Source organism: Epinephelus lanceolatus, chromosome 3 (assembly GCF_041903045.1).
Source record: "Epinephelus lanceolatus isolate andai-2023 chromosome 3, ASM4190304v1, whole genome shotgun sequence".
NCBI classification, from domain to species: Eukaryota; Metazoa; Chordata; class Actinopteri; order Perciformes; family Serranidae; genus Epinephelus; species Epinephelus lanceolatus.
In genome coordinates, this window is record NC_135736.1 from 17,276,782 (window position 1) to 17,348,483 (window position 71,702).

The following is a 71,702-nucleotide window of genomic DNA, read 5'->3' on the forward strand; positions in this document are numbered from 1 at the left end:
GAATGAGACCACAGAGTAGCCACACAAAGTTCCTCGTCCCCAGTCCTCAACCTAACTCGCCCACTCGCATTGTCTCTAGACTTTCCTCAAGAATGTGGATTTCTATGGCCGACGGCAAGCCAGACAAAATTGCCAATTGCATTGTCACCTCTTGTGGTTTTTCTCCTTAACAATCTCTATTGGCAGTAGAGTTCAGGAGGAACCCTCTCAACGAAAACATCTGTTTTTGAAGATGCTAGAGTGGAAAACGGTGTTCAAGATGTTTTTGTTTTTTTTAATTTAAAAATGAAGCCATCAGTGTATGAGAAACATTAATTTCAGCTTGAGTTCAAAATGTAAATTTCAACAGCTGAAAGAAATAAACCCTGTTGTGTTTAGGTTTGAGTTAAAAACAGCAGCTATAACACCGCAGGACACTCCATCCCCTGATTGCTTTTTTTACAGTCCAAAAAACGACGGCATGATGAAGGCAGCTTGCTTCCTTTGCTTCGGCACGGCAAGACTTATTTCCCTCATTACCCTGCATTCAAACACAGGGTGCTCTGATGCCACAAGAGGAAGTGGCTTTGGCAGAAAATGTCAAACCAGCGTTTAAGTGCAGGATTGAAGCGGGTCTGATGTGGACTGGATCAACTTGTTAAGTCAAATGAAAGGTCAAGATATTTTTCCACAGCGTCGAGCAACTCTAGGAACAGCTATTTAAACTGCCGTTAAATTGAGAGTGCTGTGCTGGTCACCTTATGTGAGGAAAGCACGAGTTGAGTTGTTGACAGAGGCAGGAAATTAAAACAATACACAGAAAGATAAATAGTTACCTCTTGCTTTCACGCGGAAATGAAGACTAAACGCCCTCACAGAAATGCCCCTCTCTTACAGGAAAGTGACAATGACGTGTTGGGATGATGCTGAGAGTAGCGTGCTCACTTGTCCTCGTCCACTCTGCGCTGTCATGTCAGCAAAGTGTCCATCTCGTTGAGGCCTGTAGCTACAGGTCTTTGTGCCACTGTCGACACATCTCACAGGGATTGGGTTCCACAGCTTGCTCGCTCCTCTAAATGATCTGTTTGTTTGTCAGAGGGCCTCGCTACAGCAGGGAATTCACACACTGTTGATGGAGGACAGACACCAGCTCACCCGGACTCCCACAAAGTGTGAGTTCATCAGCTGGTGCACCTGAAGAGCACAGTCCTGACTGGACCGTCTTTTCAAAGACAACTAATGTGCGTTAAGAGAATCGAGTTGTAAGCATATCAAATTGTTTTTCACTTGGCCCTTTGCTCTATTCGAACTGGCTAAGCAGTTTCATCGAGTATTGAAAACGGCCCCCTCACGTACACGAGAAGAAGTTTTCATTTCTGGTGCCAGCTGAGGGGAAAGTGCTTCCCATCGAGCTCGCACCGACCTTGAAGGACAGATCTGCTTTCAAACTCACTAACACCTTTTGACACAGCTCACTCGCCTGCATGCTGTTACAGAAATGTCTTTTGGGGTAGGGGTGAAGGGGCCCCGAAGCTAAATACACTGGGCCAAACACCAGGGGAGGAGAGGGAACTGTACTTATTGCATAGATTTATCTCTGGGTGTACCTGTATCGGATGAATCACCGTACGAGTCTGTGTGCTCCGCGGGGCCGAATCTCATCCCCTTTTTGCACGACACTGCCGAGATGAGATAGAGGGAAGGGTACATGGTCGCTGGGATTTAAACCCAAACCAGCTGGGTGACGAGAGGCCCCGGTGTGTGAGGAGAGGGCCGGCTTTGTCAGATAGAAAATGAAGGAGCGGACTCCACATCAGGATTTACTCAGGCTGAATCATCAACCAAAGTTGCGCCTCTTGCCTGATGAGAGGTTAACTGTTCTTTGCACCTGAGGGCTTTGATCATTAGGGATTTCAATAAAGTATTTTGTCAATCAATCTTTTGTTGTCAGTCATTTTTATGACAGCAGCTAATTTCAATAATTCCAGTTACACGACAGTCATTTCAGGCTGCAAAACACGACCAACTGCTTGTGTCAAACAGGCTAATTAATCATTGTTACATACAATTAAGCAGTTAAGCACACAAGAACTAATACAGTAATTTGATGGAGTGATAGAGAGTGGAAAAGTGAAGTTCTCAGATTAACCACTGGCACAGATCAATCCATCTTCTCACTTAACCACCTTTTAATCGTATATTTGATAGTGTTGATGAGTGTGGAGCTCTCAGTGGGGTGTTGTGTTGGGCTGATGATGTCCAGGAGGCCGCAGAGTGCCGCTGACACGTTTAATGTGATATCAGCTCAGTGAAAGGGAAGAATTTAGATGACAGACATTATGAAGTTTGAGAGAGTTTACGTCTCCTGTTGCAAAACAATTAGCTTCTTAAGAATTATTATGTGATAAAGAAGAACTAACTGGACTTACATGAACTTTATATGTCTACATCACTAAGCCTTACAGGCAAATATTGCACTTTCAGTCCACTGCATCTGACTTAGCAGTTGCTTTGCAGATTTTGTTTACAAAATATACAATCTGTTTCAGATACTCAACTTACAGCCCGTGGACCATATCTGGCCTGCCATAGGGTGCAGGGTGGCCCACTGACCATTTTGTATTTACAATTAAAATATATTTTCTCTACTTCGAATTAAAAAATGAGCCACAGTGCACTAAAAAGCATCAAAATGATTTGTTTATTCAAAAAAGACAAAAAAAAAAAAAAGTGTCAGGGGAGGATTCCCAGACCCCCTGACAGAGGTCTGGGCTGAGCCCCAAATGTCCTCAAATCCCAGAAACGCCCCTGAATACACGTGTGCACAGCTGCTGTGACTGGATTTGCCCAGTTTATTCATTTTATCGGATAATTATTATTAATATTTGTTTATTAATTGGCTCCTGTCCTGCTGTCATTTTGCAAAAGTGGCTCTCGGGCAAAGCAAGTTGAGTATCCCTGGTGTATAAAGTATTAGCTCCACATCAACCAACAAGTGAAATACTGTAAACATGTTCATGTAACTGTAATAATTATCATATAATGTCATAAATATGACACTGATGGGGCTATTCTGCCTGATGAGTACTTTTACTTTACAAGTACATTTTGCTGATTAGCTTTGGTAGCTTTTTACTCAAGAGAAATTTTGAGTGCAGGACTTTAATAACTTGTAATAAACTGATTTTACACTGTGGTGTAGAGACTTCAGCTAAAGCAAAATTATATAAAAACTGACTTAATGAACTTTTATTCATCAGTTATTGTCAGGAAAGTGACCTGTGGCCAATATAGCAGATTTAGCTTTGCAAAAACTGACAGCTGAGCACAATAATTGCACTTCTATAAAAATGTTTGTCAAATAAATTCACCTTAACTTGATTTAATCACCTTTCAGACTTAACAAAATGTATTTTTCTACCTGTTTCGAAGTCAGTGTGCTGATCCTGGTGATTTGCAGTAAACACCATAATTTAAATAAAATAAACTGAAAAAAAAAATGTCCATATGAATTAAATTCCGCCCTCGTCACTCTCAGCCTAGACGTGAAACAGTTAACTGTCAGCGCCTGTTTCCTCACAGCTCCATGCAGTGGACTATGAAATATTTGGAGGACAATTGGTTAAGTGGAGTTAACCGTTGCCTCTTTCTCCCCGAGGTATCTTCCTTTTTGATCCCGCCGAGCCTGGCGCCTCGCAAAACACAACTTGTCTGGCTTATTAAATAGTATGACCTGGAGAAAGAAAAACGCCTGTTGCTTCTCAACTGAGGCCATTGTGAAGCGAGAAGAGCTCATGACAGGCCTTAAATTGCTGTAACGCTGTGTGACCAACAGTCATACCTAATCAATTTCTGACGTGGCTGCGCACCTTTTCTTATTTGATTTGACTCTCAGCTGAATTGTTTCACTCTTTGTTTTTATTTTCACTCATCTGATTACTTTATGAAGCATGCTTGTTCGTTTAATTTAATTGCTGAATATAATTTACGCGTATTGAGATTGTTTAATCTGTTGATTTGAGAGAGTTTGTTTTTTTCTGCGTCTTCTGCTTCGATTACTTTGATATTGGCATGTGACTCCTTCCTACCTACAGAGGGGGAATAATTCATGGGATAGCACCGATGAAGTGCCCGGTTAATGGATGTAAATGGTCAGGAGAGTCCACCCCACTGGTTAATTGCGCTAAAATTGGTCTAAGCTACTTTGTGAGGGCCATCAATGGCCCCGCACCGCATGGGGTCTGTATGATTAACTTCTCCTTCCTTTCAAAGGCCTCTTGATGTTCCCTTGGAAGGCGACGGGCCAATCAAACCCGCACTCGCTGACGTCACGAAGCCAACGTGCCGAGCTGATTGGTGGGAGCGGGGAGGGGGGAACAGCCCTTGTCCTTTTATAGACGACCCCGTACAGCGCGTAAAAGCTACTGGGCACCGCTGACAGCGCCGGAGACGCACATTGGACACAGTACACATCAGCGACTCCATTCCTCTGAACGGGCCACACGGAGGTGCATGGCCCCATCCCCTTGTGTCATGATGAATCCTGTGCAGGGGTCGCCGTCCCAGGACGCCAAACAGCTTCATCAAAAAGAGGAGACGGACACGGAGGGCGAGGAGCTCCAGCCTAAAGACATGACCACAGAGAAAGGATACAAACTGCAGCGGAGCAGCCTCCCGTTTAGCGTCGAGTCGTTGATTTCAAAGAAGACCACCTGTCGGACTTCTTATTCCCCCACAGATTTAGCTCTGGCCCTGCCGAAGCCCGTGGCCGGACAGGGCGTGCAATTCTCTCCAAGGACTCTTTACGCAGAGAGCAAGGTTTCCTCCGCGGAGAGCTCGCAGGGTGTTTCCAGCAGCTCCAGCGAGGACAGTCCGCAGTTTTGTGAGAAGGATCAGAGCACTTGGTTCCAGACGTCCTCCTTTTCTACTCCGCCTCGTAAGTCCGTCCCTCTGCTGCTCTCAGAGTTTTGCACGGATACTTTTTCCATCTTAATTCATCTTTTACTGTCGATCAAAGCTGCAAGAAAAGCGTAATTACGCAGCAGATGCACAAAATAACAATGTCCTTGTTGTGTCACAGTCATGTTAATAATGCCCCGAGCTGCAAAGACTGTGCGTAAAGTTCTTTCTTGCATTTTCCTTTTTGTTATGTACAAACTGGAGATGTATGATGATCTCACTGAGCATGTGAAGCACATATCTGGCTGCTGAATTTGGTCTTTATACATTTCTTAACATATTTGATATTTACCTAAAGATGCAAGTGTTCTATGAAAGAAAATATGCAGCACCTGAGGATGATTGAACCAGACAATGCATGTGCGCACGACTAAATGTGATCAGTTTGTGATGCATATACAGGCTTTATTTATCATCTTAAAATATAGTTTTTAGTTTAGTTTTTGTTGATATCAGTATCAGAAATACTTTATTGATCCCCGGAGGATGTGTGTTTACTTGCAGTCTTTGCATTAATATTGGTGCCTCACACGTTCACCTGCTGTGATGATCAACAGTTAAGCATAAACAGAATCTAACCTCAGGTATTTCTCTGTGTAATTTCTCTCTAACAGGGAGCTCAAGTCCAACTCAGTGTACTTTAAGGAAACACAAAAACAACAGGAAACCTCGCACGCCCTTCACTACCTCGCAGCTGCTGGCGCTGGAGCGCAAGTTTCGCCAGAAGCAGTACCTCTCCATCGCCGAGAGAGCCGAGTTCTCCAACTCTCTCAACCTGACGGAGACTCAGGTCAAAATTTGGTTTCAGAACAGGAGGGCCAAAGCCAAGAGACTGCAGGAGGCCGAGCTGGAAAAGTTTAAACTGGCCTCCAAGCCCATCCTGCCCGCCTTCGCGCTGCCGCTTCCCCTCGGTGCGCACATGGGGTCTCCGACATGGGGCCCGTCAAACGCCTTCCCGCGGCCCAGTCTGCCGGTCCCAGGAATCTTCAGCGGACCCGTCACTTATGGGATGTACTATTTGTCTTAGTATTACCGTGTGTGTGTGTGTGTGTGTGTGTGTGTGTGTGGTTTTAAGAGAAATTTGTCCTCTGTCATGCAATACACTTATAAAACAAGGACGGTGCGTTTTGTACACCTCGGAAACATTTTTTTTGTATTTTCAATTTGGAGTTTAGAGAAATTTTCTACCCTCCAGAAAAAAAAACAATTAATTCTGGGACACATTTTCATGTATAATTGTGTGCGTAATTGGACTGAGTGAGGTCACTTGCTCTCCTCATTTTCAGACAGCTCTGTGGATTGTGGATTCACAGGCCTAAATTACAGAGGCAATACTCCAAAAGTAAATGTCAGGTTTTTAAACGACATGCCTTAAATATGTGCTTCCAGTCCACGCACCGTGCTCCGCAGCAGTCTGTGAAAAGCGGACATCTAAAGTGTGTCCAGACATGAAGGCGATCATCTACTGAAGCGGAGGTTTTAAAAAAGCAACAGAAAAGTACTTAAACGGTGTCAGTGCCTTAAGACCAGTGTATCACTTGAAGTATATTTCTCCTCATTCAGCCTTGACTGTTTCTGGTTTAACTGCAGTTTTCCTCCGAGTTGCTGTTTGAATGTTTGTATTTCCTTACAGCAGCTCCACTCACGATTTCTACATTTTGTAAACATGGAGCAAAATTATATTTTAGGGAAAAAAACACATGTATTAGATATGTTTTTACTCTCACAACGTGGCTTGTATGGGAGTGATCATAGATTTTCTTTGAGGATTTTTTGCTGTACATGTAAATAAAATGTGTAGTGTTCATAAAGCCCTGCAGCCTCGCTCGAGGAGCAGCAGGGAATGTGGTATTTATTGAATATCTTTGTATCTGTACTGTGTACATACATCACTCTATCTAAATGTTCAGTTACTTGTAAAAACTGATTTTAGTAAATAAACATTATACAAGACCTGCAAGTGTTTTACAGCTTTTCTCACTGTTTTTTTATTATTATTTACATTAATTATTTGGCTTCTTATAGTAGAGTTTGATGAATCAGTGGAGCAGGAGTCTATACAGAGTGCTCCTTCAAGAAATATGACTTTATCAAAGGTAGTTGTTATCTAATTTGAAAATGCCCCAATAATTATGCGATTTTTCCAATTTTGTGCAATGTACCTTGCACAACTTAAATTAAAAATAGCATACAGACTTTAATGTACTCATTAAACACTTAGGACATAAATTGTCGAGGAGATTTTACTATGAACACAATGCAAAGACGATGCAACATCAGTTAAACCCCTGTTCTGATAAAATAAAAAGGATTTGTAATATTTTTGCAAAGCTTTTCTTTTCACATCACACAATTGTTTTACTGTTCAACACAGCCTTTATAAAAGTCAACAGGCCTGCATTTTAATCCAGCACATGCTGTCATTTCTAAAAGATACACAAACGTGTTTAACGGGCAATTGAAGGAGTATACACACATACCTCCTGTCCAGTACAAATATTTCCATCAAGACAGCTCCAGTGCAAATGTAGTAGTATGCTACATATCGGTGCTGCACACACCTGCGTACACTGCCCATAATCATTCACAGATAATACCAAATAAGCACAAATGATCAGCTCTATACAGTTGGTGGAAATCATTTTTAAAAAATGTCCCATCTGGTGTTTAATGTGGTGCGTTTTATTGATTCAAATTCGGGTGTTATTTGGTTCACTTGTAACACATTGATGTAGTATGTTGCACTGCAGCCCAGCTCTAGGCCTTTATAAACAAATTTATAACACAGATTATATTTAAAATAAAGAAAAAACTTTTCCCGTTTTGATTTTGACGCTCTTTTGCTCTCGTCACACCACGTCTCCAACAAAAAGCGATCCTGTGTCACGTTTATAAGCTAAATATAATCACAAAAAACGACGTGCAGTTTATTTTGATGTGTTTTTAGAATTTTCCCTATTAAAGCATTTAAGTGCAGATATTCAGTAAATCATAAAGTTGCAGATGCAACCTTGTATCGACGAGTAAACGAAGGCAGTACAACTCGCTGTGGGTCCTCGGCTCGTCCAGCAGAGGGCGGTGGCGGGACTCGCTGCTGCTCCTGGGGCAGATGAAGAAAAGGGACTTCCGGTGTTCCACTCTGTCACGGATTACACTTTGTACAGCGAGGTGAGTACGTTAGCGGGCCGGTTTGCTGAATGAAAAACATCTATTGAAAACCTGTTAGAATAATTATTTGTGCAGCTTATACATTTACAAGTGTGCACGATATTAAATAGCAAACTTAACGTTCATTCGGTGTTTTCGTGAACACCTTGGCGATACGGAGAGACTTCTCTGACCTTGGCTATCAAGCTAATACAGCTAGCTCCCGTTAGCTAGCTTTGCAGCGGTCTTGGACAAAATGTCAAGGGCCCGGTGTCATTGATTGCCTCTTGTCAAAAACGTATTATTGCCGTCTTACCTTCTCCTTTAGTTATTAAAAACATGCTTTTACCATGTAGCACCTGCAGTCATGCGTACGATATTTATTGGTGACGTTATTTACTATAGGCCGAGGGCACTGAAACTTAATGTCTTGCAGCGTCAATGCTAACATCACCTGTCTGTGCGATATAACACAAACTTAAGTGTTTCATCTTGAGACATAGCTAGAGTCTGCAGTCGGTCGTTAAACGTCAACTTGCCACACTAAATTGAGTGACTGCATTATGACATAATGTCGCAGTATGAACATTTAACTAAAGGTGAACATGTTTTTATCTGGCTAGGCTACAAATATGCTTTACGTGTTAATCCATTACATAACCTTTGTGTCAGCAGCATGGAAATCTTTTTCCACATATATCTCCACATAATATAGCATGCTATAATACCACTGTATACTTCTAGTATTACACTTGACACACGTGCATTACACGCACAGAAATAATGTAATTGTAATGCTTAAGAAAATTGTGCCACATAACCTGACCACACACACTCAGTATACAGTTAATTAGGGTCACCTTATTTAAACTAATGCAGTCAAATACACAACCATACAGTAAATCCCACCTTCATGAAGGTTAAACTGCTTAACCTTTGTTGAAAGGGACTTTAGAGAGGCGTTAGTTCACCTTGTGGTCCTATTGGAAGCTTTATTTGTACTTTTGTATTGCATTGAACTGAAATGTGTTTCTAATTTTTACTCTGTCCTCACTGATATAAATGGTACAACAAGATATTGGTATCTTGCAACTCAATTCAACAATACATCATCCAAAATCACTATCAACTTTAAAAAAAAACAAAAAAAAAAAACTTTCTAATACACGAGCAAAAGTTAAGCCTAGTTAACAAAACTCACGTTAACTCCAAAAACACGTAAGTGATCCTTGAGTTCAGTTTTATGTCAAACGCTCAAATAGCTTCAGCATAAACTGGACATTAACATTTTCTCTCAGCTGCATGTATCCTGGATTATTTTGATGTTTTTGTTGAGGTTTGGTTAGCCTAAACGAGATTCCTTTACCTTTCAGATCGGCAGAATGGCAGGCCGCCGTGTAGCCCTGAAGGCCATTGACTGGCTGGCGTTTGCCGAGCGGGTCCCACCCAACCAGAGGAGCATGTTCAATGCACTGAAGACTCGCAGTGATGCTATCGCTGCCAAGTTAGTTTTACACAGACAACAGGCTTTAGAAAGTCATGCTTCAGTCAGTCACATTATTTTTGGGTTATGCACTGTGAGAGATGTATTTTCTTGCTGATGAGCATGTAAATGCTGTAATCCTACCTTTCATGCAGTGAGAGAGTGACACATAAAGTAAAAGTGTCCACCTGGCCGAGAAGTTTTGCACGGTGCTGGAGGGACGTTCACGTGTTAATGAATAAAAGACCATCTGCACACTAGAATCTGTTTTTATACAGTTCCTCCCGTGTTGATGGTCTTTCTTTGTATTCACACACCAGGGCTTAATTCAGTATTTCATTTTTGGCAGTTTGCTTGAAAACTAAAAGAAATAGTTTGGTCAAACTAATGAAGTGCTCAACCTACAGAAGTACCTGTACCCATTATGAGATGTTTGAGAGGAAGAAATTGAAGCTGCACACAAAGCTGTTAAATTAGTGAACCTGTCATTTTATTCATGTTTTGCTTCTTTCGTACATCTTATCAGGTCCTCATCAGTAAGTTGGATTTGTGGTTATTAATTGGTCTCCTGGAAGAACTGCCATCTTCCCACAGTATTGGTTCTTCTCACTCTATTAAACGGAAACAGCACCTAAGTTCAGAATTCTAGTATGTTATTACCATGGCCTCGGAAGGTTCAATCAGTATTTGTGAGCATGACCTACTCTCTGTCAAAGCTAGAAACCAGAGAAGCAAGTTTTGAACTTGTGATGCCATTAGGTATAAAGTAGCCATATACTCTGGATATTTCCCTGGGTGCTCTCAGTGTCATATAGAGCATCTTTCACCATTCATTGTCTTTGGAGCAGCTCCACACTTTCTACTCTATGACATCACTAGTTTGAGTTTTGGCACCCAAGTTTTTGGATTTGAAAGAGAGTTGTTCATATTCACTAAAATTTTATTGTTTGACTGTTAGAGCATAAGAATAACATGTCAGAACTTTAGAAATGGGTATAATTTCCCTCTAAGTTGCTTTTTGTAGTCCACCAAATTATTTTTATCAACTCTTGCTCACTCATTAGTTTTTTGCACTGGTTTATTTTATTTGATTAGTTTGCTCCCTGTACTCACCTTCATTTTCATCTGTTTATTATTTTTCTTCCAGACTCTCTGCCCTGCCAGAGACTCCTGCAGCCATTGACTGGAGTTACTACAAGACCGCAGTGGCTAAAGCTGGGATGGTTGATGACTTTGAGAAGAAGGTGAGTTACTGTTTAAACAGCTCTGAGGGTTACAGTGCTGGTGAATAATAGTTGTAAGCATGCAACAGCTTAAATTCCCTTATGGTCCATCTCTGCAAAAATAATCACTTAAGCTGGTGGTTGTGCAGCTTAAAGGTCCAGTGTGAAGGATTTAGGGGGATAAATGAACAGAAATGGATATAATACAAAAGGAGTGTTTTCTTTAGTATATAATCACCCGAAATTAGTTAATCGCTGTGTTGTCATTACCTTATAATGAGACCTTTATAGCTACATCGGGAGTTGCTCCTCATCTATGGTGTGTGCCATGTTACACTGCCATGTTTCTACAGTAGCTCAGAATGGACAAACCAAACACTGGCTCTAGATAGGGCCATTTAGCCATCATAGTCAGCAGCCCCTTCAAAATGAGCCGAACAGCATTAGAAAAGGGATTTTGTTTATCACCTGAAACTGCTTTATTCAGTATTTCTACTGGTGTAACTCACCGAGTCTGTTAGTTTTGGAGTTTCGGAAATTTTTGAGAACCCAAGCCAATTCAAGCCCGGGGGCAGTAATGAGAAATTACAGCCTCACCCAGATGGGCCCATTCGGGCTCGGGCAGAGAATCAGAGCTCTACTTTGCAGATAATTTGGCTCCTGGTAAAAACCTGAACAGTGAACACTGAAGGCATCATAACCGGGAGTTCACACTTGGCACATGGCAGAAGTTTCAGCTGGTTGCAGTCTGCAGTCCTCGCCACTGGATGCCACTAAATCCTACACACTGCTGCATTTAGTCATAATTTCATTAGTTTGTTTAGCATTTGTTGGTTTGCATCACAGTGGTAAATGATAACTGTTCCTCTTCCAGTTCAAAGCCCTGCAGATCCCTGAGCCTATTGACACACAGACAAGCGCCATCAATGCCCAGGAAGCTGAAGCTGTGAGTGATTATACAAAACAGACCCATCTACTGCCTGAATTACACCTTTGCTATACTGTTTTAAAATTTCAATTTTAATTAGAAAACTGATACAGTTAAACCAAAATTGGCAGTTATATGTATATTTTTGTAACTATTGAGAGAAACTGAATATGCACAAATAGTTAAACATCAGTACAGCAATCATAAAAATCACCCAACACTAACACAGACTTTGCAAAGTGAAGCAAAGGGAGACAAACCACAACTGAAATTAATTGAAATTAATAAGAACTGTGATATGATTTGTGTTGTCATTTTGCATTGTCAATTGTAATTGTTTCACTTTTTCCCCAACAGAGTAAAAGTGCATTAGCCTACATTGAAGAATCTAAGGCCCGCGTCTCTGAGTATGAGCAAAGGGTGAGACAGTAGTTGCATTTGTTGCTAAAACACCTCATGGACTTCTGTAGCAAACCTGTATTTATAACCTTACTGTTTTTTTTCTGCTTCTCTTTCCCTTCTGTCTTATTTTTTCACAGCTGGAACAGCTGAAGAGCATGATCCCCTTCGACCAGATGACCATCGAAGATCTCAACCAAGCCTTCCCTGAGACCAAGTTGGACAAGGCTAAATATCCCTGGTGGCCCCACAAGCCCATTGCAGATTTGTAATCCTGTCACTGGACACTCACCTCACAATAAAGTTTATGTATGTCAAAGAGAACTATTTAATGACCTCATTATTTGGTACACGCTTTCTTTTCAAGTGTTTAACTGAGTTGTTTTCAAAAATGCACCAAATACGAAAAGGCAGCCTATGATATTGTAGGTAGAGCCCATGAGGGGGCGATGTTGCTTGAAGTATGCTTTGACAGGTAAACTAATGGGTTAAAAAAGCCATTTTCTATTATTCTGACATGCATTACATTGTTATCATTAATCTGTTCTCCTTTTTGATTGATATCTGTGACCACTGTGTGATAATAGGTATGTGTTAACGAGATGTATGTGCTTCTATGGGCATTAAATCAATCATAGTGATGTCAGAGATGTTTCCTGATTCAATTAGCAGTGTGTTTGAAGTACAGATATCTCGTCTAATGGCCTTAACCTAATCACTCTTTTCACTATAATCAGTAATAAAGCTGTAATTACATATTAACATACAATACATTCAGAATCAGAAATACTTAATTGATGTCCGGAGGTATTGTGATTCACTACAGTCGTTTTGATGTTAGGAATAGAGAATTACAGGAATAGAGGAAAAATAATAAGTGTAAAATAAGTAAAATATGTGCACTATGCTTCAGTTTTCATGCCAGTATTTAAATATTTAGAAATATATAATGTGAAATATGCTGACAGAGTAAAAGTGTGTAAAAGAAAATATGTGCCTTTTGCTGCATCACTATGTATAAGACTTGTATGTAAAATCTAGAAATATAAAAAATGTGTGCATTATGCTACAATGTACAACACAATATAAACATAATACAAAAATGAATAACAGATATATAAAAGATGTGCCCCAATGTTAGATATACATGTAAGAGCGGTTTTGGAAATTTTATTTTAAATCAAATACATGTCAGTGTCCCATTTTCAAGTCCTACAGAAATGCTCTACAGTTTATCTACAGTCACACGTCAATCATCCTGGTATTATCCAATCATGAACAGACTGGTTGTGTTCCTCAATAGTGATTGGGCACCGGTTATTTATTTACATATATATGGGCGGGATATGGGCTATTCGCACCAGCTTTGCATTTTCATTGGTCCGTCTTTACAGAGTCTCGGTTGTTGATTGGCTAAAGTTCCGGGGGACGTAAAAGAGGAGGGACAACTGGGAGGGGCTTCACCAGAGATGATTTCCGTTGTATGTTATTTGACAGTCAGTGACGATTGACGGGAGTCCATCAGCTCAGGTAAATGCCTTATTCATCCACATATGTCTAATTTACCGACACGGTTTCATGTGTCATAGGGTTCAGCTCTCGGTCTGTGATTTACCGAGAGTTTTCATTTAACGTTGGTTAGTAACCAGTGGGAAAAACAGAGGCCATCCATTCAACTGTGTCAATACCGGTGGAGCTCAGTTAGATATGTGCTGTGGAGGTCAAATAGGCAAAACACAAACGCATCAAAAAACATTTTCGTTTCAGCATCAATGATGGTTTGTTTTATTCCCACGTCAGCGATGATGAGCACAGCAAACCGCCCTCAGTAGCATAGGAAGCTAAATTAGCTACCGTTATCCAGCAGGGATTACGTTATGCATGTGATAGTCAGCCAGGTGCCCTCTGTCCTGGATGGTGGGAAGATGTATGATACTGCTATTTTCACCTCCACGAATATAACCCCAGACTGATAATAATATACACTAAATGTTAAATGTTTCACCAAGTGGAAATGACTTATTCCACTCACTCCTTATCGGCTTGTTGTGAGTGTTAGCTAGCTGAGCTAATGGTACACCACTGCGTCAAAACAGCCACTGTCTGTGCACTAGCTCCATTTCCTACGAGCCTGAGGAAGAAAACTTTTCAGTATTCTGTTAAGCAGACCCCCGTCTCCTCGACGTGTTTACAACACAGCCGGTCAATCATGCCAAGAGATCTACGAGGGTTCAGTAAGGCAACCCCTCTGTGGGTGCAAATTGTGCAAAACTATTTTGGCTGGAGGGAAATCTGAGCTGATGTCGACCTCTGTGTTCACTTTGGTCAGTGCTTTGCTGCCATTGGCATTAGGATTTATGTTGTGTTTACTTGTTAGCTCCCATTTGTTTAAACTTTTAGACATGTTTCTATAAAGGTATAGTGTGAAGTGGAATTTAGCAGTTTGGCTTGACTTCCAGGGTCAAAGGTGACAGAGCAGCAAGTTTGTGTTGACAGTGCAATATTAAACCAGAGGCAGCTGTCTTTTTTTAACCATGCATCAGATATTTTCCAGATATATATCTTCTAAGTATGTTATGTCATGTTGTATGTGTTTCAACCATGTGTTGATTATAAAGGATGGGGGAAAAACAGAATAGTATATTTTGATATTTTGTAGCCTACTAGAATAATAACATAAATTGCTTTTTCACTCCACTAGATACATGTTGCTGCAATAAAAGCGCTTGTAATGAGATTAACAGACTGAAAACTTTACCTCGGTAGATAAAAACAGATGTTGACAAAGTTTTTCCTTTATTTGCAGTTGAAAAAAAGGTACTGCTTTGTAGTATAGTGCAATATATGTCATCAAAATACTCAAGCATATCACAAAACATTTAAAATTACAATGGTATTGTAGTGTGATAGCATCGTATTGGGGGACCTCTGGTGAATCCCACCCCTAGACCCTGACAAAATCATAACTCAGTGCAGAAAAGACACAGATTGGTGCATAAAAGTTCCTCACAATGCAGGAAGTTAAGTGTTTGGCGCTCAAAATTTTCCAGCGGAGCACCCCCTATGTCATACATTTGTCCCCCAGTGTTGAAACTAAACCTACACCCTTGGTTCAAACACATCATCCTACATGCATTGTCATTCTGAATCTCATGGCCCAGAGGGTGTATTGTGTTAGGTGAAAACAGACATGGTTGTGTTAGTAGTCAGCTCAGGTCTGCCCCTGGACAGTAGAGTCAACACTAGCCTCATTGTTCGTAGGAACAATGGGAATAGGCCTGCGTGGAGGGAGGCACTGCTAGGAGGCTAGAGGTTGGCTACGGTCTCATCAGTAGAGGAGAGCAGGCCTGTGCTTTTCTTACAGTGTTATTGCCACACACGATGCTGTGAAGACACAATGTAAAGCAAAGTGTGATGTGTAGCAACAAGTTTCAACTTGGAATGACGAAAGATTTGTTACAGAGGCTGCTGCGCAAGAGACAGAGCAAGAAATGTCTTACAGTACTACAGAGGACAGTACCATCCCAGAATCCACAAGCTAGGCTTCGTTTTTGAACAGGCAGTTTTCAGAATAGCAAAGGATTTGCATGTTATGGCTGGCTACCAAAGAAAAATAAATGAAGTATCTAACTGCAGCCAAAATTTGCTGACATTTGGCAGGTGTTGATATCCCACTCCTTCCCACATTTCCCACATATTTAATTTTTTTTTTTGCAAGCAGCATTATGAGATCACTTAAAAATGTCATTCACAATTCTGCTGAAATTAAAGCCTTGTTATTACATACAAATAAATAGCCTATAAATATTTGGAGGATTAGGACACATGGTGTAATTATAATATACACATCTTTTAATGTTCAAAAAAGGTGCTGAATCCAGAATTATTAATGCTGAAGATTCTCTTTGGAGAGATCATGGCCTTGAAACTGTGTGTCCCTTGCGGCAGCATCCTGTTCTGTGGTTTGTTTGTGACTTCATGTAACACGACACCGCATCCTCAACCTTTCACTGATTGAATTTCATCCATGCAGCAGTTCAGCCACCCTCTTCCAGCCACTGGTGTGATAGATTAAGCAGGAAATACATCAGACGAAAGATGCAGCTGGTGCCAGCCTGTGTTGTTGCTTCACATGTAGACAAACAATGTTGGGATATTGCGGGTATCATTGGCACATATGCTCTGCAAACTTGAGCAGTCAAAACAAAACAGTCATTATTATTAATAACCAAATGTCAGATCAGAGCTAAATGATTAGTCGATTAATAGATTACTCGATTGACAGAAAAAATAATTGACAATTCTTTTGATTATTGATGAATTGTTGTAGAAATAGTGAAAAAAACACTTAACACTGTCAGGATGAGATGTTCACTGCTTTTCTTTGTTTTTGTTTTTTCTGTGGTCTAACAAAACAATACCTTTAAATATTCTTGGAAGTTGTGATGTACATTTTTGAAAAGTCTTTAATAGACTAAACAGTTGGCATGCTGCAACTTCATTATCAGCTAATTTGAAGACTATTAAAGAAGCTGGAGCCAGATAATCTTTGGATATTTGTGCTTTTAAAATAACTGAAACCATAGCTGACTCAGTTCAAGTGGATTATTTGTCATTTGTCATTCGACTAATCGATTAAATGCCTAAAAGTAAGTTGCTTCTAAGGCTGGGCAATATATTGATATTATGTTGATATCATTATATGACACTAGATCTGGTGTTAAATTTTGGATGTTGTAATATCGTAAATGCTATCCTTTCCTGGTTTTAGGGGCTGCATTACAGTAAAGTCACCTGACTGTTCTAGCTGTTCTGTTATTTGTTTTTACCCTCTTAGTCATTATATTCACTTTACTGATGATTATTTATCAAAAATCCATCCATCCATTTTCATCCGCTTATCCGAGCCGGGTTGCGGGGGCAGCAGGCCAAGCAAAGCACCCCAGACATCCCCTTCCCTGGCAACACTTTCCGGCTCCTTCTGAGGGACCCCAAGGCGTTCCCAGGCCACATGAGATATGTAATCCCTCCAGCGTGTTCTGGGTCTGCCCCGGGGCCTCCTACCAGTGGGACGTGCCCGGAACACCTCCAGCAGGAGGCGCCCAGGAGGCATCCTGATCAGATGCCCGAGCCACCTCAACTGACCCCTTTTGACACAAAGGAGCAGCGGCTCTACTCCGAGCTCCCTCCAGATGTCCGAGCTCTTCACCGTATCTCTAAGGCCGAGCCCAGCCACCCCACAGAGGAAACTCATTTCCACCGCTTGTACCCGCAATCTCATTCTTCCAGTCACTACCTAGAGTTTATGACCATAGGTGAGGGTTGGGACGTAGATGGACCAGCAAATTGAAAGCTTTGCTTTCTGGCTCAGCTCTCTCTTCACCACGACGGACTGGCACAGCGCCCGCATCATTGCAGAAGCTGCACCGACCTGGCGATCCATCTCACGCTCCACTCTACCCTCACTCGTGAACAAGACCCCAAGATACTTGAACTCCCTCGCTTGAGGCAGTTCAAAAATCTCATTGTGTAAATACTTGTTAAAAGCATAATAGCCAACCCTGCAATATAATCGCCATATCGATTTTAAGGTATTTAGTCAAAAATGTCATGATATTTGGTCAAAAAATTGTGATATTTGACTGTCTCCATATCATCCAACGCCAGCTGCAGCCCATCCCCATATTCTGTAGGGATGTCCCGGTCCGATATTCGGATCGGTATCGGCCGCCGATATTAGCAAAAAACGGGCATCGGCATCGGATCGGACTGCATGGAAAAATGCTGATCCATGAATTCCGATCCAGTTTTTCACAAAGTCCGTGCCAGGTTTTCCGGCCAGCCCAGCGCTCCGCGATTCAAGCAGTCCCTTCCAGTGATCTGCTCCAGCTCTTACTATCAATCCACCAGGCCAGCATGCAGACGGCAGACACACACACGGAGGGTAGGAAGAGTAGCGGTCAGTTTAGTTAACTGACTATTTGTTTTCTGCTCTGTTTTTTTGAGAGTGATATTTTTATTTGGTTAAGAGCACTGATGGCACTGTTTTGGGCACAGTTAGTGAAATTGGAGCCATGGATGGACTACAAAAACACTACTAAAATAACTGAAAAGGAAAGGCTGCATTGTTTGTTAAATGTCAACGATGTCTTGTGGTGTTAATCTTTTTTTTATTTATTAGGGGCCAAAGCACAAGTGTGTGGAGTATTGCTGCTATTTTAATTTCACTGTTAGACATTTTAAAGATTTCTTGTGTTGATTCATTTTCTATTTATTAAGGGGCCAAAGCAGCCAAAGCAAACCAGCTATATTTTTTATTTAATGTTAATGTTCAAGTTTAAAGTTTGTTTATTTAACCCTGTTAACAATAAACAGGTCAGTTTCTCATACCAACTGTTGTGGATCATTCTAACTAACCCGATTAAGTAGTTGTTCTTTGCTTGATCAAACCTTTTCTAACATGACTGACAACAAAATAAGTGAATATGTATAATACGTGCTTGGATCGGATCGGTATCGGTATCGGCCAAAACTCAAGGCTGTAATATCGGTATCGGATTGGAAGTGAAAAAGCTGGATCGGGACATCCCTAATATTCTGATAAAAAAAGGTTTCTTTATTAGTTTTCATTTGCAGTCTTCATGAAGAAATCCTCATCCACCAATATTAGCATGCATTCAGACATCCTTTAGATGAATACCTAGACCACAGGACAAGAGGCCTGTCTGTTCTACAGCTATGGTAATGTCTTTTCTCAATTGGTCTTGAAGTTTTGGCTATCAGCCTTGAGACTCCTGCTTGTTTATAGACTTCTTCATGCTAGTGCTGTAGCCTACTTTGTATGCCCTCAGCAAACACAGTGTGTTGTTCAGACAGTCTGTTTTCCCTCCAGCCTCACTCTCTGCTGGAGTCGTCAGAATAGGAGTGAGAAACCGGTGGACCTCAGCAAGCTAAGCTAGCATTGCTGTTTATTTGTCCATAGACAGTGAATGAACCTTGTTGTCCCAGCGACAGCAAATACGCCTACATCAGCTGAATCAGTCTGAACTGGCAGATGTGGGCAGAGAGGTGGTATGTGGCCGGCCTGGATGAACTTTGGGAAGTGTTGCTTCAGTAGTGCAGTAGCTCAGTGGTCAAAGAATTCAGGTCATACTGGGCTACTCCCAGTAAATGTGCATGCTTATATGACTGTAGAAAGGAGCAACGTGGGTGGCAAAGATTTACAGTATGTAGAAGTGTCTGCTTCTATGCAGAATTAGAATATTTTAATGATACAGCAGCTAATTATTCAAAGGGACAGGTACGTTATGTCAAAAACAAAATATTCTGCTTTGAGACATCGAGTTGTAAGCTGATAAAAAACCTTCCCATCACCACTGCAATCATTTGCATTTAATAATGTATTGACTGACATGTTCACAAATTTTTAAAAAAGAACAAACTGTATAGAAAAACTACGCCCACAAACAGTTCACTTTTTTGTATGCTGCCTTAAATGATCTGTCCAAATCCCCAATAGAAGTGGTACCAAATTAATTGGGACAGTAAGCAGATCATCCCATAGGGCAGTGAATGGAGAGGGATGGATGGATAAAAAGAGGGGAAGGGGTTACCATCTGGATCGTTTTTTTATCTGTTATTTAGATAGCCTGCTGTGTCTGTGTATGTGTGTGAGACGGAGACAAAGCTTGGCCCAGTGTCCTCAGCAGTAGGATGCAATAATTTGATCCTTCTCTCGATTCTAGTCCTCTGTTAAAGCGATTTTAAGGAGAGATTAAGTATGACTGTTACAGCGAGACCAGACAGTTAAGAATACAAACAGGGACTTCCAAATCCGCTGCCCCGAGGCAAAGGCTTGTGCTAACAGCTTTGTATTCTCTCATTTGTTAAACAGCATTTCCTGTTGTGTCTTTACTAGTTTGCAGTAGCTTGGAACAATTTAGCGTTTGTTTGTGTGCATGCATCTCCACAGTTGCAGTAAAGCATTTTTCTTAATAGTACAAACTGTGCTGAGGTAATTTTGTAGTACACAGGAAATGAGAAAGGCCTCAAATAGCCAGACAATGGGCAGCAGCCTCAAAGAAACTCTGCTGCATCCTGAGGTGTGAGTGGATATTTGTGGATGTCGAGTTTTTACAAGTGAGGTGGCGCCTCTGTCCGTGGATGCAGCTGAAAAGCCAGGAAAAAGATTTTAATTTCTGTAGGTGTTTGCGTGCATGAGTTAACATTGGCATGTTTTCCCCTTCAATAGACCATCTTTACAGCAGACATTGAACTATTCACTGTGTTGTTTTTCTGCTGTGACATGTCAGATTGTCTTCCATAAAGAAGCCCTGCTTAGTGCATGTCTGTGTTTGTTTCCAGTGGCCGTTGATGGACCATCCCTATGAAGAAACAGGGTTACAATGGGACAGAGTACCTCGGAGCAAGAGGTCCAGGCAGAGAACCCAGAGGTCGGTATGCTCACTGGATGTATTTGCATAATGATAAAACACATTGGGGTAAAGCAACAAAACCTGGGTATACATGTAAATGCACTGGGTGCCATCGGAAATTGGAAAGGGGGCTCACAGAAGGGGAAGCCTAATTTGTACTGCCAGATTTCATCCATTAGAGGGAAAGAGAAAGGCCTGCTTTAGACAAAGAGTCTGTCACAAATAATACATAAATGATCTGTAAACAGTCATATTGGTCTTACACAACAGTATCTTATATTAGCTAATGAGAAAGTACACTATATGGTTAGTGGTGATAACACTAGCAGCACAGGACACCATAGCAGCTCATAACAGCAAACTGCCATACTGGCATCAATCTCAAAGTGACCTTATTAAACTCAGAACTTCTTTCCCAGCTGAACTTGAGAGTTCAAAAAGCCACAATCGCAGGTCATAATATTCCCACAATGAAGCAGCCTTCCCCAAGTTATTGGGGATTTTGAGTTTCCCCTTGAAATAAAGGTTTTGCGACATTTTCCCCATTGCTGACTGTTAGCTTGCCAGTCAAATACATTGCGCAGACTATGCCTTTTGTCTTTTTTTCATACGTTGCTTCTCCTATTTTCCAGATCCAGACCTTAGCCCGAAGCTGTACATGACAAAATGTCTTGAACTCGACCCAAAACCCAGTACAGTGTCCAGACCCGCCAGGCTCATCCTGAAATTTACATGGGAAAGAGTTTCTCTGAATTATAATAAATATAATGACTAAAGGGTTGAGATACAACACAGTCGATTTCTTTCTGATATATGTTAACCCATCATTTTTATGTGAGTCCTTGTGTGTGAGGCACTTTGAAACTATAGTTTTGAAAGGTGCTATGCAAATAAAGTTATTATTATACGACAATGTACTCATATGCATAGCAGCATGTGAAACGTGACTCTCAGCCTTCTAGCACTGCACAAACTGTAGAGACTTCTGCTTGTTTTTTTAGCCATCACCTTTACTATACTTTCCACACGTACAGTTTGATCTCCAAACTCTATTGCGCCTACTTGAAGCCTCCAGCTAAAGTGTATTCCTGTGTGCACATCCAGCCTGTGCACTCACCCATCTGTCAGCCCTCACTGACAATGTCCCCAGTGACCAGCTTAGGCCTTTTACTGCCAAATAACCCTTAGCTCCTCACACACTAATCAATAACCACTGATAACAGACATGTAGTCTCACTGGCTGTCAGCCAGAACACTAAAACATATTACTCTTTCTCTTGTGATGCTTTATCTGATGGCTACACACATATACACACACATATACACACAGAGTAAACAAGCTTATCTTGGCCACACGATCTCCACTCCCTGCACTGACAGTCTCATTTTGATGTGTAAAAAAAAGTGCTTAGTTTGATGTTCAATGGACTTTAGTTAGCCTATAAAAGTCTCCTTAATCAAGCCAAAAGGAAAACAACTCTGCTTTCTCTTCTCTCTGTGTAGCTGCTTGTTTATGGAAGGCAATGCACTATATTACAAACAAGCCACTTCCTTGTTATTCTTATGTTTTCCTCTTATCTTTTCTTTCTTGGTTTCTATCATGCTTAGTTGCCTTTTGTCTCCCCTCTGCCTCACCCAGAGTCCAGCTCCCATCAGTTTTCATTACGTCTTGTTGTCAGCCCCGGGCCTTGTCTGTATGTAGGGAAGCAACACTGTCTCATAGCAGCAGCAGACCATATTATTCCCTACATCAATGTGTGACTGACATGGACACAGCCATACCACACAAGGGTGGAAATCAGTTACGACGAGGTCATACTACATAATTTTTTATGCCTATTCAAAGCCAGATCAGACTGTCCCAACCACTTAAGTAAGTTAGGAAGGGGGGGGGGTTATCTTGTAGAGTGATCTGTGGACTGTGGCCTCTCCTGCAGAACACTCAGAGCCTGATAGACTTTTTTTGAGCACCTTCTTTCGTTATTTTCTCTGCACAGTCTCTCTTTTTTTGAGGCTCAGTCTGCCCGTTTTTCAATTCAGTGCCTTCTGCATTCTTTGGATCGGTTGCCTGCAAAACAAACAAACTAATCTTGGCTTCAGGACCTGTGCACTCCCTGCAGGTACAGGTTTGTTAAGGTATTATCATGGAAAATCTTCGCTCCCCTGGGCTGCACTGTGCCACACCGCCCTGGTTTTTCCTTCTTTACGCTTTGGGAAATGTAGTTGTAAGACACATGTAAGGGCAGAAGGGTGGAGAAGGTCAGATGTCCATCCCCTTCTCCTCTTGTGTCTTGGCACTGATTGTCAGACATTCCTGTCTCTGGGGCAAATGCCTTATTCCCACATTCCAGTACACTTCAGTGGAATTTAAACCTGCAGGCCCACACAGTGTTTCAGTCTCAGCGTACTGCAGGAGGTTGCAACCGCTGGGTATGCTACTGAGCAACTTGCTGCCAGAAGAAGTTTAGGTTTGTTTGATTGAGTGACTTCTCTGTATTTCTGTGTTTATTAGGACGGGTTTGAAAACATCAAGATATTAGTGGAGGAGGAACTACAGACGAGCATGGTGAGTGCAGGGAATTGTATTACTAATATACTGTACATGTTTCGCGATGAGAAGAGAGAAATAAAGTGTAGCCCAATAATACTTGTAGACAAACATGTAGTTGAAATACTGCAGTTATATTTTTAATACATTAAAACACCCAGGTCAATATAATTTAAGTGCTGCAGCCATTACATTTTGTCATAATGTAACATTTGACCCTGTGCACATATCAGCTAAAACAGGGACTAAATTGCAATGCACGAGCTGACAGAGCCTTTTTTCCCCCTTTCTCCTCAGATGGTGGGGATGGTGATTGGTGCTGGCATCGCCATAGTCCTCATCGCCATCCTCATCTTCTTCATCTTGCGGAGGATCCAGCTTCGAAGTCAGTAATTGCTGAGAACCCCATCTCACCATGCACATCTCACATGACATCATAGTTACGGAAAATGTGAACTTCTATGTATTTCTGTGGTAATTTGTCATTTCTTATATTTTGCAGACCGAGAAGCTCAGGAGGCACCCAAGTACCGCTTTCGCAAGAGAGACAAAGTCATGTTCTACGGGCGAAAGATAATGCGTAAAGTGAGTGTGTGGCTGGCATAACAGCCAGTAAGCAAAATAGTGTTGTAGTTATCACTGGTTAGCTTTGACCCTCAGTTATGTCATTCCTCAGCTCTTTAGTCTACTACTACGGCAAAACCTATGTGTTTCCCAACAGGTCTCGCAGTCTACCTCTTCCCTGGTGGGTACATCCTCTTCCTCTCGGCCGCGCCTAAAGAAGAAGCAGAAGATGCTCAACATTGCCAAAAAGTACACAAAAGAAGCTCACCTTACCCAACAATAAAACTTCAATGACCAGTACACTGTGACTGGTGCACGCACTTTACTATCTCTTCATCTCATGCCTCTGTTTTTGTGTCTTTCTGACGTGCAGGATCCTGCGCTTTAAGAAGGAGGTGCCCACCCTGCAGGCCAAGGAGCCCCCTCCCTCGGTGCTGGAGGCTGACCTCACCGAGTTTGATGTGGCCAACTCCCACCTCCCCTCCGAGGTGCTCTACATGCTCAAAAATGTCCGGTAGGTTTGTCGTCTTTGTCACGTCTGCGTAATTGTGTTATATTTACCTGTGTGAAACACAGTGTTCTAAATGCCCAAACATGTCCATACATCACAGAGTTCATTTGCATGATTTATAAGCGACTCCTGTGAGACATGAGCTTTGCTTTTGCAGACATGCCAGTTGAGATGTGTGATTTTGTTGTGCAGCGGTTGCCAAGCAAACTGCTCTCATAAAGCTCAGTTAATAGCATTCCACACAACTTAACACAGATTAAAAAAAGCCCCACATTTTCAAATATACAAACTGTGTACAAACCTCCTAACCTCTGTGTCATCCTTCACTGCAGTGTGCTGGGTCACTTTGAGAAGCCCCTCTTCCTGGAGCTGTGTAAACACATGGTGTTCGTGCAGTTCCAACAAGGGGAGTACGTCTTCAGGCCGGGCCAGCCCGACAGCAGCATCTACGTGGTTCAGGATGGGAAACTAGAATTGTGCCTTACTGGAACGGTACGCAGGCTTGTGTGTGCAGTGCACGCATGCCCGTTTATCCTGATTACCTGGTTGTTTCATGCATGCCATCGTTGTTTATGTGTTTGAGGATTATATTACCTAATGTGTAAAAAGTTACAGCACATGGGAGAAAATCCAGTAAGGGGCTTAACCACGGGAGCTCTGACTCTAACAGCACATTAGCATCTATTAGCATTTGACTCATGATAATCTCATTAGGGAAGGAGGCCGATATGGCTGTTAGCAAAGGTTGCTTTTTTAATAACAAATACATATCCTGCAGCCAGTTTCAGTGGTATTTAACCTCTTCTATTCCACCCCCCTATAGTAGACCAGTTTTATCTTTTTTAAGGGGGGCAGGGGATCTTTAGGGGGAGCTAGCAGGTCACCAGTATACGCCTCTTAGAAGTGATATACATCAGCTGAAAGCAGGGCACCTGAGGATTAATTTGAGATGCAGCTCAGCACTGTGTGTCAAGTATTTCTAGTCATAAAGATGTTATAAACATTGTGTCTGTGTAAGGCATTTAGAAGGGACAATATGATGGCCATTCTCATGATGTACAATGTTAACCTGTTTTTTCCAATGTGGGTTCAACAAACAAAAGTGATTCTGCCACACACTATCATACGTTATTTTGATATATCCCTCCTCTGATGGATTTAAGTTTGCTCTTTCTGCGAACGGGTGTCCATGCTGTGTAGCAAGATGAGCCTCCTGCACCCACACTGCTGTCAAAACTTTTGTTTGTTATCGTAAACGCAACCTCCATGATTCCTGACTGAGAAAGAGGCCGAACAGAGGTGCAGGGTGAACAAAATATGTAAATACGACCCTAAATCACAGAGATGCGAATTCACACTGGACTAATATTATCACACGTGACATCTGTGTTTGGCGAATTATGGTAGGTAATTTGTGGTGGAATATATACCTTAGAAAATACTGACATGGCAGATTCACACAGGATCAAGTTCACAGACGACCTCCGCTGTCCCCAGGTTTTACTCTCATGCAAATAGGGTTTTAGATGGGATATTTGTCCTTTCAGTCCAGGCTTTATCTCTATCTGTAAACCTACGTGTATCTGCTAAGTTCCTAGAACAGCTCATTAATGTAGGTTACATGATGTGCATGTCTTCTCCTCTTCATCTTTCAGGATGGTAAAGAAAGTGTGGTGAAGGAAGTTTACCCAGGAGACAGTGTCCACAGCCTCCTCAGCATCCTGGATGTCATCACAGTAGGTCACACCCACACAAATCTGCACAGACAAGTGTGCTGCATCACACCTGTACACACAGGCTTTCTCCAAACATGCAAACACATTATTCACACTCCTGAAAGACATGCAGCCCTGGCTATCAGTGTGTTGGACCCCACCCACTTCTTTCCTCCCTCACATCATTCACATTCACCGGCTGACTCATCTAACCCTCTCCGTCTAGCATACGCGTGACTCATACATTGATCTGTATATCCTGTAATAGACTGAATAGAGGTAGTGGGATGTAAATGCCCATCTTAATAAAGACGGTTAAATTGATTTTCATTTTTTTAAAATACATTAAAATTAACATCACTGTAAGAACTGTCCAAAAGAAGCAACCCCTCACATCAGAGCTTCTTAAAATGTGGACATTTTCTGAAGTGTTCTGTAAAATGTTTGTGTCCAGGGCCACCAGAAGCCTTACAAAACGGTGTCGGCACGGGCTGCAGAGGTTTCAACTGTTCTCCGTTTACCTGTAGAGGCCTTCCTCTCTATATTTGAGAAGTACCCTGAGAGCCTGGTGCGGGTCGTACAGGTGAGCTGTGTGTGTTAATCTGTTGATTTTTCTTCCAGGTTTCCCACAGATCCTTAAAAAGTCTGAAAAGGCATTAAATTCAGTAATCTAAAAATAAGGTCTTAACTGCAATTAAAATATCTTAAATCGATCTTTTAAAAGTCTTAAAAATGTTTAGGACAAGGAGAGTAGGATTTTAGGATTGTTTTTTGACATTGGATTGCAAAATCTTAAAATAGTAGGTAACAAATTTCCTCTTGCATAAACATCAGGCAGATAAAGATAGTGGAATGAACAACATTCTTATTTTGTTTCTGGCTAAAGATCCACTGTCTGCTAGCTAACTGTCACTGCATCCTGAATGACAGGGGCAAGTGCAGATTCAAGATTTTGCGGCTCAGTACATTTAAAAAGGTTTTCAAACTCAGCATGATGGGAATTGAGCCTGTGGAATCAGACATGCCGAGTGAGAAACATAGAGTCGCCCAGAGAGCATGTCAACAAACTGCAGTTACTTTCCACCTCTGTTCTACCCTCGTCTCCGCCATGCCAAGAAACTGTTCTTTTTTTTTTTCAACATTTAAGGTAGATAATCTAACTTTTTCATTAGAACAAAGGTAATCATGTTTTATGTAACAATAAATATTTGGGCAAAATTGTCCCCAACCCAAAGTAATTGATGTCGGTTCACATTTGTTTTTCAAATCTTGGTTATCGTAAAATTGGTCTTAAATTTCATTCCAAGTGGCTTGAAGAAAAGTCTTAAATCTAAATTGCCTTAAGCTGTAGGAACCCTGTTTTTCTCTCTCTGTCTCTCTCCTGTTTTGTTTCCCTCTCCTGTCAGCAATAAATGTATGCTCGCTCGTAAAACTGAAGTGGTTTTGATAAAATCATCTGTCGGTTTCTATGTATGGAAAATGACTCACTTCCTGTTTTATTCTGCTCAGATTATCATGGTTCGTCTCCAAAGAGTTACAGTCCTAGCCCTGCACAACTATCTGGGCCTCACCAATGAGCTCTTTAGCCATGTGAGTTTATCATGCACACGCACATGCAGACATATACACACACAGTACACCAGACGGTCCCATGCCAACATCTGTTGGTGATGTGGTTTGGCATTTATCAGGAATTCTACATCATTAGCTCAGTACACATGCTGCTTTTATTATGATTTGAGTCGCTAAATGCTAATGTTGTGTCTCTGTTTCCACTCTCCCCCATCACACATACACACACACACACACACACACACACACACGATACCACATACCATTCGCACTTGTCCTATAGGAAATGCAGCCCTCGCGTCTGCCACCTCCGTCTCCCCACCCAACTCGCACCAGTCCCATACGGCATGGCAAGCGCTTTGGCAGCCTGACCGTGACAGAGGAGCACCGGGAAGCTGCCATTAAGGGTGAAGCTTCAGGTAGGGAGAAGACTGTAACAGGACGATAAAATTTTCTTTGGAAATGATTAACTCTGTGAGATACTACTAAAGTCACTCTGAGAGGTTGAGTCAGTTAGTTTTAATTATATAAATATCTCGACTCTCCATTTTCCTCCCGTGTTTTGTGTTTGGCTGCTTGTTAAGTGTTTCATCTTTGGGTTTTCTTTATGTACAGGAGGGGAACAAGGGAAGGATGGAGCAACAGTGCCAACTCTTAGCAGGACCATCTCCATGCCTGTGGACATTGCTGGTGAGGGACTTCTCTCCTGTTCATGTGCTATTTTGAGAAAGTACTTGTGTGTAAACATTACTGAGGTGCTTGGGACATACTTGAGAAGAAGACGAGGAAGAGTTGTTGAATGATGCAACTACACCACAAAAGGGTTTGGCACACATGTCCTTAAACCTACTCACTCAGCTCCATTGATGTCATACCTATTTGCATTACACAACACGTACCTGGTCTTTTGGGCATATTCACACACGTTATACCAGACTATTCACCCCTCTACCCAGCTTCTTAAGCACAGGTATAAACAGTTATTTACCTCGCTGTACCTGCTTGAAAAGACAGGTTCTCCATTCTCTGTCAGATGAAGCACAGTGCTGTTACAAAGGTTAAAAAAAGGTTATCTAAACCATCTGCAGGTAACGGCACATTGGCATTGAGAAATTTAAGGCATGAAGACACAGATGTTGAAACATGATAGACAGCTGTGAAGGCAAACACTCTCACTGCCCACATTTTCTCACTGATGCCTTCATGGCAATACAAGCAGACAGGTCCATCATGTTGAATTTGCAGAGACTGAGATTTGATTTGTTTTGAGCCCATCAAACTCCTTGCCCCTCTGCAAACCTGTCTAGTATGAGAATGAAAGGCCTACTCAAGCTGTCCAATGTGTTTCAAAAACAGAAAAAAAGATTTTTGAGCTATCTGATGTTTCCAACTTTTGGTACAGGCATTTGTTTAAAAAAATGTACTTTTGTTCATCGTGTTTATACCAAAACAACATATGATGCATTATAAGCTGTGCCAATAGTATGAAGGGGTATACGCTTCCTGTCTTCTTAGTGTGTTCAGCCCTACTCGTTTTATCTGCAGGCTTAATATCTCATGCCAGCCGAGTAGAAGCCATACTGTGAGAGTGTGGTACTTTTGTCTGCCTGAAAAATACCATCTTAGTGTCAGAATGTTCTGAATATATGTGACGGTGGGGCAGTGGTGAAACCCACATGACCCAGATACAGGAAATTACCCTGAAGTGCACCATCTTGTTTCTGAACCACCTATGTTTATACTCAGGAAAAGTGAACACAGTTATACAAATCATCTGATTGTTCTCATAAAGGTTTATAGGATAATCGCCTCACTGACTTAAAAAAGGCTGTTCTTAATTTAAAAGCATTGTGTAGCCAACATGTTTCTGGTTTGTGAAACCTGCTGTAGCTTATAGATTCATGATCCTTTTTTTATTCAAGCCAAATATTTTGCCTCTTCTTCTATTTGGATTATTAAGCTTTTCATTTGTTCTATTCAAACACAGTGACCGCCGAAATTAAGATGTATGTTTTTACTTAACAAAAGCAGAATGTTGATGAAAGACTGAAGGTCTGAATTTTGTTTGTGCAGGTATACAGAAAAGTCTGAGGTCGGACTTTGACATGGCGTACGAACGGGGACGGATCTCTGTCTCTGCAGAGGATGGCAACACTCCTCCTACGTTTGCTCGGGTCAGTAAACTGCAGACTCTTGGGACATAAATGAGATAAGGTTGATTGATCTCCTGAAATAGAACTGGGTAATTACACCAGCAGGTACAGTGTTTGAGAACAAAGACTGAAAATCCACTACCTGGCATGAAATATATCCCATATAAATGCCCCAAATATTAAAAATTAAGTGTCTCTGATGCTTCAAAAATGTTTTTTCCTGAGAAATAACAATAAAGTTTTACTAGGAATGCTCTCCGCTGTGTGGTATTGAAATATTCGTATTATTCCAAGGGCATAACATCTCATCATAGTAATTAATAGATTCTAGTTGTGTAGGGGTAGATCTTCTTATTTTTAACAGTAGGAAGTCCTATTTAAGAGTGAAACCCGTCAAACATTTTCCTCTGTTTGTACCATCACAGTCTGTATCCCAGGACCAGCGGGAGAGGAGGGTGACAGTAGACGAGGTTCCCTCGGGGATCTATCTGTATCCAGAGGAAGAGTCGGGAGTGGACAATATCTTCACACCCGTGTCCAGTCGGTCCTGTGCTGCTTTGTTTGAGGAAGCTCAGAAAGAGATCCTCAAACTCATGAAGATTGAGGTTTGTTTTCTTGTTTGGTTCCTGTTTGCATCTTTACGTTATTATGTAATGGCATCACATGGCACTAATAAAGTAGCCACAGACACTGTTTTAAAGGAAACATAAAGCAGAACTTCTTGTCAAGTATTTTTCACACGCTATTTAACACAAACTGAGGTGTATACATTTTTAGTATTTTAATCAGATGGATTTTTCAGCTGAAACAGTCAAACCTGTGCAAGTAAAGCAGGATATAAACATGCAGTTCCAATCATCATGTATACTGTAGGACCAAATTCTTGTGGGTTAACTAAAAAAATAATAGGCTCATTATTCTGTTTCTGCATGAATGAGCACATTGTCGCAAATCACTGTGGAGCATCTGCTGACAGATTATGATGTGGAAAGGGGGTCAGTCAGAGGAGCAGGCGGCTAGGGCGGGCTGCAGATTCAAGACACAATCTCTCATATGTGTTTGGTAATATATATTAGCAATGATGACAAACCAGAGTTCAGCTGGACTGGAGACCACTAACAGATTGCGTTGGTAGGTAAGAAAATCCAGAACGCTCAACAGGTCTTGGCCACATCTATACAGATTAAATTCAGATGCAGTTTTCAACTCAAGACGAAATCTGGTGGGAAGTTGTATACATGTGTTTGATGCAACATGTGGTAAACTCTCTCTGTGTGCCTCTGAAGAGGTATTGCTGCACCTAATATTTCAAAAGATCATGTTGGTGTAACTGGATGATAGATTTAGTGAATGTTGCAGAACGATCTGTCAGATTTTCATCCAATGGTGAACAAAGGAGACATTTTCTCCACTCCTCTTTGACTCACTCTTTTATTACTAAGTGTTTGACTCTTATTTGTCTTTCTCCTTAAATCCAGGAGCCATCCTTGATAAATGGGAAAGTGACTCTGCACCATGCAAAAGCTGGAGCCGTCTTAGCCAGACAGGGAGACCAGGTACTTATCATAAAAGATACCGAACCCATCTGTCTGCCTTTAGCTGTATACTGCCGTACAAAGGCAGAGTGCAGCAACTACAGAAGCAGTTGAGGGAAAAAAGATTTTAATTTCATGCTATGTCTTTTAAGGTCAATTTTTTGATTATTTCTAACAGACTTAAGGGGAAAATGTTTTAAAAATTTAAATATAAATGTACGACTCTCATCACTACCTGTCTGTCCATAGTTACTTTATTTTATTTATTTATTTTTGTGTATATTTTTTGATATTGTAAAACAGATCTTTAAAAAAAGTTTCAAAAAGATTCATGTCTTTCCTCGATTTTGACCAAATATATAGCCACTGTGCTTTACTTTTGTAGGGCAGTATAGTAGTTCTTCTAGTAGTAGTAGCAAGTATATTATCTAATATGGTGACTGAGTCATTGCAACAAAAACTTGAATGTGTCACATAACAGTAACATTATTTTTCCCATCCCCTGTTTCTGTTTCTCATTTCCCTCTTTTAGGACGTGAGTCTGCACTTTGTCCTCTCTGGCTGTTTGCATGTCTACCAGCGTATGATTGACAAGCAGGAAGCGGTCTGCTTGTTCGTGACCCACCCGGGGGAGATGGTGGGTCAGCTCGCCGTGCTCACCGGAGAGCCCCTCATCTTCACCATCAAGGCCGTCCGAGACTGCACTTACCTGAAGATCTCAAAGTCTGATTTCTACGAGTGAGTGGAACGCCTCTGATGTGAACAAACGAGAACAAGGAGTGCTTATAAAAGATTTACAGTCCATTTTCAGCAGGCATGAGTGTGATATTATTTATGTCCTCTCATTAATAAAATAACAGTGTGCCATTTAATGTCCTATAATGCAATTAAACATTCCAAAGTCTTTGAAATATCAATTTCAAATTAACTCTTGTTACACAGACTGATTGATCTTCCATAATTGCTGTATCCATTCAGTTCTACTATAAATCATCTGCTTACAAACCATATATATATACTGTATAGCTGCTATTGCTCATGTCTGTATGTGTGCTGTATTCTGCCCCCTGCAGGATCATGAGGGAGCAGCCCAGTGTGGTGCTGAGTGCTGCTCACACGGTGGCCATCCGCATGTCCCCTTTTGTCAGACAGATGGACTTTGCTATTGACTGGATGGCTGTGGAGGCCGGCAGAGCCCTCTACAGGTACGACAAATATTTCTCTTCTTAATGCAAGCTGTACTTTGTCACTGTCCTCTTGTAACATCATATCTTTGTTCATTTGCTCAGTTTACTGTTAAGTTGTAATGGCTACTGTAATATCTGTTTTATTTTCTCTTCGCACACACACACAGACAAGACGACCAGTCAGACTGCACCTACATTGTTCTGAATGGACGTCTGCGTTCAGTCATCCGCAAGGCAAATGGCAAGAAAGAACTAGTTGGGGAATACGGCAGAGGAGATCTCATCGGAGTGGTGAGACGAATCTTTTCCCCTCAGTCACAGTCTCATTCTGCCTGCATGTTAAAGACACCTCAGTTATTAAAATTAAATGTAGAGTTGAGAATGATTAATTTAAAAAGGACTGTTATTTTGATACATTGATGAATTGCTGTTGTGAGTAGCGCAGTGATTTCTGTACTAGATCAGTATTTTAAAATGAAATTTACTGTATGTCTTTAAATATTTTTACACTGTTTCATCTAAAATGACAAGCCCAATCATGTTGCTTGAAATATTGATCCATTATTTATCATTGCTATTACCTTTTTACTCTAATTATGGTTTTTACATCTCATGATCTTGCCTTATACTTCAGGTGGAAGCCTTGACCAGACAGCCAAGAGCCACCACCGTCCACGCTGTGAGAGACACAGAGCTGGTCAAACTGCCAGAGGGAACACTCAACAACATCAAAAGACGATATCCCCAGGTCAGTGTCTTGTCTTGATCTGGTTTCGGTTATGGTTGTGTGTACGGCTGAAATGGTTCTGATGCTTGATGTCTGTTTAGGTGGTGACGAGGCTGATCCACTTGTTAGGCCAGAAGATTCTGGGGAACCTGCAGCAGGGTCGCGGACCCTTTTCAGGTAAGGTGATGATATGGAGCATTTTATGCTACATATTTACTTTAATGTACTCCATTTACATAATCTGGTCCTGTCCTCCAGGTTCAGCCCTGAATCTGCCCAGTATGACAGCCAGTGCTGATGTCACCAACCCAGCCAGCAACCTCTCCACTGTGGCTGTCCTGCCTGTATGCGATGAGGTGCCGATCAATGCGTTCAACCTGGAGCTCAGCCATGCCCTCAATGCCATTGGTAGGTCCATAGATTTTTCAGCTGTCCACAACAGGATTGGTGGATTTCTGTTTAGTTCCTGGTTATACCTGAAGTATATTTTAATTCTGTTTTTTGTATTCATACATTTTACCTCTGTTGTCTGTCTCTTTGCAGGGCCCACTCTGCTGTTAACCAGCGAAATAATCAGAGAGCGACTGGGCGCCTCTGCTTTGGACAGGTCAGTCTATCTGAAAAACATCTCAATAGATTTCACACATACAAATAAACAGTAACAGTTCTAATGATTAAATGAATAATTAAACTGGTAGATATCGTTTTAATGGACTATAACATAACCTCATCCCCGCTTTTCTCCTGTATCCAACAGTATCCATGAGTACCGTCTCTCCGGCTGGCTGGCCCAGCAGGAGGACATCAACCGGATTGTTCTCTACCAGACTGACAACAACATGACGCCATGGACTCAGCGCTGCATCCGCCAGGCTGACTGCATCCTCATCGTGGGCCTGGGGGACCAGGAGCCTGCCCTGGGAGAGGTATGAGTGTTTCCAGGAGAGGAAAATTCCGTTAACAAACAAACCTTTCAAGTAAACATCATAACATTTTCTTTACCTTTCCCTTTCCTAACTCTTGTCTCCATCCTCTACTCTTCCCCTCCAGTTGGAGCAGATGCTGGAAAACACAGCAGTCCGGGCTCTGAAGCAGCTGGTTCTTTTGCACAGAGAGGATGGGCCGGGCCCCTCCAGGACGGTCGAGTGGCTCAACATGCGTAGCTGGTGCTCCGGGCACCTGCACCTTAAGTGTCCCCGCAGGGTTTTCTCCAGACGCAGCCCCAGCAAACTAGTACGAAACAAACCGTACCGCCATTTCTAGCTGCTTTTATGAACTAGTTATTTTTAGTAGACATATATATTGTATTATGGTACGTTACAGTGGCTAGAATCAGGCGACCTATTGGACTGTAAAAATTGATTAGGCATTCCTTCATAACTGTAAACAAAGAGTGCAGTCATGAAATGATGGTCTGGTAAATCAGTGGTGCTTCAACATGAAATAAGTGCAAGAACGCTGTTCATGGAAAGCAGCTGCTTTTACTGTATTTTAATCTTAACTTTCTACGTTTGTGCAGAGGGAGGTGTATGAGAAGGTGTTTGAGAAAACCGCAGACAGACACAGTGACTTCTCTCGGCTGGCCCGAGTCCTGACTGGAAACAGCATCGCTGTGGTGCTGGGAGGAGGCGGAGCCAGGTGAGCAGGGCTGTCTAAAGAGGGCTGAGCCACAAGCATCTGTACAGACATGCAGAGAACAGGTTGTGTCTTACAATAGGGTTGAAATGGTGTGAAAATTTCATGGTATGATAACTGTCTCAGAAAATATCACGCCATTTGGTATTGTGCAATTATTGTTATCAGTTACAGTGATCGTTGAAAACAGAAGGAGTTTTTTATTGGTTGAACAAATGTTATGTTATACTTCAAACTCTAAGACATTTTTAAAATGAAGGTATGATAACACTGTCAATTTTTATACTACGGTACAACATATGAAGTCATCAAGTGTAGGTGACTGTTGTCGAACATGATTGTTTTCCCTCATGCAGAGGCTGCTCGCATGTGGGTGTGATCAAAGCTATGGAGGAAGCGGGGATTCCTATTGACATAGTGGGTGGGACCTCAATCGGCTCATTCATCGGCGCGCTGTATGCTGAGGAGAGGAGTGCCGTCAGAACCAAACAGAGAGCCAGAGAGTGGTCCAAGGTACAGCGCACGTCTACATCCATTAATCAGTTATTCTGTCATGCTCATATGATCTGAGGTGACATTTTGCTCGTGAAGTTAACAAGTTTAACTCACCCAGAAGCCTTCAATTTAGTGTCTTTCTGTGTATTTAAAGGGGAGTACTTAGCAGCTGTTGAGAAGCATTTTGGTTTCAGACAAGAATAGGTAATAATTATTAGACTTGTATTCCTCTGTAATTTGTTGTTCAATAGGCAATGAACTCAGTCTTCAAAACAGTCCTGGACCTGACCTATCCCATCACGTCCATGTTCTCCGGTTCTGCCTTCAACACCAGCATCTATAAAGTGTTCCAGGACAAGCAAGCTGAGGTGAGGGACTGTGATACAAAGTCATTTTTCAAAGTTTCAAAGCAAATTTATTTAGTGCAGCAGAACAAAACAGCATCTTGTTTTTGATGCGGTCACTGGGAAAATAATAACAAGATTAAGACACTGAAATACTCTCTGTAACCCCAGGACCTGTGGCTGCCATACTTTAACGTCACCACTGACATCACAGCCTCAGCCATGCGTGTTCACCAGGATGGTAAGTGACAGCTGAGCTGACTGCTGGGGGCCACCACCCCTCTGTTTCACATCACTATATGGTGATTGGCTAAATGTGTATTATAAGCTGCTCAAGACAGCACTTGTTTATTAGCAGAGTTCATCATTTAATAGCTTTAGATGAGCACACATAAACACAAACACACAAACAAGTACACAATAAAGGGTGTGAGTAATTGCTTAAGTCAACATTTAACACAGCTCAATCAATAATACTGCTCTGAATGTCCGAAAACTAATGTGTGAAATTGGCACTGTCATCAATTTATGTTTCAAAAGTAATTTAGCAGTGAATAATGCTTGCAGCAGTCAGTCACAAGTAAAATGGCAAAGCAACTAGAGCTGTTGCCTAAGTGAATATATTGGCTTGCTGTTGCACTCAATTGATGTCAGAAGTGAATTTAGGCACTGTAGCATTTTTTATCCTTTATACATCAAGTCTATAAATAATATATTATAGTATTAGTAGGCACAACTTGGGGCAATAAATTAATTTGACTGCCTTATGCATCATCTAGAGTGACAGGACTGCATGGCCCTAGATTTATGGTTTAAGGGGGGGTATACTCCAAACTAAACTGAAGTCGGTTTGTTTTCAAATGGCTGTTGAATATGGCACCTTGAGCCAAAAAAATACCTACTGCAACTGTAGGTGTGTTTGTGCAACAGTGTTCACCCCAGCTGGGGGAACTTGTGGATCTCTTTGTAAGAAGACGCGTTTTAGTTCCTCACAACAAAACGTAAACATGTTTAAACTTGTAAAATGTGATGAATATAATCCAGGAACATGAGGCTCAGAGAACATTTTTGAAAAACTGTAGCCATTTACATCACATCATGGATGAGCTGCAAGCAGGAGTATGTTACCGAGTGGTGTAACAACCCAAATCAGTTTGAGTGGCCAGCCTGCATACATTGCTGCCACTAAAAGCTGAATGCATTGCTTCATTTTAGTAGCAATCACACTATTTTGCCCACGTAAACATGCCAGTTTCAATCATGTTTGGAGTGTGCCACAGCCCAGGGCTTAGACAACATGTACAAAAGAATATGTATTCAAGAAAACACTGTGCAGATGTTTCTATGCTTGTGTATGGAATAATTGCAAATTTGTTCTGTTTGACTTGCGTAAAAAAAAAATTGCACCATCACTAACATTAGCTTATGTAGAGCTAGCCTGAAAGGACCCCCAACCAACCCCACAACTCCAGATGGCCATGTAACTTTTTAGCATCATCACTGTAATGCAACAGTGTTGTGCATGAAATCAAGACATTGCACTGTCACTGTGAAGGCAGTGTTTTGAATTATTATAATTCAGGCTGATTACTGGATTTGAGGGGTTTGCTTATGTTTGCATCCTGGCATGTGTCTGAATTAACTGCTGGAGCAAAGCCTTTTCCTCTCTCTGTCTCATTGTTCCCATCATCTGGCTATCTCACTTTTACTACTCTTCCCTTTTCAGTTCCGTCCTTCATTTCTTTCTCTTTTGTCTTTCATTTTTACAGTCTCCTTCCATCTTAACAACTGTTTCTATATCTTTATTTTCTTTTCCGTCTCCTCTTTTCACGTGCTAAATTGATAAAGCTGTAGATTTTTCATGTCTTTTATCCATCATATTTGTGTCTAAACTCCCAGATTATGCCTTATATACAGTATACAGTGTATATATGTCCCTTACGTCAGGTCTCTCTGCACATAGAGATGTCACAGAGCTGCCCATCTATAGGTTACGCCATAGACAAAATAACCCGCGTAGTTGCTGATCCCAAAATGCTGTCTCCTGTCCCATGTCCGTGTCAACATGTAGGATCCAGAACACTCCACCCTGCTTCTCCCTAATTGCTCCTTAATGACATCCCATGTTGCTTCTCTCACTCATCACCATTCTGTGCTTTCTGTAGTTTCTCTGGTGTGCTTTTGTCAAACGTCGCTAGCGTGGTGCTATTCTGAGTATGTCACTGTGGCTCCAGCCATTTGGGGAAAAGAAAAGAGTTATTGTACACTGTTATGAAGGGTGTAAGGTACACAGTGTCATGGATTTTAGGCTTCATCCTTTGGTTTTATCCAGTGAGAAAAACTAGACTGAGATTTGAGAAAAGTTGAGATGGCAAATCACAGATCTTTCCTGTAAATCCTTGTCCAGTTTCACTTGCAGTTTTCTCTTCACTCTACAGTTTGGAGAATTTAGTTCAACGCCAAACAGCACTTCTTGAAATGATGGACTCTATCTCCCCTCTCTTTCTCTGTCCTTTATCTTTCTTCCTCCTTCTCTGTCTTTTTCTCTCTCTCTGCCTGTCTTTCTCCCACCTTGCTTGTCAGATCAGGCATCTAACAACACTACTACTCGTGTTTTAATTTGCCTAATGAACATATCAAACATCACTTAAGCTGTATTTACATCTAGTGTCATTACGCCAACATATTTTTTGTCATTTATATCACAGACTGGTTTTAGTTAGACTAAATTGTGTTGTTTGTTGTAAATGTTATTGGGTTATATCTTGTCTTCCTTCTAAACAAAGTCTGTTGTACTTCCTTAATCAGCCTTCCAATAGTTTGATTTAATAGGCTGAAAAGTTTGCTTTTTTCTGAAATTGGCCTCAGACTAGAATTTACTGCGTTTGATGAGAGACTGTAGGCATAAGAAATAAATTTTGTTGACATTATGTTCCCCTTCCCCTCTGTCTTGCTCCTGGCAGCCTCTTGCACTCCTGCTGTCGATGTTGCAGACATTTCTTTCTCTCCATTTCTTCCTCTTTCCTCTCTCTTTCAGCATTCTTCTCTCCCTCTGTCTCTCTAGCTCTCTTTTTTCCATCTGTGGCGTTAAGTCCGGCCCATATTTGATGTGTTCCTCCTTCTCCATCTCCATTTCCCGACAGGTTGCGTCTGGCGATATGTTAGAGCCAGCGCCTCCTACACCCCCTATTTACCTCCCCTGTGCGACCCCAAGGATGGCCACTTGCTTGTGGATGGTTGCTATGTTAACAATGTCCCAGGTCAGATTTTAAACACCCGCTCACCAAAACCTCCTCCCTCATCCCTCAGTCGACAACCAACCACTCGGCTACCCCTCCTCCTCTTTCTCGTCCTCCTCCCTCCCGAGTTCTCACTCGTAACTAACCCCACCCTGACCAGGTGGACATTGGGAGCCCATGGTTTGGAAGGAAAGACTTAATCCACTTTATATCTTAGGACTGATCAAATCAGTGCCTCATCTTTCACTGGCTGCTAGTATATATCTAAATCCAATTGGCTTTCTGATTCATACACACAGCACACTTTCTCCAGTTGGCTTGGCGCCACATCTAAATATAACCGCTGACTTTCACTTTCTTTGTAGATCTGAGGTTTTGCCTACGCATGTCTGGGCATCTATGAGAGATGCATGATGGTCTGGCTTCTTCTGGCCCTCTGTGTATATTTGCTAAACGCTGAACCGTTCTTTATAATTATGAAGTGTTGGATGTGGCTTGTAAACACTGATGTCTTTATGCACCACTGTACTTGCTTATTTTAATATATTTCTACACAAATGCAGTTACTAACATGCAGGTAGCTCAGCTTGGCCGATATAAATCAAACTTAAAGAAGCAGTGTGTAAGATTAAGGGGGATTTAGTGGCAGTGAGGATTACAGCCAGCTGAAATTTCTCCTGGTTAGAATTCCTTCAGTGTTCATTGTTTAGGAGGTTTGACCAGGAGCAGAATTAAAATGAGTAAAAACACTGTATAAAGCAGTTTCATGTTACAAATCAGTATTTCTCCAGTGCTGTTGGACTTGTCACTGATCGGCTGCTAGCCTAGCACTCACTTTTTTATCTAATAGCTTGAGATCCAAACGTTTAAGAGGTTTTAACCGGGAGCTAAGTTATCCGCAGAGGTCTCTTCCTTTCCAAAACAAAAAGACCTGGTAATTTAAATCTGTAAAACACTGAATAAAGCAGTTTCATGTAACAAGTAATTGTTTCCACAGCACTGTTTGGTATGTCGGATATGGGCTGTTAAGATCCAGGCGCACAGGAGGTTTTTACTTTGAGCTTAATTACATGCAGAGGTCTCTTCCTCTCCAAAACAAATGGACCCGTTGATTTAAACCGTTAAAAATATTAAGTAAAGCAGTTTCACATTAAAAAATCTGGGTTTTTCCATTGCTGCTTGTTGTGGAGGAGCTGCTAACTACAGTGGCTGACGTGGTGAAAACATGAATGGCCCTATCTGGAGCCAGTGTTTTGTTTGTTCCTTCTGGGCTACTGTAGAAACATGGCCGTGCAACATGGCGGACTCCATGGACAAGGACCCGCTCCCTATATAGATGTAAACGTCTCATTCTAAGGTAACAAAAACACGACTATTCTTGTTTTCTGGTGATTTACACTAAAGAAAACTGCCAATATATCCCCTTAAATCCTACACACTGGACCTTTTAGTGGTTTGAATTTAGTTGAATTTTCATTGTAACAAAAGATATAGAGACCCGACAGTACTGCGTGCTCTGATTAAAGGAAAGCTGATAGCGTTGAAGGTGACACTTACTGGAGATAGAGGGTGGCTGCATCATGTCAGCATCACATCTGTCTGTTGTTGTGGATCATTGTGCGTTTCGGGGGGGCTCTGGACTGAACGGCAGCTTGTCCCCCTTTGTTTCCCATGAGGAGGTCCTTGTGAAATTACTTCTGTTTCATTTCAATCACCTCTACCTACAGGAACATGCCTGGCCAGTCTCTCCCCACACAGCACCTGTCCTCTCCCCTGGCTTTGCTTGCTTCTCTGTGCATGCCAGTGCGAGCCAATCGATATATTTCTCATAAATATATATTGATGGCATGTATTACCTTTTTTTTGTCCTCTACATTTTTATTATAATTCAGGGATATGTGTTCTGGATCCTGCTGTTGCCCACTGTAGCTCCTGTACAAATGAAGTGAACCCCATTAGTTACATTAAAGCGTGAGCAAACAAATAGAAAGCTGTAGGTGGTAGTAATTCCCCTAAAGTCATATTTCAGTGAGATGACTCTTCCTCAGCATTCACATATACTCCATGCACAGATGCACCCCTCGCTTTTCTCTGCGGTGCTCCTTATCCTTCCAACCCATGCAGCACCTGTCCTGCTCCTTCCCCCTGCTGGCCCTCAGCTGGATTGCAGGACTGGGCAGGTTGGGTGCTCCCCTGCCATGTTCACGGTGAAGGATCTCCAAACACTGTCACAGCATCTGCCGCTGCTCCTTCTCTGAAATTTGAACAAGTAAAGTAGGCCCATTTCAATATTATCTATTTCTTCTTAGTTTATCAAGATTTCATCTTAAATATGCAGTATCTTCCTATAATCAGAAACTGCAAAGTGCTATTGTTGGGACACTGATTGGAGATCCAAACAGCCTTGGTACTCTGTGATGGTTGCCATTTACTTTTTTACCTTACGCACAAGTCACACAGGGTCTCTGTGCAAGGTAATGAGGTTTGCAGTGGTGTGCAACAGAGTCTAAAGGTGGGCAGAACCACAGTCCTAGCCTTTGCAGGGATCGGCTATCTTCCTTTTGTCCGACCTCCCTCTGACGTTGGGATTGCATTCTGTGTCGACACTAACCTGAATCATACAGCAAACATGATTGAGATGTTATCCCCCTCCCCCCTTCCTCCTCCTCCTCCTCCTTCCCTTCCTCCCTGGTGTGCCAGGCTCTCTGTGGCGCTATGTGCGGGCGAGCATGACCCTCTCGGGGTACCTGCCGCCTCTCTGTGACCCCAAAGATGGCAACTTGCTAATGGACGGTGGCTACATCAACAACCTGCCAGGCAAGTAGAGGTGGTATCCCCTCCTCCCACCCCCACCCCCACCCCAACCCCCCAACACGCTATCCTCAGTGTCCCTCAGAGGAGGGTGGAGGTGGAGGGATGGGGGTGATTATTATGAGGGGTTTTAATCAAGGTGTTAATAGGCTGGGTAAGTATGTGGATGTGGGCTTGTCTCACTGCTAATCAGGTGGTATGGAGGAGTGTGCTGAGTTTTCCTTATCTGAATATAGAGCCAATTCCAAACCATCAATTAAGACAAATTTAATCTTAACGAACCACATTTTTTAACAGTAAAAACTGAGTGAGCTCAGTGAGGAAACAATTTTTATCAGACCCTGAAATATTCTGTATTACCAGATGGGGAAAAAGTCAGCACTTTAAGTTATTTTAGAAGTGAATTCAAGTGTATCAAGGTTTTATTGAAGTAAAAGAGGGAATGTGGTGTTTATCTTTCAAACAGCCTGGTGTCAGAAAAGTGTAGAAGTGAAAATGGAGGGGGAGGGATTACCACGAGAGTCAATTTGAAAGATAAAACCAAAACAAATACACTTTCTGACATTAAATCAAAGCTTGATTTTACTATTTTTCCATGCCATAAGACACCGGTCTGCTTTGAGATTAAAGTTTGGTCCCCCTCAAGTTGAAATGAGCACTCTCTGTAGAGCTGGGCGATAATTCTGTATTATCGTTCACTGACTTTCAGCAGAATCATATTGTGGTGAAATGATAATATCATGCTGTCATTCTGTTGTCCGAATTAATGGTGGATTAATGAATTTTTAGTTTTATGAGGATTTCGGTCCCAAGTAAGATATAACAGTGGAACACAGAATTATACATACATTTGTCATGTTATGACATTATTGATATCTGAAAATATCCTCCTTAATGATTTCAACCACATTGCCCAGCCCTACATTTTGTGTTCATTGTATTGAAGCTCAGTTTTAAACTCGGTATTTGCTTCCATTTCAAGTTAAAATGAGTCTGTTTAGAAAGAGGAGAGAGGAGCTGTTTTTGTCTGCAGACCATTAAATACATCCTCATTACCTGAAAAGCATTTTAAAAATACACCAGACAGAAAGTACACTTTCCTGTAATGTTCACAGAAGTAAGACCCAAACTGTTTTTAGTTTTCATTATGGTGCGCAGACGAAAACTCTCCCAAGTCTGTCTGTGTAGTGATGATCAAGAATGTACTCTGTACTGATGAAACAGCCATATTTCCCAAAGCTCTGGACGGAGCTACTGTAATTTTCTACTTGGTATGAGAATCATATCTTATTTTGTCCCAAGCGATACTCATTCTTGAGGTCTGTGAAATATGGTGCCCTCTGGGCCCAAAGATTGATCCAACTAAAGGGAGCCTTGTAAAATCATCATCTTCGCCATCTCCCTGAAGAGTTTGTGCTCGATCAGCTGCATTTATAGTTGTTCTTGGCACTCTGGATCAGTGTGTTGGGCTTGTGGGATGTCTTCCTGTTTTTCTGTCTTTGAATAGGCTCAACACCACAAAAATGCTCACTGCCCCAATGCTCTTTTTAACACCAGCAAGTCAATGAGAAAGGTCATGACCTCCAGGAAAGTATAACACAGCAGTGTTTTCTGTCACTAATTGGCCACAGATTCTCTGGAGTGTGTCTGTCCACTTCAGAAACTGATATTTTTGTGGTGTAAGTCTGAACATTGTGGCTCCTAAAGTGATGGTTTAAGGATATTATCCTGAAACAAGCATAATAACACAGGATCCATTGTCTTACCATCTCTGCTGCTGGATTTTGTCGTGCTGTGTTTGTTCGTCTGTGTGCATGTGTGTGAACGCTGGTGTATGCGCTACGCATCCAACAGCGGACATTGCGAGGAACATGGGTGCCAGAACAGTCATTGCCATCGACGTGGGTAGCCAAGATGAAACCGACCTCTGTAACTATGGCGACTGCCTGTCTGGCTGGTGGTTGCTGTGGAAACGGATCAATCCCTGGGCAGAGAAAGTAAAGGTACAGTACGGGTTGGCGGCACAAGGCACTGGTAACTATTGGTGACTCAGCATCTTGAAATATGGAGTAGTACATTTGAGTTTTTAATCGATATGTAGCAGTGCTGAGTTTGCAGACTGAGGAGTATTTCTGTGTTTGTGAGAATTCTGGTAGCATTCTTACATCACCCTCTTGTACAGGTCCCCGACATGGCAGAGATCCAGTCTCGGTTGGCCTACGTGTCTTGTGTGAGGCAGTTAGAGGTGGTGAAGAAGAGTGCCTACTGCGAGTACATCAGACCTCCCATCGATCGCTTCAAGACCATGGACTTCGGCAAGTTTGATGAGATCTATGTAAGTTACTTTATAGATACTACCTGTTTTGTTTTGTTTGGGGATATTTAGCATTTGCAGACATACAAGTTATTGTTATACTTTGATATATGCTCTGCAAAAAATAAGGGCACAGTCAATATTGCCTCTTTATTACAAGGGTTTGATAAATACTCAGTTGTGATTGGTCAGTTACAGCATTTTACAGTCTGTTCCTTAAAGGGCCAGTGTGTAATATTTGGCATGGTTTATTGTCAATCTGAATCTGAATCTGAATATTCTACCCATTAATATGTTTATACAAGTGTATGATCGCTATAAAATAAAATTCGTTTGGTTTTCGTAGCCTTATAATTATGCTTTTATATATATATATATATATATATATATATATATCAAGGGCCTTGCTTTAGAGAGGTCGCCATCTTGCACCGCCATGTATGTACGGCAGACCAAGTGGACAATCCAGCCAGCCAGAGAACGCGTTTCGTGTGTATAAATGAACCAACAAAGACAGCAGAAGGAAAGAAGAAGGAGGAGGAAACAGCAGAGAGTGTTAGTAGTTCGTCGATAGAGAGTAGTGAAAAGTTTTTTTAGTTATAAAGTTTGCGAATGGACCACACTTACCACGCAACAGGAGAGAATGAACCCGAACCGTCATCTGCGAGGAAAAGAAGACGCAACTTCACTCCTTGTGATGCACTCTCTGCGGCGCTTTTCCTCCTGGTGATATATCTCCCAACGATGGTAGCAGTAGCACCGAATCCTATTCTGTGCATTCAGCCTCTCTTCTCACCCGCTCAGCATCAAACACATGGAGTTCCTCATCAGTATGCTCCGGCTCAAACAGGTATGGCTCTGGGTCTTTGTCCGCTACAAGAAACTCTTCAAAATCGCGTTCAAAGTCGTCCATTGCAGCTACTATAGTCCAGAGATATTGCTAGGCTAAATAAACAGCTGAGCACTGTTTACCGGCTACGCTGTCAGTCAGTGTGCGGGCTGGAGGTTGGCGGAGCAGAGAGGGGAGGGGGGTCGGTCCCCACTCAGTATTGTAAACGAGTATGTGTGTAAAGTTATGAAGTGTGTCTGTTACGCTAGAAGAGTCAGAGTTTGGGACGGAGTGGAGTGTTACCAGAGTTTCTGGAGTGCTCAAATAAACGGGCCTTTTTCCCGAACGCTCCTCTGGTCTCCTGCTCGTGAGGGATTCATTACAATATCGTAACATGGTTTAAATTTCAGTGACCACTGATGTCACTGTTTTCAACGGTTTTCAACCCATTTTACGCACTGGGCCTTTAAGTGTCACACTAGTTGTATTGATGGTGGTTAGTGTTAAACTTTATTGCTTCATTGTGCAAAGAGGATGTTGCTACTCTGGCATCATCCCTTGAGCATTTGTTGTGAAGTCTATGGCAGTATTCAGACAGATATATAACTATAACACCCCCTCATTTGATTCAATGAGGCCGCTGCATTGACACAGCACAATAGCTGATGTAGTGGGCTCCGGCAAATAAAGGCAGGATCATCCACCAAAAAACTCTTTTGCTTTAAAGCAGCGTGATTTCATCATACAAAGTACTGTGTTAGCCAATCATATACATGCAAGCGCACGTGTCAAAGCATACTGCTAATGTTAACACCACAATCATTGAGACAGAGGAAAAAAATAATAATGGATAAATCATGAAAATGTCCAAGAGTTGTAAAAACCCATCTCATTAATCATTATAAACCATTGTGCAGTGTTCTGGTGTCTGATAAGCCCTCAATCCCGTGTATTTGTCACTCAAACCTGGATCGTATAGTATAGTCTCACTGGTGCCCTTAAACAGGGCCTTGTTGTTTCTTTTAAAGAGCCACAAGCAGGAATTATACATTAACTTAGCTGTGCTCCTATTGCACTGCCTTTTTCCTGTTCATGAAATAATGCATCTGATATTCACAAAATTCACCCTAGCAGCGCACCTGAAAGAGAATTTTGTAGATGTCTGTCCTCTTGTAGTATAGATGATTTATACTGTAAATGTTAAAACGCCACAAGCTGCACATTTTAACATGAATGCCATGTTACCAAATAAATGAAAAACACAACAACATTATAATCTCTTCAGAGTGACTGCTGCTCACTTAAATAAAGGTGCCTTGTTTTTCTGTTTCGACTTTTTCAGGATGTGGGTTACCAGCATGGCAAGTTGCTGTTCACTGGCTGGGCCCGAGGTGACATTATCGAGAACATGCTGAGGGACCATCGCTCAGCCGACTACAACGACAGTAAAAGAACTGACGTGAGAACAGCACACACACCACAAATAATATGTGATACGCTTGATGTATAATTACATATGTGTTTATCATCAACGTGATGCTAATTTCTTGTCTGGTAGTCATGCTCGTGTGTGGGAGCTGACTTCACTGATCTTGCAGAGATTGTATCCAGGATAGAGCCAGTCCAAAGCTACGTAGCTGCAGATGGTAAAAGATCATTTAATTATTATTGTCAACAACTAATTTCCTTTATAGTGGTTAAAATATTTTTTACACAGCTTGTACATACAGTATCATATTAAAAGTCACTGTTGCAGCAGTCTCCTTTTATAGATGTACAGTTCCCCTTGAAGATCATGTCTGATTTAATCAGTGTAATAAATAAGAAGTCGTAGCTTTGACCTGTCTGTTTTATTGAAATACAGTAGGAGATGTCCCTGATGTTTTATGGGTTCTATCTAAACCCGGTGGGTCAGTCACACAATAAATTATCTCTGTAATATCTCCTCTATATCTTTTCATTCAGCGGAGGAGTCAGACTGTCTGACAGAGTACGAGGAAGACGGGATGGACACTGTGAGAGAGGAGGAGGGGGAGGAAGAGGAGGAGGAGGCAGAGGACCCTGAGGATCACTCCCCTGGAGAGTGGGGCCAGAACGGAGTCTTTCAGACTGTAAGTACACACAGTAACAGAAAACATGATGTAAGCCATCCATGTTAAATACGTTTTTTTCTTCACTGTCATGAAATTTAGTTAATATTTGTTCTATCATTTATATTTATGTAGTTATAGCGGGTCGCATTTTCAGTGCCACAGTGATCCCTGGCCTCTTGTTTCTTTGCATAGAAATGATTCCAGTGAGTTCTATCTAGTGATGTTTACAGATTTTAAAGCTGTGATTGATAGCTTTTATAGATATAGAGATAACCTTTTGTCATATTTGCTGAAACTTTCACCACATTTACACAGATGTACATGAGACAGATGAGTCTGTGAAAAAAACGTGTTCCTCCTCCTTCTCGTAATGCTGGTAGTGAAGGAAAACAACCAATTACAGCAGAGTAGTCTCTAACATGTCTTCCTAACTGAACACGATGTGAACATCAGATTATTTCGGTGTTTCCGAATGATGTCATAACCTGCTCAATTAATCAGCAAACAGGCTAAGCAACACGTCGCCTTTTGAAAAACCGCTCGCCTTGGCTCTGTTTCGGTGAAGCTTCATGCCCCTCCAATCTGTTTTCAGATCAACTACAAGCCGTTGCTTAGGCTCATTTAGAGCATAATAGGCTCCCCGAATGTTGTTGTTGCTCGTAGTATATCTGGACACTGTCGCGCTCCATCCGACACAGGTCGCTCACTCACTGTAAGTTAGGAAGAGGTGTAACACAGCTGTCAGTCATGTCAGTCACCATGCACTGCGCTCAAACTGTCAAACTAGGCAGTGCTGATCAGATATAAATCAAGACTCTGTTACTATATAGCCCACTTCTTGTCTCAAATGTTTTCCGAAATATATTTTAGTGTACTGTAAAATGAGAAATTTTACTCCAGCAGGTGGGTGGGGCTTCACTTAAGCTTGACTGCATGCAACGTCATTTGAAACGTCATCAGGTGCGTCATCAAATTGCACTAATGGCATTGCAGTATGGAGAAACGCTGTGTATTGACATAAGAGTGCGCACAGTGTTAAAATGCATACAATATGTGTTGAATGTATTAAAATGTTTACAGAAGATGTAGCTTACATGTTGTTTTACAATCACATCGTCTGGTTTGAGAGCTACAATATTCACTACAAGATAATATCACTATAATACAATATTCAAGATTTTTTGCAACATTATTGGAGTCCATGTTTTGAAACTAATTAAATTAAACTAAAGAAGAGAACTATAAAAAACATTTGCAGCTATTTTTGTAATATTAAGTATGATTATTATAGCAAGTGTTTACATGACTTATTTTTTTGGAGATAGTAGTAGTTTAAAAAAAAAAAAAACATTTTTTTTCTCCTGTTTTCATTGGTCGCAGTTTTTGACAGAATTGGCAGCAAATTCAAGGTTGTTTTGCCACGAGATCCTGGAGGGACTGACTACTGTGTCAGTGTAGTGACAGTTTAAGCAAATGTGGCCCAAAGTTAAATTTGGGAAAAAGAGAGCACTGGTATCAGGTCTGTTAAAAAGCAGTATTGGCAGATATCCTGAGTTCAAGTATTGGAATCAGGAGAGAAGTTGGATAATGTATAACAATAAATGTGTCCAAGTGGAATGAAAGAGGACGTGTGATGTTTTTTTTGTGCTTTTGTTCTTAGAGCTTTACCACAAGCAGGGCCACAAATGTAAAATTGGTTCTTATGATTGTACTTAAGGAAAACTGGTCGTTATAACCAAAAGGTTTTATCCATGCAGAAATGATACCTGTGTATTATCTTGTGTGCAAAGATGACATTTTGGCACCTAAGGGTGATGCTAGAGAAACCTTTAGATTCCAGCTACACTGAACAGACGAAAACTCTCCCCTCTCTCTCTGCAGGATGAGGAGAAATCTGTGAGACAGCGCAGGAAACTCACCAGTGACTCCAACACCTCTGAGGTCTCCGATTGCTGACAGAGGGCCATGGAGGAGTAGAGGGAGACAAACCAGACCAAGGGCCAAAATACGGGTCCATAAGCTGTCAAGGCTAGAGACTTGAACGCCACACTCAGCTCCTGCAACTACTGAAACTCTGAAATACTGTTTTTGTTTTTTGTTGGGGTTTTTTTCTGCAGGAACTCACCATTCATGCTCTAAACTATTGAACCTTTTTGCATCAAGCGGCTTCCCCCTCACTCCGTAATTCACGTTTTGACCCCACGGTCGAAAATGAAAGTGTACGGTCTCAAATGAGAACGGCCTTTTTAAGATCTACCCCACCCAGCAGACTCTCTCATCACTTTCACACCAAACTGACCCATTGCCAGAATCCCTGCCTGCCAACTCCCAAACCTGCCAAAACCGGGACTCCCCCAGTAACCAACTAAACAAAACAGGGACGCTTAAAACTTTCAATTCAGTCTCCTGTTTCTCAGTTTCAAATGGCCAGAAGGCCCGTCTACGTCTCTGAATCTTCATGTGCGTCTGTAATGTCGATACATCTTCATTGCACTCCATTAACATATGACACGGTCCTTTAATTTCTTGTGTGAGCTTGTTGGGATGCATGTGTATATGTTGACTGTTGGCTGTGATTTGTTGAACAGTAGCAGGACACTGAAGAGAAGTGAGAAAAATATATAATAGAGCTGTAGTTAGTGAGAGTTAAAAGTTGAGCTTCAGATGTCAAGAGGCGGGAGCCATAGGAGAAATAGATGCTCATGTAGACACCAAAGTAGACTTTATGTTGAATGAACAGAGTTGGACCAGTGTTGGGAAGCAGAATGAGGATGGGTTAAAAATCATGGATGGAAGAAAAGAGATGGACCAGTGCATAAACTTTTAATTTATTTTATTTAAAATTCACCTAGAATATAGCAGAGGAAGCTCGATGCGCTGTAGGTACACTGAACAGATGATGGCGAAAATGTGTGATGAAAATGAGACGAGTGAATGAGATGATTTTACCGAGTGGATGACGTTGTGTCTGTGTGCTTGAAATTTAGTGTTTTGTTTGAAATGATGCCAGAAAAAGACGTTGCCTTTTCAACCAGCGTTTGATCCACTCACAGTGACGGTAGAGAAGAGAGCAGTCGTTTTACTGACACTACACAACAAACCAGTGTGTGCCCACCTCTGCTTGCACAAGGTCACACATACAGTACTCAAGGTTCCTTCATGTAGCAGACAATGATTCGTGTGTATGACAGAGTGTCTGAGACTGTACAGTAATGAAAATCTTTAAAAAACCTTGCCAACAATTTATTGTCGGATAATACGCAGAAACCTTGAGTACTTCTTTACTTCAAATGGGCAGAAATTCCCCTCATGTAACTATTAACACTGAATTAACATGGACCTCTTGTAGACTGTAACAAGATTATATTATAAAATATACAATGTTGATATTCATGTATGTATATGAGGTGGAAATTTGTAAGTTGATGCTTTGCTGCGAAACAAGGGAACCTTCACATAAAAATGGTTTCTTCTTTTAAAATTCATTTTGTTTTATTTATATGTGTTAACTACTGGCTTTTTAAAAAGTATTTTCTTTTTTTTTAATTCATTGGGGTTAGGGGTGTCTTATTTCAATTAACTCGGCTTTAGCTGTTTTGCACTGAAATATCTGAAGTATTCCTTGCTCAGAAAATGTTTGGTTTAATAACAGCCAACCTTGAGATGCCAAGGGAATCTAAAGAATAAAAAACACTGAGATGATAATTTAATATGCATATTGGGAAATAAATATAATACGCCGTATGTCATGTGGCATTTGAGAGTTTTTTTTCTTTCTTATATCTTTTAATGCATGTTGTGTGACAAAGCTGACAGCTGGAAACCTGCACACCAACCTAAAAATGTTTGACAATGAGCATATCACTTTATCGGTATTTAAACACACGTGTCAGGACGCTGTTTACACCAGCAGTTGGTTCTCAGCACTGAAATCAATATCTGAGGCTCTCTCTTGGGTCATTTCATTTTGAAATCTGAAGACTGGGCTGAAATTCGTCTTACTGTGAAACCACAAATTCCCACATTGGTAGTGCTTTTAGAAGATCTAAATAGTTTTAGACAAAAGAAAAACATCAAGTTTATAGTCATGATATCTCCTGTATTACTCTATGTTGGATCGTGGCTCCATAGTAACCCCATAAATGTGAAACTCTTGCTAGCTGCTTCAGAATAATCTTGCCCCACTGTTATATGATGTGACAACATAGTGGTCAAGGCCTGGTTAGGTTAGGCACAGAAAGCATTTGGCTGGGGAAATATCATGATTTAGGCTAATGATCACTTGATAAAAAATAATGAAATCTCTTGGGAGTTTTCAGGAATTTGAGTTACATCTAGCCAGGACCTCTAATTTGGATGATGTTATTGTCTCCTGCTTTGAAACATTTTGGTAACTGATACCCAAAACAGATTTTTGAAAAGACAAAAGAGGTCAGAGGTAAGGGGTAGGGAAGCATGGGGCACAACCTCATACGGGGTAAATTGTTCCTTTCGTGTTTCCAGGCAGTTGACCACAATACCGACAAACAACGACCCACAAAATTCCACAGATTGGACATCTTTCAGCTGAGCTCAGTAACAGTATATCATCTGAACAACTGTCCTGTTGCCCAAAACATAGCACCATTTTTAACTATGTAACAAACTCCCAGCAAGTGGGTTAGGGTTAGAATATATAGATAGAATTGTATTGAATTAATTGCGTTAAACAGACTTTTCCAGCAAGTGTTACAGCTAACCCTCTGCCTGTTACAATTAACCACACCCATGGGGTATGTTGTAACATTTCACTCCTGCCACTTCTAAGTGCAATTGTAGAAGAAAGCTAAGTTCTAGAAGAAAAAAACAATAACTGTCTATTTGTAGCAGAGATGTGCATGTTGTTAAAATAAAACAAAAATAAATCCCAAATCATTATAATAACATTCAGCCCAAACTGAAATGTGTTCGGTTGTGCCCTGCTCCCCTAACAAAATCTTGCTCAAGGGCACTTATACAGGTGAGGTTCTCACCGCAAAGCCCGACTCTAAGCATGTGTATTAGTACATATTTATGTTATGTTTGTTAATGGAGCTGCATTTTCTGTTTGGTTTCAAGAGCTGCTAAATAATGACAGAAAACATATGATTTGCAAAAAACATAAACAAACAAACAAAAAACACCTTAATATTTCAATTTAGGAAGCTGAAACTCACTTTTTTAAACAAACCACTCCATATTGCCCTCACAGGAAACTCACTTCATTGGAATACAAACTGTACATGAGCTAAGACTTTACTTTTTGATAGATTGTCATTTTCAAGAGTAGTAAAAGTAAAGCAAGACAAGAGTCTACAGCCATGCTCAGCTCTGGTTGCACTTTAGTGGCAAGTTTAGTTAAATGCTAACGTCAACATGCTAACATGCTCTGCTCGCATAACTGACCTCTGTAGGTCGAGATGGACAATACAAGATGACCCTCATCCATGATGTTTTTTAGTTATGTTTCTGTGTCCTCATTTGTTAAACTAAACGAAGTGAAAGTGGCTGAGCTTAGTGCACAAAAGCTAATGCTAATGTTAGAGGATGACTGGAGCGATGCCGCTGGAAACGAATGGAGCAAGGCTGAAAGCTAGCTAAGCTAACCTGGGTTTCAGGGAAGGTCTGCACCTCTTCTTATGTTGACAACAGAGGCATTTAGCAAATGTAGACCTAAAACTAATGATTTTAGTGTGCCGTGGCACCAGGGATGGGCAGTATTTCTATTACTTGTATTTCAAAATGTATGGAGAAATCTCAGCACACCCAAAAACAGCAGGTGCGTAGGAGAGAGGCTGCCACCCCAAAATATATAAAAATCAAAAAAGGCTCCTGCACACTGTCTCACTCTCTTATTTTCATTTTATTTAAGCAACGTTTCGGTCGGTGTGACCTTCAGATTTCGGTCGGTATGATCATCAGGCTGAAGGTCACACCAACCGAAACGTTGCTTAAATAAAATGAAAATAAGAGAGTGAGACAGTGTGCAGGAGCCGTTTTTGTTTTTTATGTATTACTTGTATTTAAAATATGTATTTCAATTACATTTGAGTATTTTGTAATTTGTATTTGATAAGGCTGATAAAAAGCAAATGTAATTTGTAACAAAATACTTTTGAGTGGAGTAATTTTGTATTTAAAATACTCAAAATACTTTCTCCATGAATCACAAAACAAAAATAATAGACTACATGTTCTTATAATAATAATAATAATTGGATGTAACAATATTTTTTACTTTTTTTTTTTTTTTTTTAAATTTATCTAGTATATATTTTTTTTAAACTTGGGCCATTCAGTGTGCCCTTCAGTGACCTAGTGGTCTGTTTTACTGGATTGTGCATAACATAGGAAATTGTATGTTGTTGTGGTTGATGCTTGGGATCAATCAATCAATTTTATTTATAAAGCCCAATATCACAAATCACAATTTGCCTCACAGGGCTTTACAGCATACAACATCCCTCTGTCCTTAGGACCCTCACAGCGGATAAGGAAAAACTCCCCCAAAAAACCCTTTAATGGTGGAAAAAAACGGTAGAAACCTCAGGAAGAGCAACTGAGGAGGGATCCCTCTTCCAGGACGACAGACTTGCAATAGATGTAGTACAGAACAGATGAACATAATAAATTAGCAGTAATCCGTATGACACAATGAGACAGAAGGAGAAACAGAGATAGAGACAGAAACAGAGAGAGATGCAGGACAGATGGTAATGGCTTACAACAACATTAATGAAAGTAATAATATTATAATTATAATTCTGGCTACTGTGGTACAATATGTTGAAAGTATATATTAATATCTGATAGTATACATATGTGACAATAATCATATGTGTAGGCTATAATAACGGTAGAGGTATGACTAATGATAACAGCAGCAGCAGGAGGCATCTGGCAGGACCACGGCAGCAGCACAACCACACCCGCCACACTATCCAGGCACCGCTGCGATATGAGTTAACCTGCGAGACAGTGGAGCACAAAGGCTCTGGAGAAGAAGCCAAGTTAGCAAAATGCAGTAACAGGATATGAGACAGAAAGACAGAGAGAGAGAGAGAGAGAAGGAGAGAAGGAGAGAAGGTGCCCGGTGTATTATAGGGGGGTCCTCCGGCAGACTAGGCCTAAGTCAGCCTAACTAGGGGCTGGTACAAGCCAAGCCTGAGCCGGCCCTAACTATAAGCTTTATCAAAGAGGAAAGTCTTAAGTCTAGTCTTAAATGTGGAGACGGTGTCTGCCTCCCGGACCGTAACAGGAAGATGATTCCACAGAGAAGGAGCCTGATAGCTGAAGGCTCTGGCTCCTGATCTACTTTTGGAGACTTTAGGGACCACGAGTAACCCTGCGTTCTCAGAGCGCAGTGTTCTGGTGGGATAATATGGCACTATGAGCTCACTAAGATATGATGGAGCTTGACCATTTAGAGCTTTATAAGTTAACAGTAGGATTTTAAATTCAATTCTGGATTTTACAGGGAGCCAGTGCAGAGAAGCTAAAACAGGAGAAATATGATCTCATTTCTTAGTTCCTGTTAGTACATGTGCCGCTGCATTCTGAATTAGCTGGAGAGTTTTTAAGGACTTACTAGAGCTACCTGATAATAGAGAGTTACAGTAATCCAGCCTAGAGGTAACAAAAGCGTGGACCAATTTTTCTGCATCTTTTCGGGTCAGGATAGGCCTAATTTTTGCAATATTATGCAGATGAAAAATAATGCAGTCCGTGAGGTTTGTTTTAAATGAGAATTAAAAGACAAATCTTGATCAAATATTACTCTGAGGTTTCTTACGGTAGTGCTAGAGGCCAGAGCAATGCCATCTAGAGAAACTATGTCATCAGATAAAGAGTCTCTGAGTTGTTTGGGGCCAAGAACAATAACTTCAGTTTTGTCTGAATTTAACATCAGGAAATTGGTGCTCATCCAAGTTTTTATGTCTTTAAGGCAGTTATGGAGTTTAGTTAATTGATTAGTTTCTTCTGGCTTCATCGATAAATACAACTGTATATTATCCGCATAACAATGGAAATTTACAGAGTGATTTCTAATGATGTTGCCTAAAGGAAGCATATATAGAGTAAATAGGATTGATCCGAGCACAGAACCTTGCGGAACTCCAAAACAAACTTTAGTACGTAAGGATGATTCATCATGAATGTGAACAAACTGAAACGATTAGATAATTAAGATTTAAACCAGCTTAGTGCAAAACCTTTTAGGCCAATTAAGTGTTCCAGTCTCTGCAGTAGAATTTGATGGTCAATTTTGTGAAACGCCACAGATATAATTAAACAAGTACAGACAGTACAAATGAGTCCTTTGTCTGAAGCAATCAGAAGGTCATTTGTAATTTTAACTAGTGCTGTCTCAGTGCTATGACGCACTCTAAATCCTGAGTGAAATTCCTCAAATAAATTATTATCATGGAGAAAATCACACAGCTGGTCTGCGACTACTTTCTCAAGGATATTTGAAAGAAAGGGAAGATTAGATATTGGTCTATAGTTGGCTAACACCTCTGGATCCAGGGTGGGCTTTTTTTAGGACAGGTTTAATTACAGTACCTTAAGACTGTGGTACATAGCCTGTTAATAAGGATATATTGATCATGTCTAATAAGTGAGTGTTAACTAAAGGTAAGACTTCCTTAAGCAGCCTAGTTGGGATGGGGTCTAAGAGACACGTTGATGATTTAGATGAAAAAATCACTGCGGCCAATTCTTGAAGAGAAATCTGGGAGAAGCAGTATTAGGTCTTAAAGTTGTGTTTGATGTTAAATAGGTACTATCTGAGGACAGGAGGTCATGAATTTTGCCTCTAATAGTTAGAATTTTGTCATTAAAGCTCATAAAATCATTACTGCTAAGGGCTAAAGGAATACAAGGCTCAATAGAGCTTTGACTCTCAGTCAGCCTGGCTACAGTGCTGAAAAGAAACCTGGGGTTGTTCTTATTTTCTTCTATTAAAGCTGAGTAATAGTTTGCTCTGGCATTGCGGAGGCCCCTCTTATACGTTTTGAGACTGACTGCCCAGATTAAATGAGATTCAGTTTCAATTCCATATGTCAGAACTAGATCAAGGGTATGGTTAGTGAGTGGGTTCATGTACACCCTGACTGAAGCCAGTGGAGTCTAATAATGAGATAAACGCAGTAGCCAGGGAGTCATTATCAACATCAACATGAATGTTAAAATCGCCTACAATAATAACTTTATCTGATTTAAGAACTAGACTGGATAAAAACTCTGAGAATTCAGATACAAATTCAGAATACGGGCCAGGAGCACGGTACACTATAACAAATAAAAGTGGCTGCGAGGTTTTCCAGGTCGGATGTAAAAGACTAAGAACAATTCAAATGAATTATAATCTAGTTTAGATGTAGGGTTGATTAACAGACTAGAGTTAAAAATGGCTGCAACTCCCCCTCCTCGGCCGCTGCCTCGAGGAATGTGGGTATTATTATGACTGGGAGGAGTGGATTCATTTAGACTGACATATTCATCTTGACACAGCCAGGTTTCAGTGAGGCTGAGTAAATCAATATGATTATCTCATATTAATTCATTTACTAACACTGCTTTAGATGATGGAGACCTGATATTTAACAGTCCGTATTTAATTCTCCCCCAGTTTTGTCTTTCTGTCACAGAAGAGGTTTTATATTTTATTTTAATACATTTATTTGAGGGGTATTTTGTATTTTGTATCAAAATACATTTTGATGTATTTTTGTCCATGTCTGCATGGCGCTTTATTAAACATCTTAATTAAGCCTGTTGGCTGCTGTTTGCACAACAGGCACTTAACAAAAGTACAGCGTACAGCAGTAAACTACACAAACATCAACCTGGTGGTGGCGTTGGAGAAAAAAAGTGATGGCAGAAGTCAGTAGCACTCATTATCCTACCACTCTGAATTTCTCTACAAAATTTAATGGCAAACCATTCAGTTGTTGAGCTATTTCAGTCTGGGAGAAAGAGGTAGACTGACACAGCCATTAACAATGCTAATTAAAAAGTTGAATTAATCAGATTAATAAAGTAATAGCATCAAACCTGTTCAGAGCTTCTAATGTGAGATTTACTGTAGATTATATGTGTGTGTGTTGTTGATAACCTGCTCAGTCCTCAGATAAAGACAGCACCTGACTGAGCTCACAACTTTTATGATCAGTATCAGTCTTTATTACATTCATGTGATGCAGGTTTATCTGCCTGACATGACCTACCTAACCTTTCCATTTGCCTAATATGGAGTTTTAGCTGTGCTCCGATGGGAAAATTTCCACAATTATACTGTAAATCAAGATCATGTGAGGAGTATTAGAGCACACCAGGTCAGAATAACTCCTCTTTAAATTTTGACATCAGCCAGTATCTTAAAAACTCAACTACAGATATAATATTCATAATGTTAAGATTTAAATATTATACATTAGGCCTAATTAAAATGTAACCTCAAGTGTAGACAGTTACAGTTTATGCTGTTGGAATTTCTAAATCATATCCAAACCTAACATATAAGCTAATGAATTTAGTTTCAGTTTTGACTAATGTGCTTTTTGACAGATGATTGTTCATCTGGCATTTCAAACACTGTACTTTACTCTATACTCTAAAAAATATTTAGTTGTTTGTTGAAGTTGCGGGGTGTCTACAGGTCTTTAAAAAGTATTACAAAGGTATTAAATTCCATGTTACATTTATAAGGCCTTAAAAGTCACTTAATAGTCTTAAATTTGAAGTTGTGAGGTCTTAATTCCTACAAACATCTTATTTAATTTACCAATTTTGTAATTTCTTTCTGAGAAAATATGTGTGAAGCCTTTTTTCTAGTCTAAAACTATTATACTGCCATTTTATTTCATACTTGCACTTACCGACTTAACTCACTTCTGCACAAGGCCACATAAAAACTACTTGCCTACAATGCATACCTGCGATTTTTATATAAGTAAAGCATGATTTGTCCAAAAATCAGATAAATAAATAAATTTGGTTAGAATGTGTCTTGAACAGGTCTAAAAAAGCATTAAATTTAACTGTCTGATACCTGTAGACACTCAGAGTCAGGTTTTTCATGTACTGTTGTTCATTTTGCTTGTGACAATGCACTGTTTGTTTTTTTCTTCACATTATTGTTTTTACACAGTGAAAGAAGTCTGTTTATTCACTTTTTAAACAATATATTCAGAACTTGTAAATGAGAGCCCCCTCTATCACCAAAACAGCTAAACTGTCATTTTTTGTCAAAAATAAGATGCATTTAACTTAGGAGTGTCAAAAATTAGGAGTGTCAGAAAGCTTGCATTAAACCCAGATATCTAATAAACATGTTTTGAGTGTTATAAAAACAAATGCTGCATATTAACACTCCTTATAAGTGTGTTTTAAAGCTGGTATTCTACCTTTAAAAAGAACAGCTGTTTGAACAGGTCTAAAGAGGCAGCTTCAGGCTAAATTATTTTCACTAGTGCTAAAAACAATCCTTACAGACAGCAAGCCACTGTTGAGAGATTTTCACAAACCAAGTAGTTTTTTTTTTTTTAAGATATTTTTTGGGGCATTTTTTGCCTTTAATGGACAGGACAGTTAAGTGTGAAAGGGGGAGAGAGAGGGGGGATGACATGCAACAAAGGGCCACAGGACTCGAAACTGGGCTGCTGCGGCAACAGCCTTGTACATGGGGCACCTGCTCTACCACTAAGCCACCGACGCCCCCACCAAGTAGTTTTAATGTAAACCACAAACCTACAGAGTGAACACTGCACCATAAAGATAACATATCTTGAGAGAGAAGTACATCTAAAGAAACATGTACATAAAAAGCTTAAAACATTCAATTTGAATTTTACAATTCACGTCCGAATGATAAAATGTTCAAATGTGCCATCTGTTGTTTGTGACAGGAAATATCACTCAGTTTCATTGCATGTCATCTGTCTGGGCTTAAATTCATGTACAGGTAGGTGTAATCATTTTCAACAGAACTGAAATGCAAATTATACTATTTGTTAGTGTTTGTAATGTGTCTGATCAGAACATGGCAGTTTATGTTGGTAAATATTATTTTTGTGCAGGGTTACATAGTAACATTTCTTGAAATCAACTGTATTTTATCACTGTTTGTTTGAAGACTTGCCTCTGTATTAAATATGATTATGGGGTTGACATTGCAGACAGCTACTTCCTGTCTCTTCCTGTCCTGCTTGTTACAATCTAAATTGATTTGAAGAAACAGACGTGTCAGTCAAAGTTTTTTACCCCTGAATATTAATGAGCAACTTTGGATAGAATTAATAATGGTTTTCAACGCATTATTTGTGCCTTCCAGGATAACATATTCAGATTTGGGTACATCCCTGTAATGTAATATGTTTTATGCAATTAATATTATTTCTATTATCACTTTTATCATTATTGTTGTTTCCACTGGCCTGACCTTGACTGAAGTGGAGGTCAGTTGTATCAGAGTCACTTTCTGAACCTGCAGATAAGGATGGTGCACCTGACTATGACACATTTTTATTTTTACTGCATCTCAAACAACTCACATGATCAGGGAGCTAATCTGCACACACCCTACACACAGTGGTGATTTAAATCACATGCTCAGAGAGATCCACAAAACACACATCAGTCTACACCGAAATACACATTTTTAATTTCAGTGTGAAGCAGATCATGCATGGATAAGAGACATGGAGAACAAAATACACAACAACAGGCTGCAAATATTCATGAACACCTGTCCCAGGAGAGAAGCAGAACTATAACATAAGTGTATTTATATAACACACACTGTAGGTCTACCTCTATTTAATTACTGTTCAACACACCCACTTTGTTATGAACTGAATACTTTATTAGTTCTGTAACTGAAGCATTTTTTGCTGTTTGCCCTCTGTAACAAATGAATCCAGACAAGACTTAAAGGTATATTTCATAACCTGATGAAGTGACATGAAAGTTAGGAGGCATGCTCTGTAGCATTCACAGGCACTTCAGATAAGTGCAGCTGTCAAGGCTGAGAAAAAAAACAGGTGTAATGTATTACGTGAGATTATTCGGTCAAAACACTGGAGCTGCAGACTGGTGGACTGCAAAGGTTTAATCTTGAGCTGCAGTCAATTGCGCTTTTGAACAAGGCACTGAATCTTACGATGTGAGTGACAGGCTTTGATGAAGTGAAAGAGGACACTGTTTCATGCTAAACAAAGAATCAAAGTTGAGAAAATATTTCGGTATATAATATGAATACAGGGAAACTCCTTTTCTTTTTTATTATCATTAATATTAAAGAAATCAGGTGGTCACTAAAGTATTTTATCCAAATTTCCCAAAGGCTTTCTAACATTTGATTCACATTTGCAGAACATATTCTGTATTTTTGTAAATAAAAAACAAAAAACAAAAACCCCAACAACTTCATATTGAATATTATATATCTTTTAACCAAAATCAATATCAATAATATATGTCACATGTGGATTCATTCCTCTTTAATGATGGAAAAATAATCATAAAGTATAACATCTGAAAACAGCATTCAGACTAAAGGGCACATATAATATCTGATGATCTTGGTGCTTGAACATAAAAACAAGTGATGCACTGGCTAATCTTATCAATGGCCATGCATCACACCAACTTCTACAAAGGAGGGCTGTTAATTATTTGGTCATATTTTCCCTCACGGGGGCAGTTGGAATAAATACAGAGGGGGTTGAACCACAAGGAGTGAGAGCTGCCAGCTGTATATATGGAGGTATGTGTCGTCCCCTGAGACCAGAGTGCCCACAGGTTCACGCCGTCTGACTCCTAAAGCTTCTCAAGATGAACTTCATTAGTATGCTGTCCTGCCTCAGCCTGGTGCTGGCTGCTGTTGCTGCCCAGGCACCAAAGCCCTGTGGTGAGTGTCGACACCCCTGTCAGTGACCACAAAAAGTTTATTTTTTTTTTTAAACTTTTTTTATTTATGTCAGTGTGCAAAGCTGCATTCGAGCAAAATCAAGCAAAGTGAAAAAAGTTTTGACTGTTCGACTGATAGCTGGACATTAGTTGTTGATGTTTTATTGTTTTGAATTTTTTGGGATGAATTATTATGCAGTTTAGTTGAGACATTGATTCTTAAATTTATCAATACTTTATTATTGGTTTCTTAGATTGACAAGATGTTGTAATATTGCTGCCTGTAACTGTTTATAGAATAAAACAGAAAGAAAAACTTAACTACAAACTGAAACTGCAATATGGGTTAATCTAATTCATTTGTCACAGATTTTTGAATAATTATTTGTATGTACGAGTAAATACAAACTACTGGTAGGCAGGTAAAGTTCTATTTTTTCAGTCCATCTTAATATTACTATGGATGCACGATATGGATTTTTTTCAATCGATAACTGAGTTAGTGATCCAATTACTGATAATTTCACATTTTGGTATTTTAAAAGGAAGTATATAACCTGTAGTTTATAGGGGGTAAGAAAGACTAAGATATAGTGAGAAAATATGGATGATTTATTATTTAATATTTACTTTTAATCAGTCTTCAATTCATAGCTGGCAGTAAAATAAATAAAAAAACATTTAAAATGTACAGAAAAAGTATATAAAAAAATAAACTTAAGTGTGAAAGCAGGCTACAGTGTTTCATTTTGTTAGTGGGATGTAGGCTAGAGATGTAGCAGCCTACACAACTATTAAGAGAGAGAAGAAGAGTGGTTCATTAATGGGTTTTATGATATAGTCAAGCCTTTATGCCAGGGGTGTCAAACATTTTAGTCCATGGGCCACATACAGTCCAATTTGATCTCAGATGGGCCGGACCAATAAAAACCATCACACAATAACTTATGAGCTATACATTTTTAAAAATGTTTTGTAAAGAATTACATACTGTAGACGTTCATCCTTTTACAAAACAGACGAGATGCCAGAGTTGTCTGAAAAAAAAAAGAAAAAAAAGTGCAATTTCAGCAATATGTCTCAGTTTTTCCACGTTCAGACAGTCTACCTCTCACTGTCATTACATGTGCATTTATCTATACATTTCCTGATACAGATTCTTTTGAACTGAAGCTGCTGATTGACAATATATTGCACAGTGTTCACGTATACAAGGAAGTATTCATTATTATATCAGAGAGCTGTATTATGATCAGGGTTGAAAAGCCTCCAAAGCAGAGTTTTACATGAAATCAGCAGCACATTGTATAACTTGCTGCTGAAACCTGACACCTCTCAGTTTAGTCACCTAGTGGGCCAGTTTGGACCCATTGGCGGACTGGTTCTGGCCCATGGGCCGTATGTTTGGCACCCCTACTTTATGGTGTGAGTTTGTTGGTGCTGTTTAAAGCAAGGCTCGGTGTTGGATGTGAGCTGCTGTTGCTGTGTTAGCTCATGCTAACACTCCAGTGATGGACCTTCAGTACCATGTTTAACCTGATTAATGGCAGCAGGAAGTCTGCTTATCTAGCGCAACTGTCTTGGCCCCCCTTTGAAACTGTGAAAGACGGTCCATATCGGTGATATGGTTTTGTCTAATAATAATAATAATAATAATAATGATAAATTATACAGAAAAGCCAAATCTTTAATTGCAGACATTTATAGACTGTGAAGGTATTGCTTTGTCAACACAGTTTATTTCCCAGTATGCTACACTGTGCTTGATACATATCTGATTTCAGATTACTAAGAAAACTGATTTTTTAAACATTCTGATTTTACTTGTACACAGTTTCTCCCCCACTGATGAGTGGAGGCTTCACTTTGGTGAGTCTGCTCATATGCTGCAACACCCATAAACCTCCCCCATTTATAATCTCTCCTGGATGGGCCCAGGTCAAGTGATCCCTGTCTTTTCCTTCACTTTCTGCTCTCTGGCGCTTTTTTAGATGGATCCCAGTGGAGTCTACACGGCCGTGGGAACAATAAGCTATGACGCTTTTGGTAAGAGGATGCGGGTTAGAACCTACCCGCTTGTCGCCAATCAGACCTCTTCTATGGACCAGCTGATGCTTTTCAACCAGGTATGTAACCGCCATGCAAATGGCAGCTCATAGTGACCTTGCTGGTACTGTAGCAGATGAATTGGTGAACTAGGTAAAAACTTGTTTTGCAGTACAGTCAGTGTCCCATGACCGTGAATAATTGAATTTACTCCTAACAATGAAAAGTAATAGATGTAGTGAATAGATTTAATATTTTTCCCACCTCATGCAACAACCATTAATAAATACAGTCCAAGTTTACACAAACTAAAAGCATTGAGCACTGTGCACAGAGTAATGCCAGTCTGGAGAGACACATGTATTGCTTTAGTGCAAGCTAGGAAAAATAAGTTCACAGTACCTAGTTTCTGCATTCTTCTCAAACATGGGATTCTTGTTTTTTTATTTTAATTTTATATACTTCATTAATCCCCTGAGGGGAAATTCAATTTTTTTTTTTCATTCTGTTGTCATTAACACACAGGTCCGAAATACACACACATGCACAAACAGGACCTATACATGCACACAGTGGAGAGATGTCAGAGTGAGGGGGCTGCCATGGACAGGCGCCCCAGGCAGTTGGCGGGTTCGGTGCCTTGCTCAATGGCACCCCAGCAGTGCCCAGGAGGTGAACTGGCACCTCTCCAGCTACCAGTCCTCGCACCATATTTGGTCCAATCACGAAATTGAGCAGGCGACCCTCCGGTTCCCAACCCAAGTCCCCATGGACTGATGTACACACCAAAACATCACAAATAAAAACATTACAACTTCTTCCATACTTGGATGAGGGTAACATCCTCTCAATGCTACTATGCCTCAATAACTTCTTGCAATAGAGTCATACACAAGTTTTTGAACTCCTTTTTCAAAGCCTCAAGTTTGGCATTTTGGCCATCGCCATCTTGGATATTTGGAGCCAGAAATTACTAGATGAGAGGGTGGATCTGTGGAGAAACGAGGGGTGGATCTGACTTCGCCTTGCGACAACCTATCATTCAAGCAGCCCAGCCCTTAAATATGCATAAAAAAGAAAGAAAGCCTAAAAGAAAATGTTCACAGGTGAGTTATATTAAAATTCACCCCCCGACAGTTGTCCTGAATGTTTTAATTACGCCAGGTGCACAACCTATTTTTCCTGTTTTAACGGAGCATTTCCCCATTGCATTCCCCACCCCCAGAACAACGCCGCGTGATTCCGCCGTTGACGGACCTGGCCAGATGTGGAAGTCATCTAGCAGAAGAGTGAGCAATATCTTCCTGTGAAGATCTCTCACGTTGACTGTCACTGTACCAACTGAACTGAGACGAGTTGAGTAGTGTACTATTGAAAGAGCTGATATAGAGAAATGAAATGAACGCGAAATTCAAAAATATAGAGTAATTATCAACCGCTTAGAAATCAACCTATGGTCAACAATCACTTTTAATAGTGTAGAAAAAGCTTATGTTTATTTTTCTTTTGCATAAATAAATGAGATATTGTTTGCTACTTCCGGCACTGTTACGCTCCGTTTCTCCCATCTTGTCAACGCCCGAGTAGGAAAAATCCAACGCCTCCACGGTCTGATGTGTCAATGGAACCGCTGCTGTGCTGCGCGCTAGTCCGTTATTATCCGTCATTTTCACCTCCATTGGAATGAATGACTCCCGTTCAGCATCAATCCATCAATGCGTTAGGTTGTGCACCTAGTGTTAGCTATAGAGACCAATTTCTTTTTTTTTTATTATCAGGCTGTAAACATGTTTATTTCTGCTGTAAAGTTGGGCATTTTAACATAGGTGTATATGGGGATTCACCTGCCCCTGGAGCCAGCCTCAACTGACCATTTAAGGAACTGCCCTTCCGTGTTGGCTTCATTTTTTTGTCCTGAATGTTGCCACTTGCTTAATACACACATTTTGGTGAATATAACACCATATTTCTTTGCTAGAACAATAGATTACATTTTTAACATGGGTCACAGTGACTCGCTTTCATGAGGGCTCACTTTCCTCATGACCTCATGCACATCTACCACACCATAGCCTTATAAACCCTACGCCTATTTTATAGGCCTCTGCTCGAAAATTGCATATCCATAATGAAATGAATATATCTCTGCAACCACAAGGTCTATTTGAATACTTTTGGTGTCATGTAAAGGGAACAATTGTGAGATTTGTTAAGATGTGTAAATATCAGTATATGTATTATATGTGAAGAGTAAATGAAGATGGCACACACAGCACAAATTAAACATTTTGAGGTTCGCCTAAAAAAAAAAGCATTTTCAGGATGAGTATCCCTTTAGAATGATGCAGCAGCAGCTCTAAACCTCTATCAAATCATAGTACAATATGTGAACATTAACTCTGCAAAGGTTGATTCTGATAAAGTGAAGCAGAACAAGAGAGGTTTTAGTACAGAAAATTCAAGAGAGCTCTCCAGAATTGCTCCATGTTTGCATGTGATTTTTGTCATGTACAATCCTATCTTTCATTTTTTGTTTCTGTAAATCCCTACTGATGTTTAGGGTATACACATACAACTGTCTGTTTCCTTTTTTTACTATTTCCCACTCCAAACTGACCAATATGCACCTACTACATTTGAACCTGAGTTTCTATTCTGAGCTTTGGAGGCCTGTATCTCTCAAATCGGCTTGGCCGATTTGAGTGATTGACACCTCGTTTGATTCGTTAGAGCCAATAGAATGACGCTATACCCACCAAAATGAGATTGACAGCACTGTAAGCCAATCAGAGTCAGCAGAACGCGTTGTGGGGGAGATGTCGGCTGCTGTGAGTGGTCATTGTTTTTGTTCCCCTGGAAACTTTTTTTCCGACCGGATTCATTTGAATGATGGACAACTTCAGGTAGTATGCGAAGGAGTGTGAAACAGCAGAATGCGCATTTTACCATGAAATTAATAAGGTAAGAGCCATATTATAAATATATTTTGGCAAAGGGATTTCTGTTGTTGTTCTGCTGTAGCTCTGTGATGGTTTAAGGGAGAGTGATAGATATGGACTATACATGTGGAAAGAGTGGAGTCTCAGCTTTCATTTGAGATGAATGGTGTGTGTTTTGAATAACGTCGTCGAGTTAGAGCCCGAAATATACCGAGTGGGTCTGGATATCGGTGCTGTTTGCAGTTGTTGGAGTTAGTTGTTGTTGTTGTTTATTTAGTTGATGTTAAAACTGAGTTTGGGGCATATAAAACATTTTTTACAGCCTTGTAGCTGAGGTTCTGCTGTTAAATTTGATGGGCAACATCCCCAATTGGGGGACTTTTGGGTTCAGCAGGATAGACTGCATGTAAAGATGGATGACACCTCTCCACTAACCTCCACTCTAAGAAGTGAAGCTAAAATATCCCAGCTATAGCCACTGCCATCTTGCTCTAGTAACGTAAGTTTGAGTCAGAGTCTGCACAGTAGTGACCTCTGCCGTATCGAGTTTTCTGCCCATATACCCATCCGACTAATCGTGAGCAGTGCCACTGAGGCCACCAGAGGGGGATCGAGATGTTTCAACCTCACTGACGGGACGCTGTTATGTTGTCCATCTTTATATATAGTCTGTGTACTACACTTCTTAATACAGTAGTGTAGGGTTGTAATGTAAGCCATGAGCTAGCTGGCTAACATGCTAACATGACATGCTCAATGTATTTACTGATAAAAGCAGCAAAGTTATAACACAATGAAACCAACTCACAGGACTGTATCTGAAATACATCCAGTATATCTCAAGCTCACCTGCAAAGTATGAAAATAATACCTAAATCTTACAATGGCTACTCATTAGTTCCTGGATTTCCACATATGCAGTGATCAATCAATCAATCAATTTTATTTATAAAGCCCAATATCACAAATCACAATTTGCCTCACAGGGCTTTACAGCATACGACATCCCTCTGTCCTTATGACCCTCGCAGCGGATAAGGAAAAACTCCCCAAAAAAACACCTTTAACGGGGAAAAAAAACGGTAGAAACCTCAGGAAGAGCAACTGAGAAGGGATCCCTCTTCCAGGACGGACAGACGTGCAATAGATGTCGTACAGAACAGATCAGCATAATAAATTAACAGTAATCCGCATGACACAATGAGACAGAGAGAGAGAGAGACAGAGAGAGAGAGATGCAGGTAATAACAGTAGCTTACAACAACATTATTGAAAGTAATAATATTATAGTTATAGTTCTGGCTACTGTGGTACAATATGTTGAAAGTATGTATTAATATCTGGCAGTATACATGTGTGACAATAGTCATATGTGTATAATAACAGTAGAAGTATGACTAATGACTAATGATGGCAGCAGCAGCAGGAGGCATCTGGCAGGACCACGGCAGCAGCACAACCACACACGTCACGCTGTCCAGGCACCGCTGCGATATGAGTTAATCTGAGAGACAGTGGAGCACAAAGGCTCCGGAGAAGAAGCCGAGTTAGTGACATCCAGAATGGCCGAGTTAGCAAGATGCAGTAATAGAATACGAGAGAGAGAGAGAGAAGGAGAGAAGGTGCCCGGTGTATTATGGGGGGGTCCTCCAGCAGACTAGGCCTAAGTCAGCCTAACTAGGGGCTGGTACAGGGCAAGCCTGAGCCAGCCCTAACTATGTTGTAACTAAGTTTTATCAAAGAGGAAAGTCTTAAGTCTAGTCTTAAATGTGGAGACGGTGTCTGCCTCCCGGACCGTAACAGGAAGATGATTCCACAGGAGAGGAGCCTGATAGCTGAAGGCTCTAGCTCCTGATCTACTTTTGGAGACTTTAGGGACCACGAGTAACCCTGCGTTCTCAGAGCGCAGTGTTCTGGTGGGATAATATGGCACTATGAGCTCACTAAGATATGATGGAGCTTGACCATTTAGAGCTTTATAAGTTAACAGTAGGATTTTAAATTCAATTCTGGATTTTACAGGGAGCCAGTGCAGAGAAGCTAAAACAGGAGAAATATGATCACGTTTCTTAGTTCCTGTTAGTACACGTGCTGCTGCATTCTGAATTAGCTGGAGAGTTTTTAAGGACTTACTAGAGCTACCTGATAATAGAGAGTTACAGTAATCCAGCCTAGAGGTAACAAAAGCGTGGACCAATTTTTCTGCATCTTTTCGGGTCAGGATAGGCCTAATTTTTGCAATATTACGCAGATGAAAAAATGCAGTACGTGAGGTTTGTTTTAAATGAGAATTAAAAGACAAATCTTGATCAAATATTACTCCGAGGTTTCTTACGGTAGTGCTAGAGGCCAGAGCAATGCCATCTAGAGAAACTATGTCATCAGATAAAGAGTCTCTGAGTTGTTTGGGGCCAAGAACAATAACTTCAGTTTTGTCTGAATTTAACATCAGGAAATTGGTGCTCATCCAAGTTTTTATGTCTTTAAGGCAGTTATGGAGTTTAGTTAATTGATTACTTTCTTCTGGCTTCATCGATAAATACAACTGAGTATCATCCGCAAAACAATGAAAATTTATAGAGTGATTTCTAATGATGTTACCTAAAGGAAGCATATATAGAGTAAATAGGATTGGTCCGAGCACAGAACCTTGCAGAACTCCAAAACAAACTTTGCTACGTACGGATGATTCATTATGAACATCAACAAACTGAAAACGATCAGATAAATAAGATTTAAACCAGCTTAGTGCAGAACCTTTTAGGCCAATTAAGTGATCCAGTCTCTGCAGTAGAATTTGATGGTCAATTGTGTCAAACGCCGCACTAAGATCTAATAAAACAAGTACAGAGACAAGTCCTTTGTCTGAAGCAATCAGAAGGTCATTTGTAATTTTAACTAGTGCTGTCTCAGTGCTATGATGCACTCTAAATCCTGAGTGAAATTCCTCAAATAAATTATTATCATGGAGAAAATCACACAGCTGGTCTGCAACTACTTTCTCAAGGATCTTTGACATAAAGGGAAGATTAGATATTGGTCTATAGTTTGCTAACACCTCTGGATCCAGGGTGGGCTTTTTTAGTAGAGGTTTAATTACAGCTACCTTAAAAGACTGTGGTACATAGCCTGTTAATAAGGATATATTGATCATATCTAATATATGAGTGTTAACTAAAGGAAAGACCTCCTTAAGTAGCCTAGTTGGGATGGGGTCTAAGAGACACGTTGATGATTTAGATGAAGAAATCACTGCTGTCAATTCTTGAAGAGAAATTGGGGAGAAGCAATCTAAATATATATTAGGTTTTACAGCTGTGTTTGAGGTTAGATAGGTACTATCTGAGGACAGGAGGTCATGAATTTTGCCTCTAATAGTTAGAATTTTGTCATTAAAAAAGCTCATAAAATCATTACTGATAAGGGCTAAAGGAATACAAGGCTCAATAGAGCTTTGACTCTCAGTCAGCCTGGCTACAGTGCTGAAAAGAAACCTGGGGTTGTTCTTGTTTTCTTCTATTAATGCTGAGTAATAGTTTGCTCTGGCATTGCGGAGGCCCCTCTTATAAGTTTTGAGACTGTCTGTCCAGATTAAACGAGATTCTTCCAGTTTGGTCAATCGCCAATTCCTTTCAAATTTTCGCGATATTTGTTTTAACTTACGGGTTTGAGAGTTATACCAAGGAGCGAACTTTCTTTGCTTTTTTAACTTCTTTTTAAGAGGAGCTACAGAGTCAAGTGTTGTTCGCAGCGAGCCTACGGCGCTATCGACAAAATGATCAAAGTCGGTACAGGAAACCTCTGTTACTGAGGGACTTGGTATTGAATTTAACAACGGAGTAATCTTTTCCTTAAATTTTGCAACAGCACTATCTGATAAACATCTAGTATAGTAACTGTTGCTGAGTGGCGTGTAATCGGGTAAAAAGAAATCAAAAGTAATCAGATAATGATCCGATAGCGAGGGATTCTGTGGAAAGACTTTTAGGTTATCAATTTCAATTCCATACGTCAGAACTAGATCGAGGGTATGGTTAAAACAATGAGTGGGTTCATGTACACCCTGACTGAAGCCAATGGAGTCTAATAATGAGATAAACGCGGTAGCCAGGGAGTCATTATCAACGTCGACATGAATGTTAAAATCACCTACAATAATAACTTTATCTGATTTAAGAACTAAACTGGATAAAAACTCTGAGAATTCAGATACAAATTCAGAATACGGGCCAGGAGCACGGTACACTATAACAAATAAAAGTGGCTGCGAGGTTTTCCAGGTCGGATGTAAAAGACTAAGAACGAGGCTTTCAAATGAATTATAATCTAGTTTAGGTTTAGGGCTGATTAACAGACTAGAGTTAAAAATGGCTGCAACTCCCCCTCCTCGGCTGCTGCCTCGAGGAATGTGGGTATTATTATGACTGGGAGGAGTGGATTCATTGAGACTGACATATTCATCTTGACACAGCCAGGTTTCTGTGAGACTGAGTAAATCAATATGATTATCTGATATTAATTCGTTTACTAACACTGCTTTAGACGATAGAGACCTGATATTTAACAGTCCGCATTTAATTCTCCTGTTTTGTCTTTCTGTCACAGAAGAGGTTTTAATTTTTATGAGGTTGTTATGCACAACTCCTCTTTGTTTAATTTTAGATTTAAATAATTTAGGTGGTCGGGGGACAGACACCGTTTGTATAAAACTATGAAAACTATGGCTGGGTAACTGAACTAGAAGCTCAGAGAGGCGTATAGGACTGCGTCTCCGAGTCCTGGTCTCAACTCTGGGTTGTCAGAGATTTGATTTACTAATAAAGTTTGCCAGGTTCCTAGAAATGAGAGCAGCTCCATCCAAAGTGGGATGAATGCCGTCTCTCCTAATAAGACCAGGTTTTCCCCAGAAAGTTTGCCAATTATTAACGAAACCCACATCGTTTGCTGGACACCACCTGGACAGCCAGCGATTAAATGATGACATGCGGCTAAACATGTCATCACTGGTCAGATTTGGGAGGGGTCCAGAGAAAACTACGGAGTCCGACATCGTTTTTGCATATTCACACACCGAGGCAATATTAATTTTAGTGACCTCCGATTGGCGTAACCGGGTGTCATTGCCGCCGACGTGAATAACAATCTTACTGAATCTACGTTTAGCTTTAGCCAGCAGTTTTAAATTTGACTCAATGTCGCCCGCTCTGGCCCCAGGGATACATTTGACTATGGCCGCTGGTGTTGCTAACTTCACGTTCCTCAGAATAGAGCTGCCAATAACCAGAGTTTTATCCTCAGTGGGTGTGTCGCTGAGTGGGGAAAAGCGGTTGGAAACGTGAACAGGCTGGTGGTGAGCCGTGGGCTTTGGCTTGGAGCTGCGCCTCTCACGAACAGTTACCCAGCCTCCCGGCTGAACGGGAGTTACCGGAGGACAGTTAGCTGAGGCTAAGGCTATGCTATGTGGCGCCGCACCGGCTACAGGGGGCTGGCTAACTACCGCAGCTACTGAATGGTTTTCCATGGTGCGGAGCCGCGCTTCTAATTCACTAAGCCTCGCCTCCAACGCAGCAAATAAGCTACACTTATTACAATTACCACTGTCGCTAAAGGAGGCAGAGGCATAACTGAACATTTGGCACACCGAGCAAGAAAGAGCAGAAGGAGAAGCCATCGCTAACTGTAAAGCTAAAGTAGCTAACAAGGCTAAGAGCGTGCAAACAACAGCTAAGAGATTAGCGAGAAAGTCGTAGAAAGGAGGAGAGCTATAAGTGCTTAAACAGAACCACTGTGGGTTAAGACTTGAAGTAGACGTTAAAGCAACTGAAGTGTCACAGAAACACCGGAAATGACACAACTCGCTTACCGCAATACGTCAGCATCAGCAATACGTCAGCAATCCCTGCCACCTACTGGGGATTCTCCTGTTACTACCAATTTACAGTGTCAAGGAATATAAGAAC

At 40.7% G+C, this 71,702-nt stretch overlaps 4 protein-coding genes across 5 annotated transcripts in view; all 4 read left to right on the plus strand.

Moving 5' to 3' along the window:
• Positions 1–4,355: 4,355 nt before the first annotated feature.
• Positions 4,356–6,891, plus strand: LOC117255009 (homeobox protein MSH-C-like). Its single transcript, XM_033623544.2, has 2 exons — positions 4,356–4,915; positions 5,553–6,891. The coding sequence occupies exons 1-2, from the start codon at positions 4,492–4,494 to the stop codon at positions 5,963–5,965; spliced, it is 837 nt and encodes a 278-aa protein (XP_033479435.1). The 5' UTR covers positions 4,356–4,491; the 3' UTR covers positions 5,966–6,891.
• Positions 6,892–7,986: 1,095 nt separating this feature from the next.
• Positions 7,987–12,442, plus strand: atp5pd (ATP synthase peripheral stalk subunit d). The gene is made up of 6 exons (XM_033623114.1): positions 7,987–8,106; positions 9,459–9,589; positions 10,716–10,812; positions 11,666–11,737; positions 12,077–12,139; positions 12,259–12,442. The coding sequence occupies exons 2-6, from the start codon at positions 9,468–9,470 to the stop codon at positions 12,388–12,390; spliced, it is 486 nt and encodes a 161-aa protein (XP_033479005.1). The 5' UTR covers positions 7,987–8,106; positions 9,459–9,467; the 3' UTR covers positions 12,391–12,442.
• Positions 12,443–13,560: 1,118 nt separating this feature from the next.
• pnpla6 (patatin-like phospholipase domain containing 6) lies at positions 13,561–50,568 on the plus strand. Of its 2 annotated transcripts, none has more exons than XM_033623383.2 (36): positions 13,561–13,648; positions 20,483–20,571; positions 23,066–23,119; positions 23,399–23,486; positions 23,604–23,686; positions 23,823–23,914; positions 24,039–24,179; positions 24,509–24,668; positions 25,832–25,912; positions 26,346–26,474; positions 27,401–27,481; positions 27,747–27,882; positions 28,079–28,153; positions 29,537–29,637; positions 30,042–30,221; positions 31,095–31,172; positions 31,684–31,889; positions 32,225–32,356; positions 32,506–32,629; positions 32,973–33,086; positions 33,167–33,242; positions 33,324–33,473; positions 33,609–33,672; positions 33,823–33,991; positions 34,116–34,298; positions 34,585–34,703; positions 35,057–35,213; positions 35,447–35,563; positions 35,711–35,780; positions 38,683–38,799; positions 43,444–43,592; positions 43,772–43,924; positions 46,075–46,191; positions 46,291–46,378; positions 46,698–46,843; positions 48,707–50,568. In XM_033623383.2, exons 2-36 carry the CDS (start codon positions 20,524–20,526, stop codon positions 48,779–48,781), a joined length of 4,053 nt encoding a protein of 1,350 aa, XP_033479274.2. In that variant the 5' UTR covers positions 13,561–13,648; positions 20,483–20,523; the 3' UTR covers positions 48,782–50,568. The 2 variants fall into 2 exon arrangements, with proteins under 2 accessions (XP_033479274.2, XP_033479272.2); XM_033623381.2 differs by lacking the exon at positions 38,683–38,799 and adding an exon at positions 41,479–41,595 and having other exon boundaries at positions 48,707–49,097.
• Positions 50,569–60,594: 10,026 nt separating this feature from the next.
• Positions 60,595–71,702, plus strand: part of LOC117254884 (ependymin-like) — a 14,644-nt gene continuing 3,536 nt past the window's right edge. The window contains exons 1-3 of the mRNA XM_033623332.2: positions 60,595–60,758; positions 62,592–62,626; positions 62,749–62,883. Of these exons, the coding sequence (XP_033479223.2) occupies positions 60,683–60,758; positions 62,592–62,626; positions 62,749–62,883 (246 nt within the window). The 5' untranslated portion in view covers positions 60,595–60,682. The remainder of the gene's footprint in view (positions 60,759–62,591; positions 62,627–62,748; positions 62,884–71,702) is intronic.

Bases quoted from the DNA above. Each gene is read 5' to 3' on its own strand.
- pnpla6 (XM_033623383.2), top strand. From the start codon at position 20,524: ATGGGACAGAGTACCTCGGAGCAAGAGGTCCAGGCAGAGAACCCAGAG. The intron at 30,222-31,094 runs GTTTGTTTTCTT...CCTTAAATCCAG, and splicing joins TCAAACTCATGAAGATTGAG to GAGCCATCCTTGATAAATGG. The intron at 32,630-32,972 runs GTGAGACGAATC...CTTATACTTCAG, and splicing joins GAGGAGATCTCATCGGAGTG to GTGGAAGCCTTGACCAGACA.
- atp5pd (XM_033623114.1), top strand. From the start codon at position 9,468: ATGGCAGGCCGCCGTGTAGCCCTGAAGGCCATTGACTGGCTGGCGTTT. The intron at 10,813-11,665 runs GTGAGTTACTGT...TTCCTCTTCCAG, and splicing joins TTGATGACTTTGAGAAGAAG to TTCAAAGCCCTGCAGATCCC. The intron at 11,738-12,076 runs GTGAGTGATTAT...TTTCCCCAACAG, and splicing joins ATGCCCAGGAAGCTGAAGCT to AGTAAAAGTGCATTAGCCTA.
- LOC117255009 (XM_033623544.2), top strand. From the start codon at position 4,492: ATGGCCCCATCCCCTTGTGTCATGATGAATCCTGTGCAGGGGTCGCCG. The intron at 4,916-5,552 runs GTAAGTCCGTCC...TCTCTCTAACAG, and splicing joins CTCCTTTTCTACTCCGCCTC to GGAGCTCAAGTCCAACTCAG.